General features: G+C 37.7%; 10 protein-coding genes across 13 annotated transcripts; 6 read left to right on the top strand and 4 right to left on the bottom strand.

Moving 5' to 3' along the window:
* The first annotated feature begins 5,488 nt into the window (after nucleotides 1-5,488).
* On the top strand, nucleotides 5,489-7,643 carry LOC18021043 (rac-like GTP-binding protein ARAC8). The gene is given in 9 exon segments (XM_024157719.1): nucleotides 5,489-5,711; nucleotides 6,110-6,197; nucleotides 6,355-6,464; nucleotides 6,564-6,627; nucleotides 6,735-6,754; nucleotides 6,757-6,801; nucleotides 6,890-6,955; nucleotides 7,077-7,183; nucleotides 7,376-7,643. Coding segments are annotated over 9 exon segments (630 nt in total). The 5' UTR covers nucleotides 5,489-5,606; the 3' UTR covers nucleotides 7,401-7,643.
* Nucleotides 7,644-7,699: 56 nt separating this feature from the next.
* Nucleotides 7,700-14,148, bottom strand: LOC18021042. 4 transcript variants are annotated; one of them, XM_024157718.1, is made up of 5 exons: nucleotides 13,561-14,148; nucleotides 12,905-13,279; nucleotides 8,425-12,820; nucleotides 8,267-8,342; nucleotides 7,700-8,188 (listed from the first exon to the last, which is right to left on the bottom strand). In XM_024157718.1, exons 1-3 carry the CDS (start codon nucleotides 13,696-13,698, stop codon nucleotides 8,483-8,485), a joined length of 4,851 nt encoding a protein of 1,616 aa, XP_024013486.1. In that variant the 5' UTR covers nucleotides 13,699-14,148; the 3' UTR covers nucleotides 7,700-8,188; nucleotides 8,267-8,342; nucleotides 8,425-8,482. The 4 variants fall into 4 exon arrangements, with proteins under 4 accessions (XP_024013486.1, XP_024013485.1, XP_006404302.1 ...); XM_006404239.2 differs by having other exon boundaries at nucleotides 7,702-8,188; nucleotides 8,448-12,820; nucleotides 13,561-14,146; XM_006404238.2 differs by having other exon boundaries at nucleotides 7,703-8,188; nucleotides 8,448-12,820; nucleotides 12,905-13,276; nucleotides 13,561-14,145.
* Nucleotides 14,149-17,125: 2,977 nt separating this feature from the next.
* Nucleotides 17,126-18,881, top strand: LOC18021041. The gene is made up of 3 exons (XM_024157946.1): nucleotides 17,126-17,350; nucleotides 17,493-17,559; nucleotides 17,687-18,881. Exons 1-3 carry the CDS (start codon nucleotides 17,276-17,278, stop codon nucleotides 18,538-18,540), a joined length of 996 nt encoding a protein of 331 aa, XP_024013714.1. The 5' UTR covers nucleotides 17,126-17,275; the 3' UTR covers nucleotides 18,541-18,881.
* Nucleotides 18,882-19,265: 384 nt separating this feature from the next.
* LOC18021040 (protein EDS1) lies at nucleotides 19,266-21,484 on the bottom strand. Its single transcript, XM_006404235.2, has 3 exons — nucleotides 21,111-21,484; nucleotides 20,295-21,029; nucleotides 19,266-20,207 (listed from the first exon to the last, which is right to left on the bottom strand). The coding sequence occupies exons 1-3, from the start codon at nucleotides 21,417-21,419 to the stop codon at nucleotides 19,485-19,487; spliced, it is 1,767 nt and encodes a 588-aa protein (XP_006404298.1). The 5' UTR covers nucleotides 21,420-21,484; the 3' UTR covers nucleotides 19,266-19,484.
* Nucleotides 21,485-26,807: 5,323 nt separating this feature from the next.
* LOC18021039 (two-component response regulator ARR5) lies at nucleotides 26,808-28,794 on the bottom strand. The gene is made up of 5 exons (XM_006404234.2): nucleotides 28,444-28,794; nucleotides 28,283-28,359; nucleotides 28,119-28,196; nucleotides 27,961-28,031; nucleotides 26,808-27,193 (listed from the first exon to the last, which is right to left on the bottom strand). The coding sequence occupies exons 1-5, from the start codon at nucleotides 28,592-28,594 to the stop codon at nucleotides 27,019-27,021; spliced, it is 552 nt and encodes a 183-aa protein (XP_006404297.1). The 5' UTR covers nucleotides 28,595-28,794; the 3' UTR covers nucleotides 26,808-27,018.
* Nucleotides 28,795-30,309: 1,515 nt separating this feature from the next.
* On the top strand, nucleotides 30,310-31,125 carry LOC18021038. The gene has a single exon (XM_024157856.1). It carries the CDS (start codon nucleotides 30,310-30,312, stop codon nucleotides 31,123-31,125), a length of 816 nt encoding a protein of 271 aa, XP_024013624.1.
* Nucleotides 31,126-43,327: 12,202 nt separating this feature from the next.
* On the top strand, nucleotides 43,328-45,999 carry LOC18021037 (pre-mRNA-processing ATP-dependent RNA helicase prp5). The gene is made up of 6 exons (XM_006404232.2): nucleotides 43,328-43,955; nucleotides 44,340-44,391; nucleotides 45,155-45,241; nucleotides 45,359-45,423; nucleotides 45,514-45,681; nucleotides 45,781-45,999. Exons 1-6 carry the CDS (start codon nucleotides 43,407-43,409, stop codon nucleotides 45,829-45,831), a joined length of 972 nt encoding a protein of 323 aa, XP_006404295.1. The 5' UTR covers nucleotides 43,328-43,406; the 3' UTR covers nucleotides 45,832-45,999.
* A 285-nt stretch (nucleotides 46,000-46,284) lies between these two features.
* LOC18020987 lies at nucleotides 46,285-47,525 on the top strand. Its single transcript, XM_006404231.2, has 3 exons — nucleotides 46,285-46,470; nucleotides 46,684-46,772; nucleotides 47,168-47,525. The coding sequence occupies exons 1-3, from the start codon at nucleotides 46,444-46,446 to the stop codon at nucleotides 47,316-47,318; spliced, it is 267 nt and encodes an 88-aa protein (XP_006404294.1). The 5' UTR covers nucleotides 46,285-46,443; the 3' UTR covers nucleotides 47,319-47,525.
* A 409-nt stretch (nucleotides 47,526-47,934) lies between these two features.
* Nucleotides 47,935-50,783, bottom strand: LOC18020988 (anaphase-promoting complex subunit 8). The gene is made up of 4 exons (XM_006404230.2): nucleotides 50,617-50,783; nucleotides 49,831-50,143; nucleotides 48,241-49,491; nucleotides 47,935-48,149 (listed from the first exon to the last, which is right to left on the bottom strand). Exons 1-4 carry the CDS (start codon nucleotides 50,700-50,702, stop codon nucleotides 48,060-48,062), a joined length of 1,740 nt encoding a protein of 579 aa, XP_006404293.1. The 5' UTR covers nucleotides 50,703-50,783; the 3' UTR covers nucleotides 47,935-48,059.
* Nucleotides 50,784-51,296: 513 nt separating this feature from the next.
* Nucleotides 51,297-51,761, top strand: LOC112087834. Its single transcript, XM_024157851.1, has one exon. It carries the CDS (start codon nucleotides 51,297-51,299, stop codon nucleotides 51,759-51,761), a length of 465 nt encoding a protein of 154 aa, XP_024013619.1.
* The last annotated feature ends 17,003 nt before the right edge of the window (nucleotides 51,762-68,764 follow it).

The following is a 68,764-nucleotide window of genomic DNA, read 5'->3' as shown; positions in this document are numbered from 1 at the left end:
AATGAGATATTACACGCTTATATACATTTGCTCTGTATTCTAAACCAAACTAAACCAACTATACAATTAACTTAACATTAACCAGCTAAAGAAAACTGATTTAATCTGTATAATATCCAAATAGTCCCCCTCATAATGTGCCCTAAATGTTGTGAAGGCTCATCTTGGACTTAAGATGTTCAAATTATTGAGGGAACAATGGTTTGGTTAGGATATCCATGACCTGATCTTCTGTGTTGACGTGCAGAGTCTTAAGTTGTCCTCGATCTAGTCTTTCACGGACGGCATGACAGTCGTTTTCAATGTGTTTGGTACGTTCGTGGAAGACTGGATTTCTTGCAATGTTGATCGCTGCAGTACTATCAGAAAACAATACAGGAGTTGGTGATTCAATCCGTAAATCCACCAAAAGCTTTTGTAACCACGTAATCTCACGGGAAGCAAGAGATAATGCACGGTATTCCGCTTCTGCCGTTGAATGAGATACGGTATCCTGTTTCTTGGACTTCCAGAAAATAATTGATGATCCAAGAAACATGCAAACCCCTGTAGTAGATCGTCTACTATCTTGACAAGAGGACAATCTGAATCTGCAAACCCTTTCAATGTTAAATCAGAGTCTGAAGACTAGAATAGACCTTGTCCAACTGTGCTCTTGAGATACTGCAAAATCCTTAAACAGCTTTAAGATGAGTCGTCCGAGGATCTGCAGAGTATTGGCATAACTTGTTCACTGAAAAAGTTATGTCAGGCCTTGTGTAAGTCAAATACATCAGTTGACCAACCAGACTTCGATACATGTCTTTGTTAGGGATTGGTTCACCATCAGACTTTGACATCTTCAAATTTGGAATCATTGGTGTAGGAGCTGGCTTGCAACCCAACATTCCAATTGAAGTTAGAAGTTCCAAAGTATACTTTCATTGACACAAAAATATTCCAGAAGCATTACGAGCCACCTCCAATCCCAAGAAGTATTTCAAAAGACTTAAGACCCGTAATCTGAAATGTTGTTGCAGGTCAGATGTCAATGCAGCAGCCGCTGCATCACTTGTGCTAGCAATGACTATATCATCAACGTACACCAATACTGCAATGAATTCACCATCACCAAAACTCTTCATAAACAGTGTATGATCTCCATTACTTTTCTCAAAGTTCAGATTCAACAAAACATCTCTGAACTTCAAAAACCATTGTCGTGAGACCTATTTTAATCCATAAATGGATTTCTTGAGGCGTAAAACTGCTTTTTTGGGAATAGAGTCCCCCTTTCTCTTTGCATATCCATCAGGTAATCTCATATAGATTTCCTCATCAAGATCACCATTAAGAAATGCATTTGATATATCCAGTTGATGAAGAGACCAAGACTTAGATGCAGCCACCATAGAAAGCTTAGCCACTGGTGAGAATGTGTCATTAAAATCCAGTCCTTCTTTCTGTGTAGCCTTTGGCCACAAGACGAGCTTTATATCGTTCTAGACTCCCATCGGCATGAAATTTCAAGGTGAAAATCCATCGACATCCCACTGCTTTCTTACCCGGAGGTAAAGTAGTGACACCCCACGTTTGAGAGATTTACATGGCTCCAAGCTCCTTATCAACTGCATCACACCATTCTTTGGACCCTTTTGCCTCAGCATAGGTATTAGGAATAGGGATTTTTGTAATGTTATTGATAAAGAGTTGTAAGTAGGAGAGAGTTTGGAATATGTCAAAACAGAGGATATGGGATGAGATATATCAGAGTTTAGTTAATAACAATGATAATCTTTGAAGTGTGTCGGAGTTTTGGGTTGTCTGCGAGTAAGAAGAGAAAAATTTGGTGTTGGGGAAGGAATATTCTTTGTGGTTTAATAGGAGTTGGTGGTGAAACTGAAGACAAAAAGTCCAACGATGTAAAGAAATCAGAATCTACCTTTGGTTCAGCTTCTTTAGCAAAAGGAAAGACTTCCTCATCGAAGATAACATTTCTTGATATGAACACATTGTTAGTCTCCAAATCAAGTAACTTGTATCCCTTCTAAACCGGCAGATAACCAATGAAGATACAAGTCTTACACCGTGCTTCAAACTTGTGTCTTTGTTTTGGAGATGTAAAGACATAACACAAACATCCAAAAGTCTTGATCTGAGAATAGTCCGGAGCTTTATTAATGAGTAATTCATGGGGAGTTTTATTGTGTAGCAGCTGAGATGGTGTTCGGTTTACGAGAAACACCGCTGTGAGAATACATTCACCCCAATAAGCCAAAGTAATTTGAAATTGAAACATCAAAGCTCTGGAAACATTCAAGATATATTGATGTTTGCGTTCTACAATCGAATATTGTTCAGGGACAAGAGTGAAAAACCATAATCCCTTTTGACTGATACAACGGTGTTAACTTCAGTTCTGGTGCGTTATCTACTCTTACTGTTTTCACTTTGAATTTGTATTGAGTCTCAACCAGTTGAAGGAATGCAGGGAAGATAGTTAAGACGTCACTCTTTTGTTTGAGCAGATAAACCCACGTTGCTCTTGTGTGGTCATCAACAATCGTTAAAAAAATGTTTATAACCATCCACTGTTTCAGTTGAAAAGGGACCCCAAATATCAATGTGTATCGAATCAAAAGGATTATTACAGATATTGTTTGGAGAGGGAAAAGAAAGATTATTTTGTTTAGCCAAGTGACACACATGACAATGTGCAGAAATCTTGTTCTTGTGTTTTGCAATTCCTAGAGCTTCGAAAATAATGTCCAACGAGCAAGAGAAGGATGTCCAAGTCTGTTGTGAAAAACTCCAATGTCAGCAACAACATTCACTTGAAACCTCTGCACATCCAACACATATAATTTTGCAATTCGTTTACCCGTTCCAATCATCAACTCCCTGGTATTGTTCTGAATTTCACAAGAAGACGCATCAAATATGACTCTTGAGTTCAGATCAGAAGTTAATGAACTGATACTGATGAGATTTAGGCGAAATTCAGGTATAAACAAGACATTGTTGAGAGTAATGTCTTGATTAATCTGAAAAACACCAATACCACTGATTTTCACAACTGAACCAGTAGGAAGATTCACAACACTATTAACCGAAGTATCTAATGATGTGAACATGGACAGATCGTGAGACACATGATGAGTGACTCCTGAATCAATAATCCTGAGTCAATGATGCCTTAGACACAGTCAAAATACCAACAAAATTGAAGGTAGAGGTTGAGAAATCAATACCAGAAGTAGATGATGTGGAAGGAATACTCTGAGAAGTGTTCACATCATGAGAGGGATTCAGAGACTGATTCTTTAGCTGAGAACTGAAGTAAGCAATGAAGCTTTGAATCTGATCCTTAGTAAGATTTCCAACGAGACCACTCATATCCGATGCAGTACCAGAAGAATTTTGATCAGTATTCGGAGCCAAAGAAACTTGAGCAGCAACATGAGGATTTTTCAGTGATTTGTCATTCGACTTGTTCTCCTTTGGAGTGAAACCAGGTGGGAAGCCATGTTTCTTGTAGCACTGATCAGCAATATGACCAACTCTGTTGTAAAATGAGCAAATCAGTCTGCCTTTATTTGGTCTGGATTGAACATAACAAACAGCTGTGGATTCCATGGTTAAAGTGTTCTCTACAGTTACTTGAAATGCAACCGGAGGAGGGAGCTGACTTGAGAAGCCTTTCTGACTTTCATCTTGATCCAAGATGTTGTAGACTTCAGGAAGACTTGGAAAAGCTTTCTTTGCAATGATCTGCCTACGAATCAAAGTATATGAGTCATTAAGAACATCTAAGAACTTCACAATTTTAGACATCTCTGCCTTCAATTGCACATGAGTTGCCTTTCCACATGTACAGGGGTCATCTGGTTCATCTGTGTTCTCTAATTGATCTCACAATGTTTTTAGTTGAGTGTAGTAATCAGAGAGAGACATAGAACCTTGATGCAGATACTGTATTTCTTGTGTGAGGTTAAAGGTCTGTGGTAGATTAGTAAGATAAAATCGGCTCTGTATCCAGATATCAGTAGCATTAATTCATACGCAACACACTACGATAAATCTGGGGAGAAATTGAGTTTAAGATCCACTATTTGACCATACTGTTATATCTAGACCACAGAAGAAATTGAGTATCTGATTCCAGAGGACGAGGAATTGATCCATCAATGAAACCAATTTTGTTCTTAGCATCTAAGACTATAAGCATTGCAGCATTTCGGTCATCATAATTCGTACCATCAAGACGAAGAGAGATGATGTTTAAACCTGGATGATCACCGCTATGAAGATAGAAAGGAGATTGCGTCGGATCAGAGAACATCGGCAATGCAACAGCTCGCGAATCACCTGCAGGATCTGCAGGTTGAGTTATCGGAGGAGATTCAGTTACATCGGCGACGGATCAAGAAGATAGACGAGCAGGAGTCGTATCAGTTCGAGTCCGAGCTGAACGACGAGATAAATTCTTCAGAGACACCATTTCCAAATGAAATCGAGCTTGCGGAAACCAAATTTGTGGTTGAAAATGGCAAAAACGAAGAAAAACGAACTGGAATTAGAGCTTTGATGGCTCTGATACTATATTAGCAGTTGAAAGAGGAAGAAGAAGATGGAAGTAGAAAGAGAAAGTTGTTGGAAGATATTTTCCATTAATCTGGGAAAATGAGATATTACACGCTTATATACATTTGTTCTGTATCCTAAATCAAACTAAACCAACTATACAATTAACTTAACATTAAACCAGTTAAAAGAAACTGATTTAATTTGTATAATATCCAATAGTTCCTCTCATGATGTGCCGTAAATGTTGTGAATGCTCATCTTGGATTTAAGATGTTCAAATTATTGAGGGAACAATGGTTTGATTAGGATATCCGCGACATGATCTTTGTATTGACGTACAGAGTCTTAAGTTGTAACTTTAAGTTTATTAATCAAACAAACGTCAAAAAAAAAAAACAAGAAGTAGATATTTTTACAAAACTGATTCATAGTATCAGGGTCGGCCCTGACCTAAAACCCATGAAGCAAGGGCTTTATGCGCCAAATTATATATCAAATTTAAGGGCATCATTTTTAACAAATTTTCCTTTAATGTAGTGGTTTGAACAATATTTATGCTTCTCTAATGTCATCTGCACTTTTTTTTTTAGTTTTTTGACATGCTTTCTTTTTTTAATTGATAGACATCATTTTGAAGTTGAGATTTAAGCGTACAGAAAGTTTGGACCGCCCAGCATAGTATCTACAAACACTGTATACACGGTCTTTTTTTGTTTGTTCTGACTTCTGCTTCTGCTTCTGCGTAATTCGTATAACATAAAAATACACCGTATATACGCCGTTCTTTCCCTCTCTTCGATCTTCAAACCAAAAAAATTAAGGAAAAGCAAAAACAAAAAGGAGAAATAAAAGAGAGTTGAAAAAAAAAAGAAAAAAAAAAGGCCATAAATTTGTGGAGCAATAACAACCTACTACTCTGTTTAATCGGAATTTTTTTTAACTTTTATTCCACTTCTCAACTCAAAATCACTGCATTTCTCTATATTTTTACCTCTCTTTCTCTCTATCTCTGGAGTCTCTTAGCTTTTGTTGAGTTTTGAATGGCTTCGAGTGCTTCAAAATTCATCAAATGTGTGACAGTTGATGATGGAGCCGTTGGAAAAACTTGTATGCTCATCTGCTACACTAGTAACAAGTTCCCTACTGTAAGCCTTAAAAACCCTCCTCTCCTTGAAAATCAATCGTTTCTCAAGATTTTATAACTAATTTCGCCGATTTTCATCAAATTATTCATCCGGGCATCTCCAATTTTGTTACTTTTAGTTGAATATCCTTCTGGGTCTGTCAACTTTCAGCTCGTTTTCCAAGAACCCATCAGGGTATCTCAAAGTTAGCTCCTTTTTTTTTCTTTCTAGGTATTGTGGATCTGTTAACAGAGATTTTGAAAATCTTACTTTGTAGAGTTTAGCATATGTAGGTTTCTTGATTCATCAGAGTTTACTCATAGTGTTTTTACTCTATTGCTATATCAATTCCGCGTTTGTTTTCCTGAAGTTAAACATGTGCTGAGAAGTTTGAGGATTGATTGATGACTTTGTATCAGGACTACATACCAACAGTTTTTGACAACTTCAGTGCAAATGTTGTGGTGGAAGGCATCACTGTGAGCTTAGGGCTTTGGGACACTGCCGGTAAGGAATTCCTCTCTTGAATTTCTCAGGAAAAACAAAGTCACAATTGTTCCTCTAGTTCCAATCAAACAAATTGGATCAACAAATGTATAGTGTGTGTTTCAAGATTGGTGACTGTTAGCGTTTTGTATTCATGAGTAGCCTTGCATGTTTGCAGGACAAGAAGACTATAACAGACTAAGGCCTTTAAGTTACAGAGGAGCAGACGTTTTTGTGTTGGCCTTCTCATTGGTCAGCCGAGCTAGCTACGAGAATGTATTCAAAAAGGTTTGTGAAAATTGGGTTCATTCTTTCTCTTATTGGGAATGAAACTGTGAATATTGAGTGATTTCTGATGCTCGTGAAGTACTGTTTTATCTTGGTCAGTGGATCCCTGAACTCCAACACTTTGCACCAGGAGTCCCGGTTGTACTTGTTGGTACCAAAATGGGTAAGAAAGCAATATAGACTAGAACCCAAACATATTTTCCTTGTGTAGGGCTCGAGAGAAATCACGTATAGTACATTTAATGTTTGTTGCAATGCTCCATTATATAGATCTTCGTGAAGATAAGCATTATATTTGTCTGATCATCCTGGACTGTCCCCGGTAACTACATCACAGGTGTGATTATTCAACCTGTAGAAAACCTTAAGCAATGTTGTGGCACTTACTCTAGGTTTCATGTGACATCAAGATTCCTGTGTGACAGGGAGAGGAACTACGCAAGCATATTGGAGCAACATATTACATTGAATGCAGCTCAAAAACTCAACAGGTAATACTTGTGTCCATGTGTGTTAAGAATGATAGGAGCCATTTAGTGTTTAGCTCTTTTACTTGCAATGAATATGATCGATAGGCTTTCTTTGGTTTATGTTTTTCTTTTTTCTCTGCAGAATGTGAAAGCCGTATTTGATGCTGCTATCAAAGTAGTAATCAAACCAGCGGTGAAACAAAAAGAGAAAAAGAAGAAGAAGCAAAAACCGCGCTACGGATGTCTCTCGTAAGTAGAAAATATCTTCACTATAGAATCCTTTTATGTAAATGATGTAGAGACGACACCTGAAATTGTATCTGCAAAAAACTAGCTTTGCCATCATAATTTGAGCCAACGGATTTTAGACAACCGTTTGTATGTTTTATGTGAAGCCTCAAAAAGTTACTAACAATTACAGATTTATTCTCTATTTGGCAGAAACGTTCTGTGCGGGAAGAGATAGCGGCATTGATGACGACTCAAATCCGTCTGACGAGTGCTCACTTATTTTCATCTTCTTCTTTTTGTTACCTTTTAATTTTGTGTTTGCGTTTGCGACAAGTGATGTAGTGTAGCCTCCCACTCAATAGTAGCTTTGTCTATTTTGTTCATATATGCAACACTGATGATCTTTGATTATAGAATTGTATAACCACTTTGAAGCCAGAGAACCAATGAGACAAAAAGAGAACAGCTCCGATAAAACCAAATCATTGCACTTCATATTGTTTAAAAGCTTGAGTGATTTATTCCCCAGTTTGAATTTATTTAGTCTATAACCCCAAGTTATTATGAATCGGAGACCAAAAGACAAGCGTGACAAGAAAGAGGCATGGAACTTTCAAATCAGAACTAGCACAAGTAACAAATCTACAAACTTCAGAAAAAAAAAAAAAGGGAAGAAAAAGAAGTAACTAATCTTGTGTCTATAATACAACGCCATCACCTAAGGCAGCACATAAAATATCTAAAGCCACAATGCCAAAGACCTTTTATCATAAATTAGAACACACTCAAAGCCACCAACATTTGTTTTATCTCTCTGTAGTCTATTGTGCCGGTGTATAGAGATACACACATGCATGTTTAGAAGAATGACCAAAAAGTGTGTGTGTTCGTTCACCTTTTAAAACTCTCTGTGGGGAGGAGGCAAAGGAAACAAATGATGCGGGTCTCTCGCTGAGAACCTTGTTGACAAATCTTCTGAAAGAGAATGGCCACGCCGGTGAATTTTGGTACTGCTTGGAAGATCTACATGATGGTGAAACTAAGATCAGGTTTTGTGTTCTTAAAAGACCGAGACCACTGTGAAGTCGCAAACTGACTCACCCATTCATCATCTTGAACAGAGCCGGCCAGCCAATGAAGCCTTGTGGCATCACAAGTCAGTCTCATCTCTTCATAACTAGCACAGCAAAACGAGCAATCGAAACATTAGTGTTACAGACAATTAAAAATAAAAATAAAAAATAAAGAGGAGTTCATGCAATGTGGAATTTTTGGGGCTTACAAGCTCTCGTGGCGTACTGAGATTCCGGGATATTGTTATTGCCAAGAGGACTGCCTATATCCATCCCATCCTCCTTCCGGTTCTTTCCTCTTGAGAACACCGCCAGACATCTGATACATTCTTGCTTGATCCTCCTTCAAAGGTAAGGAAGCAGATGAGGATAATTGCCTTGGCACAAGTGTTGATTCGTCTCTTCCCTCTGCTTCATGACCTCCAGGACCAGAATTCAAATCAAGTCCTGACGACCTAAACCATTTTGCGCTATTGTCCAAAACTCCAGCATTGCTACCACCATTTGGGAGGCCAACGATATAAGGCCTTGGGTAATTAGAGGGAACAGTAACTCCAGGACCCAATATTTGAGAATTAACACCGGGAAAGCAAGCTCTCCCACTTGAAGAAGAATCCATGTGTGTTGTAGAACCACCAGAGAAATTTGCTGAGGCAATCGGGAAGTTATTTCCGAAAGGAAACACAGGATACTGAAACGTTGTGTTCTGGAACGGCATGGCTGGAGAAGACGACAAAACCGGACCCCTGTACCCATCAGGGGCAAATGAGGAAACACCAGTTGTTGGACCCAACATTCTCTGCGGTCCACGGTTGGCAATCATTGGAAAAGGCTGATCCCCTCTCTCGGGCATGATTGGAGGAATGCTCACTGCTGAATACGCGTTGGCAGCAGGGAACCAAGTTGAGAAACTAGCCATGTTTTCGCCATTGACTCGTATTCCAGAGAGAGATGGCTGTGATGGCAAGCCACTTCGTGAATGCTGACTTAGACCCATAGATGACTCAACCACCGCGTCATCACCAGCAGGTCCATCATTTAAATCAAAATCTCTACGCCCACCTGGAGATGACAATTTCACCTGCTGAAAAGATGAGTCTAGCCGATGACCACTGCTCATTGTGTAATTGTTCATATCAGTCGAATCATCAACTTTATTTAAATCAAGATCAAGGCCCCCAGAAGAATGATCAAGCGCTGAACCCATGACCCCAGAACGTACTTGGTCAAAGCTATTTGTGACAGCAGGTGTACAATTTGTGGCATTTCCAGATCTTTGAGAAGCCAAATCTTCTAGGAGTCTCTCATCAGGAACATTCAAGTCAAAATCCAGAAACGTCCTTGTCTGTTTACCAGCAGATGTAGAGACATCAGATGTAGAGGAATTGTTAATGCTCAGCAGCACGTCCTGAGCTTTTCTTGGCTCAGCTGGGCGGAAGGCGCTAGTGGCGGCAGATCCTCTCCAACCAACAGCCCCTTTGTTTCTCAATAGATCTTCAGGAGGAACAAACGGACCTTTTGCAGCAGCGGCAATAGTAATGGATGCAGGAACACTAGATACGAGGGCCGCCGGAAAAGGTAGGGTGTTAACTGGTTGTAGAGGAGACGGCGTCAAAAATACAGATCCAGAGAAGTTATTTGAGTCCCCATGTTTTGCATCATCTCCATCAAAACCTTCATTTAGATCAAATTCAACTCTGGCATCCATCTCTGAGCCAGTTGAAGCTGCAGTTGATGCGGAAGAAGCATCCCTAGCAGCAGATGTACATTCCTCTGCTTCTTCTCCATCAGCATCACTGGCTTTCAACCCATTCGGTCTCTTAAGATCCTCTGCATCTTTAGGTGATACTCCTGGAGTAGCTCTTGGCCCAGAGTGCCGTTCCTTGACTTCCGTATTTTCTAGATTCCCCTCTACAGGCTTAACTTTACCTTTACTTACAGATGAGTCCACACCCGCTGATGCATCCTTTCCAACAGCCACAGAAGCATCACAATCCTGCTTTATCTTCTTTTTATCTTTTTGGTCTATATGATTAACCTCCATATTATCGACATTTTCAGTTACCAGTCTATCAACGCTCACATCATCCATAACCCTTGAAATCCCAGAAGCAACTGGTACATCTTCACCAGATTTTTTAACTAGATCAGATCTCAATGCCGCTGGTGATAACTCTTCTTTCTTGCTGTCACCAACACCGTCCGATGGAGAGACTTCAACAGCCATAGGATCTACCTTTCGAAATATGTCGATGGCTTTACATTCAGTTAGCATCGAGCTTGCTATCCTTTTCGTCGAGTCAGAGATGCAATCTGCTTCTGACTTTACGTCAGCCTTTCTCTCATTTACTTCCCCAAAGTCACTATCATCCAAATTCTTCTCCTTAACAGTGGTTGTGGGCAAAGCAGGTGAAGCAGCGACATCATCTGAATTGTCATTGCTCTCTAGGCGCTGATCCACCAACTTTTGCAGATCTTCAGTGTCTGAATTTGAGCTCTTATCAAAATCTCCAATCTTGGAATCATTCTTGATCTCCACTAACTGCATGCTACTACTGCTAACATGTTGATCACCTTGCTCGTTACTGCAAGTGGTGCGATCCTGAGTAACAGCTTCATGTTTGTCGCGAGGCAAGCCATCCACAGCAATTAACTTTGTATTGTTCCCTACAGTAGAGTTTTCATTCATCAAGGAATTCGAAGGCTGAGATACTGAGGGTGATGCAACTGGCGATTTAGACATCTCATCAGCAGCCACACTGGCAAGAAGATTCATTCCAACATCATCCGAACCAGCCAAAGAGGCATTTGTCTCGGAGTACCTAACACAACTTTCAATCAAAGCATTCATGGAACTGAGTGTTCCACCATGCCTTTCTTCAGATTTAAACTCATTTCCTAGTGACGAAGATATGCCTTTAACATTCACTGCAGCTTTTCCAGAATCTTTAAGAGCCCTGTTCTCGTCAGCAACGACAATTGGCGAACCAGCAGCCTCATGGGACCCTGTCATAATATCCTTTAATTCATTACTTTGCCAAGACTCGGCGTTCAAGACAGAACTCTCGTTTGCTCGAGAAGAATGAATCTTTTCTCTCATGTTATTGTCACACAATTCCTGCTTCACCGCATCCACAGGGGAAGAAGCTCTGCTATTCACTGGCGCGTGGTCCTCAAAAGAGCCTCCACTCACACATTGTGCAGGACTGCGACCGCGTTTCGGCAGCTTAACGATCAATTTATTACTGCAACCCTCAGTCAGAGGCACCTCAAGAGTCTTTTCAGATGTCAAACTTGATTGGGATACTTTCTCAGAAGGGGTATTCCTTTGTGATGAGAAGCTTCTACTCAACCCAGCCTCTCTAGGGGATGCTGACGAAGCCGATCCTTGAAACACATTGTTTGATTTCCGATGCCTTGAAGAGCCACCTGAGCACTTCTTCACAGTTGAACCAGCAGTTGAGCTCCTTGCATCCTCCTTTCCAGATATATTACCTGTTTTAGCATGCTCACTCGAGCAAGACTGGCTGTTATTGTGGGACTGACTAGAGCTGCTACTTTTCTCATCCTTAACTGAAGCTAGGACTTCAGATACACCACCAGTCCCAGCATTTCTTTGATGTCCATCTTTAGAAACGGTACCACCTGATCCAGGGGATGGAGCTGATCTTGTGGAGCCTGGAGATGTGGCTACAGGCTTCAGGTTGTTTTCCACCTTGACCGAAACACACTTTGAAGCATGTAGCTGGGACGATGATGTCTTGTTTGCCTCGGCGGATCCACCTGAATGCCTCCCTCCGTGAGTCAGTCTTCCAGGCCAAGATACACCCTGGTTGGATCCAGACTTCGCATCCATTTCTGCCTCAACACGTTTCTTCCATGTATCAACCAGGCTCCTTGCTTTTTTGCCGATTTCTAAATTTTTATGTGATCGTAGATGATTAACAGACTTTCCAATGTTACAAGTCTGAAGCGCATTGAGATTCACAGGTAGCTTGTCAAGAGCGCGAAGTAAGACTAAGAGGAAATCGTCTACTGGTCTATCACTGTCTTTGGGACTGCCTCCATCCCCAACTTTCCCTTTATGAACTTCCTGCAGCCACTCATCAAACACAGGCAATCCCCTGAGCTGGACAAAACGACTAAGGCAATCAAACTTGTCTGTTGCCGCTACAACCCCTGCAAGAATTGCACGGCAGACTAAATCTATTTTCTTCTCATTCCTCTCAGGCAGCATGAGCTGCACCAATTTTTCCACCCCTTCAGAATCCACCAGCCCCCCTTTCTCTGTAAATTTTAAAATCTCAGACTTTAAACTGCTTTCTGTTCTGAGGGGACCAGAACCACTGTCATCTATTCGAGAGGAACGTTCCCGTTTAACAGACTCAGAACCATGATCCATACGCTCTCTTTTCCTTCCCTTACCCTGAGAGAGAATAGAGTTATTATTCTGGATGCCATCTTTCGCTTGCGATGTTGTTGGACTATTCATTGACTTGGGAGAACGACCACCCTGTTGTAATGTTGTATGCATTTCTGAACGAGTCTTACACAATAACTTGTCTACTTCTAGTTGTCGATCCTGCAAAAGGAAAAAGTGCCTTAATTACGAGAGAAAATCATATCCAAACAGAAGAAGGCAACTGGTGATGAATTAAAGTCTCACATCAATATAGTCTTGATCAGTCAGCCACCATAAGCGCTCGTTTGTTACGTCGTAAACTCGCCGACACACAAACGAGCAGATACCAGATGGCAGTTCAACACCTCTTGGAAGGAAGGCAACTTTGCACGGATGCAGTAAGGATGCAGCAGGTATATTATCCTCGTGAAAGGAATAAAAGAGTTCGTTCGGCTCAGCCTCTAGAAGGTTGCCTTTGCCAAGTTTCAATTCTGTGGGTCGATATAGCCAATTTACTCCCAACTTCAACTTATTTTCTTTCTCAGCAATGATCAAGCGAATTATCCCAATGAACGGTGGACAATCCTGTGGTGGCTTAAACAGAGCACAGTCACCAACACTAATTCTGCGTCCGTCCTGCTAGTGACAGCAAACACACAAAAAAACTGTAAGTCCAAGAGAGAACAAGAAGCACCCAGACAAGCACAGTATAAAGGTGTAAAATTTTCCTAATCCCTAAATCGCCAGGCGTATGTGATCGTTTCTTCGTTCAATCAGGCTAGAAATCAGTAATGAAAATGTTTCATTTCGTCGAATCCATCAACAGAATACTACAATTCCCCCAAATTTCAGGCGACCAATCCAAGCAAACGAGGGGGGCAGGAAAATGAGTGCCTGAAGACGAAATCGATTTGAATTACCTTACAGAACGAGGTAGATGAAGATAGGGACAAACACGAAGAACCACCACCTTCCACACTCGCAATTACACGCGAGGAAGATATCAACATGTGCCGACGACGACTTTTGGTCCTCCCCTCACAAACCCTCCCATGCATAGCCTTCTATCATCTTCCCCTTCGAACAACATCAATACACAACTCCTCGCGAAATCCTCCGATGTTCTTCCCCAAACCAAATATTCGATTACCTTAGATCCAAACCCAGAAAAAAAAACCCCGCCGGAGAAGAAACAAACCCTAAATTCGCGACGAAATGGATCAAATCTCCCTCAAAATTCTAGGGTTTTTCAATTTCCCGATCCAAACACAACAACACGGATCCACAAACAGCAACGGAGACAATCCAACGGAGGGAGTAATCGAATCCGCCTTCCAATCGATCCAGGAATCGAAAATTTTCTTCGCGAAATCGCGTATGCGAACAAAACACCAGGCCAAACAAACAAAAATAAATCGAAGAGAAGAGAAGAGAAAGAGAAGAGGAGAGAGAGAGACGGGGCAAAAAGGGGAAAGGTGACTTCGGAGAGTCGGGTGGATCCGGTTTGGAGTTTCGGGTAGGGAGGAGTTGTGGTAAAGGGCAAAGATAACGTGACGGTGCGGTGACTTAAATGATAAAACATTATGTGCGTGACGTCATCTCCAATCTTTTTCAGGTGACATAGGGACTGGAGAGATTAAGGGTGGGTGTGTGACTGACGGTTTGACCACGTTTCCTTTAACTCTTTGACTTTATTTCTGTTTTTTTTTTGCCGTTTTAAATTAAAAATAAAATACTGCAACTCGGTTTACTGTTCCAATTTCGGGTTAGTTTCGGTTTACGAGTCTATTGACTTCAAACCAGAAATCTTGAATTCTTTTATCATTTGATTTCGGCTCTCTCTAGGAATAAGATTATTAAGTTACAAAGTTTAGGTTATACGGTATTGGTTCAGCTTGAAATTTGGCAGATAAAAAATCAGCTTCAAAATTCTTTTCTAATCGGTTTAAGTTTAACCATATCTTATGAATATTGATTAGTGATAATGGTGTGCTTGTATACAGTGATGACCAATCTATGATACAACTTTTGGCTATTTGTTTCCTCAACTTAACATTTACAGATTTTACATTTGAATGTATGCCACTATGTCACTATTCGTCGTATACGAACATTTTGCATACAGTTTTTTAGTTGTAAATTAGACTGGTACAATGTTACCTATGTATATTATATTGCAATCTTTCATCTTTGTCATTTACCACATCTAACCGTACAAGTATCTCTTACTGTACACAAATCAAATCCACGTGGATTCCTAATGATGGTTACATGATTAGTAATTCTGGAAACCATCCCAATCACACCAAGACTAGTTGTCTATATAATTGGTATGTTTAGACACCAACCAATGTAACATTTTTATACATATATTCTCTTTAATTATCGTTTGAACATCACTCTCATAGTCTCATTAGAAAACATAAAACAAAAAAACAAAGTTCCAATAACAGAGAAGTATTACAGGGGACACCAACCTTTATACTTGTTCTATATCGTTACTTTTACAAGTGTCGCAATCAAGATTGTGATGTCTCTCTATAAATAGAGAGGAAGCTCATGGGTACATTTCGAGTTATTCCAACCGTTAGGTGGATTTTGAAAAACAAACCTTACTTTCTAACATTGCACATAACTCACTATTAGGTGTTAGCATGGAATGTGTATCTATAAGCATGTGTAGTGTTTCTTTTTTCTTTTCTTTTTTAACTCGACCAGGTTTAGTTGGCAATTGGCATTGACTAATTTGATCATGATTAGGTAAGAGGTTTTACCGGTTTAGTCTTTTTTTTTAATTCAAACTAAATAATACAATTTTATCATTTTTTGCAAAATAGTTAAAAATAATACAAACAAAATCATTGGATTACTGATTTTTGAATCGTTATCAAAATCATATGTTATTTATTCGATGTTTTTTAAATATCAGTTAAGATAAAATGATTATTCGACACTATAGATCTAGTGACATTTAATTTCGTAATTTTATTTGACAAATTGATTAGGTACATACAAGCATATAAATTAGCCTTTTCTTTAATCTCGTCCTCGAATTTTGCAGCAAGAAAAGCTGCTTCTTAATTCAGTTTATCCAGAAATCTCTCTCTCTTATTGTGGCTTTACCTTTTGTACACAAGAACTGCAATTGATGTGAGATAACATATCACTACTCTGTTTTTTGTCTGATCCATAAAAGTCTTTTTCATTAGTTCGTGTCTTGCTTATCCAATCGAAGCTCCTTTTTTCAGGAAGATTCCCGAATATTTGTCTGTGGTTTTGTTTTTTTGTTTCTTTGTTGTATTGAGTCAGATCTGCGCAAGTTCACCCTTCTTTTTTTAACTATTCTGTAACTTGTGTTGGTTTATTTCCGCATTTGTTCTTTAGTTTGAGTATTTATTTTCTTAATTTGATATTGAATGTTCTGACTCTTATGAACAGTGTTTTATCTTAGGCCATAAAGCTTATTTCTGTTTGGACAATTTCGGAATTAAAAACATTCGACATGTTTCAACGGCAGTTTCACGGGTTTTTTGGGGTCAGTTAGGCCACATTGATCTCTCTTAATGCACTTGACTTCTCTTTATGTAATCACTATCTTAATTTGCTCATTGATTGAAGTTATCTATCTCTAGAATGTGGTAAGCATATATTGATTCAGGATTATAAGTTAGATGATAATTCAAGAAGATTGAGTTTTTTTTTATCATTACAAGTCATCACGTTGATGTTGTGTGACTCTTAATTTATTAATGCTACAAGAAAGCTATTCTAGGTTCATTTGTTAATTTGCATTCTTGCTCTTTTCATTTTTCTAAATTCATAAAATTTGTTTTTTCACTTAACTTTTTTCATATAAATTCGGCTACCTGATCTTTCTTATTCTAGCTTTCGTTTTGCAAGGTAATGTTTAAAACCCAAATAGGCAAATACAAATGTCTTGGATTAGCTTACCTAAATGGAGCTCCTATAAACCAGATTTAAGTTATTTTACATTTCTGTTTAATTTACCTGTTTTGATGTATTTGTTGCAGAACATGCTTACTGTCATCAAAATATTGGAGAAAATGTGTTTGATTGGGTTCTGTAAATTCAAAGATACACAACTTCGACTTTTTATATTCTCTTAAACTCTCTGTAAATTGTAATTTTGTGACCATAAGAAACCTATCTGGTTGATCTAAAGCTCTGTTTTTTTCCAACTCTTTTAATAATTGAAGATCCAAAGATTTATTTTTTTTTTGTGAAGGAGGTATGATATGTGAATCATATGAGCTTTCACGTGTATATAGTCCATCGTACGCCACCGTTTTAATGGACACAAGAAACTCACACGTGTGGATTAGATAAGATTACAAAACCACCCCTACATTCGAGCGTGTACCAAAGTCAAAACCAGGGGTATTGTTGTCATGAGAAAAATTCTGAGCGGAGACGAGGAGTTTCCGTTATCTCTTTATATTATCTCTCTCTTTCTCTCACAGACCCAACAAACAAAGAAAGAAAAATAAAAATCGCACGTTTCTCTCTTTTCTTCTCGCGACAAATCTGATTAGGGTTTTTGAGAATCTTCATTGTGATTTCGAAATTCTCTACACCTTTTGTTTGATTTCACGCTTTTGGAATCATCTGTAAGTCATGATTTCTGATTCGATCACCAACGCTTCTGCTACTGCAGCTCCCAGCGCGAGGGATTTCGCAAAAAAGAAAAGGGTATGTTTGATTTTTGTTTTCCCTAAAAATCTCTTTGAATCTTTTCTCAAATCTCATTCATTTCTCTAAAAATTCGATTCTTTTGGCTTCACTCTTTGATATGTACTGTGATTTTTTTTTTCTTCTTTGCATTGGGTCGCAGACGAACAGGTCAGCCAAATTGAAACAGAGCAAGCTAGGTCTCCGCCGTGAGCAATGGCTTTCTCAAGGTATGTATGATCATCATAAAAGATCTATCTTTTTGTTTCCTATATGTTCCATTTTACATGATTTGCTTAGGTTCTTGATTCTCTGGATTGAGATTTCGTCTATATTGATTTGGGTTTTTACCATCAGTTGCGATGATTAACAAAGGAGGGGATAAGGAGGAAATGGATTCCAATCGAAAAACTGGAAGTGAGAAACCTGATCAGAGAGATCGTCCGGTGGAGAATTTAGATGGTCAGGGTAGAGAAGAAGAGGATAACAGTGGAACACATGGTCATGAGAGCTTTATGGAGTCGCTTTCGAATAGCCCTAACAGTATTCTGAGTGGCATGAATTCGATCCCCAATTTCAGCAGCAGCAGTAGCAGTGGGAGTGGTGGCTCTTGCTCTGGTAATATAACAGAGGAAGAGGATGCTGATGATGACGAGTGTTTGGACGATTGGGAGGCTTTTGCTGATGCTTTAGCAGCTGATGACGAAAAGCACGAGAAAGAGAATCCTCCTGAGTCCTGCGAAGAGCATGAGAATGTTATCAAGCAATCAGCTTCTCCTAGGGATTCAATCAGTGGATCTGATGTGGCTGTAAGGGATGCAAAGCTGGATTGTCCGAGAACAATGTCGAGGAAGCAGAAGAGTAATCAGGCATGGAGGCCAGATGATAAGCTCCGCCCTCAGGGTCTGCCGAATTTGGAAAAGCAGCGTAGTTTTCCGGTCATGAACATGCATTTTAGTTCAGTGGCAGTGCCATCTTCATGCCCTATTTGCTACGAAGATCTGGACTTGACAGATTCTAATTTCTTACCATGCCCTTGTGGATTCCGGCTCTGCCTTTTCTGCCACAAGACGATTTGCGATGGAGATGGACGTTGTCCAGGTTGCAGAAAGCCATATGAAAGGAACACAGTCAAGGTTGAGGCTAGTGTTCAAGCTGGTGGTCTGACTATTCGGCTTGCTCGTTCGACTAGCATGTTTTGCAGGTCATGAAGAAAGAGGATGTGGCGTTTCTCGGACTGTGTCTGTTTGTTTTCTACTCTTTCTTTTTCAATCCTCGCATGTTCTAAGTTTTTAACCTGTCTTTAAATACTCTTTAGATATGGGTATAGGATTTGTCTTTTGGCACCTGAGAACTATGTTCCATGTTCTTCTATGTCAATGACTCTTCTTCGTATGAAAACATGTAGTGGTGGTGGTTATGTAGAGTGGTGTGTGAGTACATAGGGTGGTACACGAATGTCAAATACATAAAGTTGCAATAAGTCTCTTTTCCATTGCCTCCGAGAACCTTGCTACTCTGTCATATGAATGTTATATCGTTTTACTTGATTCTCTGCTGAGCAACTGAACACAGCAGAAGATTATATTTATTTATATGGTCTGATTTTGTTGTGATCGATCACTTCTTCATTTGCTATATAGTATGCATCTGGATCCTGGGGGAACACAAATCTACTTAGAACTTCTTGGTCGTCTACTATTGTGAAACTTTACCCTTTTATTTACTTGCGTTTAGGAAACATATACTTGAGCCAAGCTTTCATATCGAGCAAACTAGCAACAGGAGGGCAAACGGAAAGTTTCATACTTGTTCAACTTTGGTTATCGTAGTAGCTATTAACACAGCCAAATGTTTTGAGGTTTTAGAGGTTAGTAATGTTTCAACCAACTTTCAGTAATGTTTAGAGTAATGTTTTCTTATTCTAAGATAGTTGTAAAGTGGAAACCAAATTTGAAATTAGAAAAGAGAGCTATTCCATTACTTCACAATGATCTTAGAACATGTTTCTTATTTTAAGATCATCCTGAAGTGGAAACCAAATTTCAAAAACATTAGGACAGAGAGCTATTACATCTCTTTATTGCACACTTGTACACAAGGAAGTTCCAATATCTTAAACAATCAAACATTTTCAGGTTCAAGTGGCTCTTGTTCAACCCATACGGCCAAACAGCTTAGACTGGCGTTTGTGATCCTCTGGAAGTGAATTCCACAGCTTTCTAAATGTTGAACCTTCCAGAAATATTTCATCATCTACTTCCCCTACTCTGATCCATTCTTCAAGCAACCATTCTAACTTCTTAATCCGTGCCTGAAAATGTTCATAGTCTTTTCCCATGAGTTCTTCAACCTCAGCCCAAAAGCACGATCCGCCACTGGATCTCTCTATCTCTTCTTTAGTCTTTCTTTCTTTCATTAGCTCATGCTCATACCCTCTCTGAGCGTGTTTGTAACGGTTTGGTCTCCCTTTCTCCATATAAGGCCCTGTGTCTTCGTTCTTTAAATGTCGGTGGTAGTTTGCAATATCAAGCGGCTCGATCAATCTGCGGTAGCGATTTGCTCGCTCCACCCACTCTTTGCTCCCCTCGAACCCATCTGGAAGTTGACCTTTCTTGACTAAACCAAGCACCTCATCATATATACCAGCTAACTCAGCTCTCTTGACGTTTGCGTTGAAGTCAATCTCATCCATAGAAGCCTTGAAGGAATCATAGTACCCGTTCTTATGAGTTCGACACTTTGGCTTGTACTCTATCTCTATCCATGTTAGTTCCTTTTCTATCTTAGCTTGTTTGTTGTATATCTTAGTCTGGTTCTCAACTCGTTTCTTCTCTGCCTCATATGCAGCACGGACACATTGTCTAGCTCTTGTGCTCTACAAACAAACAAAGAAAAGAAACACCAATGTTATAAATGGTTTTTTCTTTTTAAACGTACAAGGAACAAGGAAAGAAAGATTTACCAATCCGAGGTCACTGAGTACAGAATCTCCATCCAAAGGCAAATCCAGATGATGAAACGACCTCATCCCCATTGTTTGTACCATTTCCACGTAGCTACGATGATCTCTTATGCTCTGATTTGGAACTAGAGACCATTCATGTTCGTTGCTTGACTGAGAAGCGTAAAACAGAATCTGAAGAATGGCGTCAGAGTTGTTCACCGAGACCAACCTCGTCCCTGTAGAGAAGACAAAAGTGCCTGCAGGTCTATAAGGACTTAGCTCAAGGAAACTGGAAAGAGTCTCCAAGAACGCCTCTCCGTTCCCAATCAATTCACAGACAGCTTGATAAGCGACGGTTGATGTGTCTTTCAACACCGTAGTGTAAAACTCTGCGTTGCTTTGGACGCTAACTTGGATGGAATCTTTTGTAAGATCCAGTTGGGGAAGAACGTGAGGCAGAGTTTGCTTGATTGATTCTTTTCGAGCAAGCATGATCCGAGGGACGATATCGAATCTTGTGACATAGTTCACGAAGAACCGGCTCCAATTCTCCCTCCCAAGCGCGTGCTTGAAGATATAGTCACCAACCAAAGGAGCTCCAAAGGTCACACAAAGAGGCTCAGGGAAACCATTCTTCTTTTTGAAGTATTCCTCCAGATACCAAATTGTTGCTAAGATTGCAGTTGCACCTCCTGAAGAATGTCCAGTGAACACTATCCGTTGATATTTTCTGCTCTCCGCAGCATTTTTCACCTGAGGAAGTAAGTTTCAGACATAAAAGTAGTCTGATTGTTTTTTCGACTGAAGTCAGAAAAAGTCAAGAGATTAACTTACAAGATTACAAAATGTTGTAGAAAGGAGAACATCAAGATTCTTGAGGAAAGCTTGGTTAACAGTAGCGTCAACGTCGTTGCCTATGCTTCTCATACAAGGGAATCGAACACGATCCATCTTAATTTCTCCAAAGGGAGACTTGTTCTCTGGAGCAAACCAATCTTTCTCCGAGAATGATGGTCGGAAAGAGAAAAAGATTACTTCCCTTTCTTCTTCTTTGTGAAATTGGTCGGTTTTGTAAGCTTCGGTCGATGCCTTCCATGATTTGGTGATTAGATCATTGATTCCGGCAAAAGCTTCGAACGCCATTGATCTTATGGGACTTTTTTTCTCTCTTTTGTTCTGGGTCTCTTGCTTATGAGTCTTTTTCTTCATCTCTGTGGATTAACTGTAATATAAAGGCAAAAGATGTAGACTGGAGTAATTACCTAAAATGCCCATTAAAATAGTCTAGCAGATTTCACTGTAAAATGGGTTTTTTGGGTATATTTGAAGAACTGTTTTTTTTTTGTCAAGCTGTTACTTTACTTTATTTGAAGAGCTTGTTTACTGTATAATTGAGTTGACTCTCTACCAATTGGAGACCATGAAGAAGATAAACGAATACTATCACTCCACGTGGAGAGTTATCATTGGGTAATAGTTTTGTACGTCCGACATGACTTGAATTTCGCAGAAACCCTCGTAAAGAACTAAAGAAGTAAACATTTACCTTTTGTCCGAAACTTTTTCTTTGTGATATCTTATGAATTTGGTATGAATTTTGTAGGTAGACTTTTGGAGTCTTCGTCTCCAATAGAAATTAGCTAGAAAAATTATTTTGCTTTCAGATATCATTCGGATTTTGCAGTGACTCTTTACATTTGACATCAGTGGGATTTTGCAGTAACTCATAGTTTATTTGACTTTATTTACGTTTTGTCGGAATTTTAATTTGCTTTTTTCTTTAAAGGCTTTTTGGTTAAGGTTTTTGTAGCTTGACTTTGGTTTCTGATTTAAAAAGGAGAAAATTATTATAACAACCTTCAAAAATTGTCTCTTTACTAGAATAACTTTGCCCCAAATTTGGAAAACTAAACTAACCTTAATAAAATGGTTAAAAACATTAAAGTCCATTTTTTCGTTTTTATAACCAAAATACCATTATTTAAATTTTCCCTTTATTTTTATTACATGTCAATATAATTAACTAAAATTTAAAACAAATAATTAAGAGAGAAAATATATAAAGGAAGTAATAGTTAGAAACCCTAATTGTGTTTCTAAAAAAACTTCTGCGACGATTGCTGCAACAGTGTGCAGCGATTTTGGTTCGTCTTCTCCGGCGAGATTCAGCAAGGTCCATTTTCTTTATCTTTTCCTCTTCTCTATTTCTTCTTCTTTTTTCCTCTCCTCCGAGATTCTGTGTTCATCTTTTCGTCTTTCTATGTTCGTCTTCTTCTTTCGTCTTTCTATGTTCGTCTTCTTCTTTCGTCTTCTTCTTTTCGTCTTCGTCGTCTTCGCCGTCTCCGACAAAACTTTAAGCATCGCCGGCGAGATTTTTAGGGCGACCGCCGTCTAAAGTTTGTACCTTTATTAAACCCTAATATTAATATTTCACTTTTCCACTTGTAGGAGACGTATTCCGGTGAAAGGTGTCGTATTTCGAGAGGTTTGTCGACCGGCGTCGAGTTTGAGGTAAGTTTGGGTTTAGAGTTTATGTGATAGAGTTAATGTGATAGACTTGTTTATTGTTTGATAGACATTATTTTGGTTTGATATAGACTTTATTTTGTTTTGAAAGACTTTATTTTTTTTATAGACTTGTTTATTTTTGTGCTGTTTTGATGAAGTAGACAGAGTTTTATTTTTATTGTGGTAGACTTGTATATCGTCTTCGGTAGAGTTGTTGGTTTGGTAAACGTGTATAATGAATGTGGTAGACTAGTTTTTCGTTTATGATAGACTTTATTTCTTTTTGATAGACTTGTTTTTGATAGACTTGTTTATGATTAAATCAGGTCTCTTTATGGCGATAACCGGTTAAGATCAGAGACGAGGGTATACGCTAAGATGATTCCAATGTTGCTGCACAAAATGTTTTCAAACGATTGGAAGAGTGTGCAAGCATTCAGCTTCTACAGGATGAAGGATATTCCTCAAACATCCAAACTGGGGACTGCGGCGTTTATACGTTGAAGGTTATTGAGTATTTGGCTCTTGGGCATGTATGGGAGACCTTAGTGATGCGAACATTGGTATGATACGTAAGAAGTATGCAGCTGAGATTATGGACGAGATTCCAGCTTCCTGGTTTGGAGAAACAATTCAGCAATCTGATCTTAACCCTCGTGGAGAGTACGATGATCGGGTTCCGCTTCAGACATCTTCTTTGAAGTGATCTACCTTACTCTGATTTACTCGTAGACTTTTTGGGTTAATTGAGGTAGACTTGTTGACTTATGTTATGTTTTGTGGTAGACTTGTTGGGTTAATTGCGGTAGACTTGTTGATTTATGTTATGTTTTGCGGTAGACTTGTTAGGGTAATTGCGGTAGACTTGTTGACTATACTTTTAGAGGACCATGTTTTTTTTTGTTTGAGGTTGGTCCTTTGAAAGTTTGGTAGGTTGGAACATGCTGTACTAGCCATGTGGTTAACTATTCCCACAGAAAGTTTTTCTTTATGGGATCAATGAAAAATATGTTATCCTGCATATTGTCTTGGTAGATTTGATTACAAAGAAATACCAACTACAAATAACAACTACAAACAATGACAACCCTTTAAAGTTCAGTTTAAGAAAGAAGATAGCTACACTGACCACTTATTAAACACTATAGCATACAACAACAACATATCTAAGTTCAAGCTCGGCATGTAGCTCGATTATGGCCGCCTACCCCACAGTTTCCACACTTGTGTTCTTTTCTTGGACGTTTCTTCTGCATTGCCACTTCCAATGCACTTTTTATACGCGATTTTCTGGGCGTCCGGGTGGGATACGAATGAAAGGGGGATTACATACTTTCGTACCCACTTCGTCGGGCACAGGTAAGGCGGTATCTCTTGGCATGATTACCCCCGAGTAAGCGTTATACAGGTAAGATGTTCGGAAATAGGAATGACATAGAGGGACAATATCAATTTTTGCAGCATTAGCGGCTACAATAGCATGAACACAAGGGATTTTATCAATGTTGAACCTTCAGCAAGTACATTTTCGCGCTTCCAAGTTTACCCCATGCAATAACGACCCACCAGTGACCTGTGCTCGATGTTCATTTATCTCTTGAACATCCAGTTGCTTGGCTTCCTGAACTCTGACCTGTTTACATAAATCTACCAAATTGTCTTAAATCTATCATGGAAAAACAAATCTATCAATAAACAAAAAGTCTACCATTAAGAAAACAAGTCTATCAATAAGCAAACAAGTCTACCAATCCCTTAAGATAACTTATGTACCAAAACAAAAACTTACGTACCTGGAGATAATAAGCTCAGTCGTACCTCAAAAAAAGCCGATCCAATGAAAATTCCTCATACACCATATCAAGCAAATCCGAAAACGAGGTTCTATGATCCACTCCTAAAACTCTACACCCTTTTCTCTTATCAACGAAGAACACCCAACGATTATTCATAAAATCCCATTTTCCATAGACCATAACAACTTGATCCATTGCCCCAGATTGAAAAAATGATGATAAAATCAAGATAGAAAGATAGCAGATCTGAGACACTAAATCAAGGCGGCGGTAAACCCTAACTCAAGGCGGTGGTGTTTATTGCTAACCTGAAGTTAGTTGATGGGCTCAATCGTCATTTCCGATTTTGCCTTTAATGTCCTTAAGAAACAGATCTACCATTATTATCACTTCATAATAAGTAGACCAATTCTGAATAAATCTACCAATGCCATATATATCTACCTATTTGTAACAAATCTACCAAATTTTGCTAAGTCTATCAATATCGTTATAAGTCTATCAGGTTCGTGTTTATTGATCTCATGAATAAATCTACCGTCATATTAATTAAGTCTACCAAAATTAGTATAAATCTACCGTCTCGTCAAATAAATCTATTACACAAGAACCGTACGTTATCATTGATAAAGTCTACCGTATCGGCTATTAAATCTACCATTTCAATAACAAATCTATCAATACAAATATAAATCTACCAACACACTTTTAAATCTATCAAACCATTATTAGTCTATCGTCATTAAAAATAAGTCTACCGTCATTAAGGCTCAAACCTTCCAACGATAAGTCTATTATCATTACACAAAAGTCTGTCTCGGACGACAATAAATCTACCGTCATATAGTATAAATCTACCAATCCGGTATAATGTCTACCAAAAAGTCAACCAAAGTCAACCTTGCCGAAAAAAAGTCTACCAGATTGTATCAAATCTACCCTCATTATAAACAAGTCTACTGGAAATTAAATAAGTCTACTAACCACTAACATCTCTACCTAACGTAAGAATAAATCTATCAAAATAAGTCTACCGACTTCAAAACAAATCTACCGTTTTCGAATAAATCTACTGACCCAAAACAAATCTACGGTTTCAAATATAAATCTACCAAAAATTTATAAGTCTACCATGACATATTGGTAGACTTGTTTATTTGAGCGTGTTGGTTTTTTCGTAAATAAATCAAACTTTTGCTGATGTGGATTATAAATAGTAATGACAGTTTTGTAATTACGTTTTTTCTTATCAAAGATCAAAAGGGTAGAATAGGTACCGTAAGTTATTCTAATAATTAAAATTTTTGTAGGCTGTTTAAATAATTTCACTTGAAGGCTTTTATAGTTATCTTCCCTTTAAAAAGTCTTCGTTTCCTACAGAACAATTTCTTGTCTGGAAGTAAAGCGGATAATCGTCCATATATTGAACTGGTTCGATTTCGCTCAACTTATTTAAAGTAAACCGAAGCAGACTTCTCTCTAGTTCCTTGTCTATCCGGTTTGCGTTCGATTTGACTTATCTTTTCCTCTAAAGTTTAGTCCGGTTTCATTTAGTCCGGTTCTGTTTTGAGTGAGGTTTTCTAAAAAAAAAAAAATCTGTAATAATAAACTTTCATCTAGTTTTTCCTTTTCAATTCGGTTTCATTTTGTATTATAAACAATATAGAACTGAATAAGTTAAATTTACAGATTTTTTTTTTATATAAATTTACAGATTTTCATAAAGAAAATTATGATATTTGTCAAATCTTAGTTTGCTTAAACCGCATTACAATTTTTTTAGAATTTTGATATAAGTACTTGCTTTTCTTTTATTTTATTTTTGGCAACTGTACAAGTATTTGTTACTTTCAAAAAAAAAAAAAAGTATTTGTTGCTTTCATGGAAAATGTCTTACGAGACTAGGTCGTCTTGGTCTTATTAAAAACCCAAGTTGGGCAATTTCTAGGAAAAGCCATTTACTGTGGTCCAACGTTTAATATATAACTTTTCTCGCTGGAGTCGTACCAAGTTGACAGCTTAATTTACGTAGACAAAAGATTAGCTTGTCTATGTGTATTATTAAATGGTACTAATCCATTCCTAAATCATTTTTTTAAGTTTTGGTTTTGATAACTTTTTATACTTTTTATTTGGGTGTGTCAATAGAAAAAAGATTTCGTCCACGTAAAGTGAAGGCGAAATTAAAAAAAGAAATAAAAATCAAAGTTTCTATTAAACTTCCACAACAACACCATTTTACATATCTCATGTAAAGAAAAAACTATTATGTATCTCTCCTCTCTAATGAATCCCAATTTTCTTCTGTCTACAATATACATTTCTATTATGAAAAAAAAACCCTTGCTTGCCTTCACTGGTTCTACCAGCAAAAGAGCTGTCATTTCCCAAAAATTTTAAGCCCAAAGCTCTAGTTTGAAGCTTTTAAAGATCATAATTCAGATCTTTGCGCGTTTAAGCTGCGAGTAGACATCGTTAGCTTCTAGCTCCCTCTTGTGCATAATGTTCTTGAAAGTTCTTTCCTCAGCTTTCATTAAAGAATCTCTTAATCGCTTCACATCAGCCAATTTCACAGGTTTCAATAAGAAATCTTCAGCCCCTTCTTCAAGACATCTGAATAAAAAAAGAATCAAATATTAGTGATCCAACTTCCATAAAGTTGATAGCTTTAGATCCACAAGATGGCCAGCTCATGATTATTAATTATAAGCAATTACATTATTAGACTTGATTTTGGTAAAAGATGGTTCCTTAGTGATAAGCAAAAGCATGTGAGGTGTCTATCACAAGGGATGAGGATTTATAATGACCCTACCAAAGATTATGCAAAATAATTAAGAGAGAGCATATAATATACTATTTTTGGGAGGTTATATCACATCACCGGCAACTGAATCAAATCTCAAGAGAAGATCTTGCTTAACTTATGAAGGATTATTCTTTTCTATAATTTCGTGTCACAAGAAACAATTGTCTTTTTATTATTATTATTATATATTCCTGATAAAGAATATCCATTAGAAAAGTTATTAAATCTTGCAAGGACCCACTAAAGTAACACCAAATCTTAGCTTCATGACCTTCATCAAATATGCAACCACCACCCACAGTTACCCATGATGGTTTAAAGAAACCATATTGTAATACTTTTTATCATGCAAATCTGATATGGTTAACGGTATCTTTTTCAAAAAAAAAACCTAAATAGTGTGATTACTTAAAAGTTTCCTAAAAACACCTTCTATAATCAATCGAATCTCCTGAACAAATAAATGCACAAAATCTAAGGAATTTACTATATCTGGTAAATCGTATTCTTACGTGATTTTGATTTAAACAAGGATTAAGGATCATAAATAAGATATAGTAGGAAAATATACCTATCGATACGAGGCAAGATGTTCTCAGACGACATAATCACCACAGGTATTTCTCTGAAAGCTGATGATTCCTATAAATTCAAAAATACGTAAACAGATTAGATATATGCATTCTTGTTTTAGATCGATTGAATCATCAGAAAATTCAACAAACTTACTTTGATCTTCTTCAATAGTTCATATCCAGTCATCCCAGGCATAGAGTAATCAGTCATTATTAGATTAATCTTTAGATCCTGAAAATAATTCAAATCAAAATCTTCAATACCAAATTTGAATGGACTCTCAAACAAAAAAAAAACACTAAGATCAGATCTATTACCTCAAATCCAACAGAGCTATTGTCTCCATCTAATCCAAGGTATTGCAAAGCTCTCGTAGCACTATCGACAAGAGTAACTGAGATTTTTTTATATATAAAATATTGTCAGATTTCGAAAATCAAACAGAAAAACGATGAATTAAACCAAAACACAAGCTTACCTTTACATGAAGAGACCCTGAGTAACCGCTCGATGAATTTCCGATCGACGATGCTATCGTCGACGGCGAGAACATGAAGAAGCTCCGGCGATCCTAAGGAAGAAGTGTCGTTGGAGATATCCAACTTCTCTGGACGCAAAACCTCCGCCATATCAAATAGATCTGCGAAAGAGAGAGAGAGAATCTGCTTGGAATCGAAAAAGAGTAAGAAAAATGTGGAGATTTGATTAAGCAACGGGATAAATGATTTGAATGGGGGAGATTAGAGGATTTATAAGGAGAAGGAAAAAAAAGAGAGGGAAAATATGATATCGAAGAGATTCTGAGAGATCTTTGCATATCTGTGGGATTTTGCCTGTCGATAGCGCGTGGAAATTATTTGTTTATTCTGTTTCCAAAATGTCATATTCAAATTTGGCAAATTTCAAAAATATAGAAAAATCTTGTCCCAAATTAAAAATAAAATAAGATAAAAATCATGTAATAAAAAAAAATAATGTAATAAAGGTCTTTCGAGGAAAAAAAATCAAAAGGTGATCATATAAATATTTTTTTTTGAAGAATAGTCAAAATAATGCTGAGTGGTGAAATGAAATCATATGATATCAAATTGGAAATCGTATCAGTGACGATCTCTCGATTATTGTTCAAGATCATGGAACTTTTGATTTGTGCATTTCCGAAAATTTCGTTATTTTTTCTTGGAATTTTCCATTAAAACAAGAAACGTACTAAAAATAGAACGTGTAATAATAAATAAAGAAAACTTCTATTGCAAAGTTTGTAACTTTGTAAGTTGTAACCAAATAGTTCAGGTTTTTCCTTTTTGATTAATTACAATAGTACTATTAAATTGCTGTTTATGTTCATTGAGCTTTGTGAATTCTAATTCGGTTATTCGATTAAGGCTACATGTTATGGATTTTAACAAGAGAAAATTGTTGAATGAGATGTTTTTAAGTTTTAAATTTGAGGAATAGGATGTTTTGAAAACCGTAGAAGGAAAGGGGTGTTTTTACTGTTTGTCTTCCCACAAGGGCGTTTAGGCAATTTTTATTTTCGAAATTGCCATTATCGAAGTAAAATAACTAAAAATGTCTGATTAAATCCGATTTGGTAAACCGATTACACAAAATTATCAACCGAAGTCCAATATCATAAACCGAAGTAAAACCAAATTAAAAACCGAAGTATAATTTATCGACACCCTAACATTTAAATTAAAAATTTAATTCGGGATCCACATCTGGACGTCGTCTATCTACCATCTCCGGCAATCCAGCTCCGATTAGCCTCCGATAGACCTTTATAATGGCGGGGAAAGTTAAAAAATCGTTAACGCGGAACAACACCGTGCATCCGGTGTTAAGGCGAGTGCTCCGGAGTAACTCGAAGACAGCTCCGACGGACCACTCGCCCATGCCGCCCATGTCACCGCGACGGAGTGCCCGGGTTGAACATCCCATTCACTCGAGTCGTCTGAATCCACGCCGGCGGTGTAGAGCCAAAGTACAATTCGCTCCTCTTCTTCTAGAATGGCCTTCTCAGAATTCTAAAAGTAAGTTACATTTATGAACTTCGACCTTGTCTGAAATGTACTGGCGGTTTGTAATTCAAATTAAGATTGTAATTAAGATTAAGATTGAAACGGGCCGCCTGATTGGCTTGATTTATGTATTGGCGGTTATGAACCGTAGTACTTATGTCTATATATTGATTTCAAACGGTTGGATTACTCTTATATCATCTAGAAACAGTTACAGAAGTTTTTATAGGAGACCATACGAATAGGGTAGTTTTCCGTTTATCCAGAATACTATATCTTTTCGTGCATTTTGGAATTGTTGTTTTCGTTCAAATACAGGTATGGAAGACGAAGAACCTTCAAATACAGGCATGGAAGATGGAGAAGCTTCAAATAACCTTTCGGAAAAACTACCAAAACGAGTCCTCGGCGATGGTTGCTACCCCGTTGGTGCTCGGTTGAACATATATTCAAAGGCCAATGTCATTGGCCTCCTTGTCGAGGCGTTAAAGGGTACTGAAGATCTTGAGAAGCTACTTCATTCCCAGTTTGGGAAGTTGTTCCATCTACCTGTTGCAAGATGTTGCAACAGCGCCAAACTTGTCCATGCCCTTCTATCACGACAACTTGTGACCACGAAGAAACACGAGATTTGGTTCCTCTTTGGTGGACAGCCTCTGAGATATTCGATACGGGAGTTCAAGGAAATCACTGGATTGAATTGCAATCCCGAACCTGATAGCACAGAAGAAGAAGACGATGTGGGAAAAACAGGAATCTGGAAAGACCTGTTCGGAAGAGCGAAGGCGATGAACGTGTTTGATGTGCTTGAAATGTTAAAGGACCCGGATCTACCCCGATGGAAACGGCTTCCATTGGCCCTAATCGTTCTTGTCGACGGTGTTTTGTTTTGCAATAGCAAAAATCTAGCCTTCACCGAGAAATACGTTGCGATGCTTACTGACTTGGATAAGTTCATGCTGTATCCATGGGGGAGGGTATCCTTTAACAAAACAGTATCTCGTTTTCAAGCTCCGAAGGCAATCACGGATGCCGAGAAAAGGGAGAATCCTGTAACACGATTGCGCCGTCAGCTTAAACAGAAAACCAGTGCATGCTATGGATTCCCTCTATTACTACAACTCATGACCCTCTAATCTATACCAATGTTGGTTTCCAAAATTCCTCAACCTGATAACTTGAAGACATTCCTTGAAGATCCCGAAGGCTGTCAAAACGTTATCACATTGTTGCATCTTGGGGACATACATGCCGTGGAATCCGACCCTCTGGTAAATTATTTGTAGTATTATATTTAGTAGTATTTGTAGTCTTATTTTGTAGTACTTGTCTTAAAAGATAAGTGCTCTGTCATTTTGGTTGGCAATTTTACAATTTTATTTTTTTGTCTTAGTTGTCTGTGAAACAGATGGTACTGGATGATGGTGACAATGACCAACAGAATGAATTGCGTTGGGTAGATGAGGTAGAGGATGCCAAAGTTGCATTCATGCAGGAACTCATGGCCGAGGGGTACAAATTCACACCTTCGGATTTTGCAGTGGCACCGGCCCCTATCGTGGATATTAGTGATGCAGAGGACGAGGTTACCAATGAACAGGAACCTGAGCCATCCACCAGACCGAAGAAGAAATAGAAAACTCATCAAACTGAAAAACGTCCCATGCAGAGGAAGAGAGGCAGGGGCAAGAACTCTTCTAATCTATCGGAAGATGAATCCCTTGATAGTGGACCCATTAAAGAGCTTAAAAGATGGATAGTACGTCAGAATACTTTGCTCCTTCGTGACATTAAGACCGAGTTGGACAAGAGTTGGGCGTATACCAAGAGGACGAAGAAGATGACGATGTACACCAGTCAAAAGAAGATGGGGAACAGGATGACGAAGGAAATAATACAAAAAAAGATGGTAAAAAACCGGATGAAGATGAAGACGAACCCGAAGATGGAGGTGAAGAAGGAGGTTATGATGGGGCACAGTCTAGCGTACGCCATAATGATGGTGTACACCCCGAAGCTGGTGTACACCAGAAAGAAAGAGATGATGAAGAAGGGACATCTACTTACTACGGCGGGGACCATTATTCTCCCAGGGACCATGCGTACTTGAAGACTCCAGAAGCTCCGCCGATGACCCCTGAACCGGGACAAGCCAATTCAGGAACAAGTCGTCCACCTCCTTACTTCGTCATTTCGGATGAAGATCCACCTACTGGCCTCAACGAGGTGAGCTAATTGTTTAGGCAGCAGCTGACTCTATTAAGTTTCATAACGTGGGTGTATTGTGCTATGTTATTTATGACTTATTCAGGTGGATGGTGGTAGAACAAATTTGGTGTCAGGCCCCTTAGTAGTCTACAAACCTCAGACTCCTCACCCATTGAGCTACGCATATAAGAAACATGAAGCGCAGACAGATGCGCAGGACGCAGAGGTCAGACATTAAAGTTGTTCATATGATATGGATGTGTATACAGTAGTGTTTAGGTATACGCTAGGTATACAATGGATATGTTATATGCTTTATTGTTACGGTGGTTTGTAGGCTGTGGCTAATGAGGACGACTCAAATTTCGGGAAAGATTACCATACTGCGCCTGAGGATGCAAGTGATGCTTCGCAGAAAACCCCTTGTACTCCTAAACCCCCACAAGAAGTTGAGGGATCGTCTGGTGTGAGGCGAATAAGTGGAGGAACAGGAAGAGGAGGAAGAGGAAGAGGAACAGGTAGAGGAGGAAGAGGTAGAGGAAAACGCGCACGTGTACGGTCGGACAAGATTCGAGATATTTACACCGCTGATTCAAAGGTGAAAGCTCTATTTGTATCCAGATCGAAAGCTCCGTACAAACCACTCGAAACAGTTGAAGAAGACCACTTCAAGGTATTTCAGGAGTTATTATCGCGTGAAAGAAACATGTAAGGTATATCGTATTGAAAACAATTTATCCATAAACTTTCATTCTAATCAATTACCAATTGCTCTCATTACAGCGACTTTTGCATTGTCACTGGTCATACTGTGAACAATCAATTCTTCCTACAAATTGCGAAGCCTACTGAGTGGGTTAACACGATGGTAAGTATATTGTTAGTACTTACTCAATCTTTAATTATCTGTAATAAATGTTATTTGTGTTTTGTTATTTGTCAGCAAATGCAAGTAATAATGGCCATGCTTTGGAGACGTAGAGGTGAAATCTACTTGAAAGACAGCGTAGCATTTGTAGACACCTTGTTCATATCCATCATCAGCAACTACTACAACGATTTCATATCGCGAGACAAAAATCAGTATGACTGGGGGAAAACCATTCAGGGCATTGTATTGGGAAAACCAGCAAAGTGGGCTAATCAGCGGCAGAGGCAATTGTTTCTACGGTTTGTGGACGTTGTATGCGTCTCGATGAACTGGGGGTCTGAGCATTGGGTGGGCCTTGTAATTGACTTTAAAACAGGCAACATAAAGATTTTGGACTCTTTCATCAGTCATAATGATGAAGCGGTTGTGGAGCAGTATATGGCGCCCGTGTGTCAAAGTATGCCATTTATATTGAAGCGTTATTTGGATAGCCCATAACGTCCATACACCTAAATTTATATCCGTCACCATATAAATGTAAACTTATAAATAAGCCATAATGCAAATACACTATATGATGTAAACTGATTGATGTTGTCCACCATCATAGTGTACACCAACTGTGTCCACCGTCAAGGGTGTACACCCTTGACCAGTAAACATCATCATTTTCATACCAAATTTAACATAGTTCATGCCTTTCGAAGTTTAAATATAGGGAAACATAGTGTACGCTAGAAACAAACCCGAAAAACAAAGCGAGATCACAGTGTCCACAAACTGTGTCCACCGACATGGGTGTACACAGTGTGTACACCCTGTCCATGTAAACATCATAAATTTCATAACAAATATAACATAGTTAATGCCTTTCCAAGTTTAAATAGAGGGAAACATAGTGTACGCTAGAAACAAACCCGAAAAACAAAGCAACATCCCCACAAAAAAAGCAACTTGAGCCACACAAAAGACACACCCGGTCAACCCAATGGTTCCTTGCATTTTGCCCGGTTATGGCCGGGATTTCCACATCTCGAGCATTTGTTTGGCTTCTTTTTTTTCGCAACCTGCAACAGCGTATATCAGTAATCAGTAATCAGTAATCAGTAATCAGTAATCAGTAATCAGTAGGACTAGGAAAAAATTTATAGTTTATTGTACACTAACCTGAGGATACTCTCCTGCTGAAAGTTTTCTCTTCGTCGTAGGCCTTCTTGATGGACGTTTTGCCTTAGATGGCATAATATTAAGGTCACGCACCTCTGCTGGGATACGAATGTCGTCAGGGTCGGGCACTGGTAGGATTTTTCTAGAAACAGTTGCACTCTAAATTGATTTCTTAAGAATTGGATCAACCAAACTGTTGTACTCCACTTGCCGAAGCCTAGCCGCGGCCTCGCATGTCGGCAAGGGTATTTCAATGTCTGAAACTCTAGACATGAGCATGTTTTGTTTAGGAGATCAACAAGCTGCCGTACACCGAACTCCGAACTCACTTCAACCTCCCACAAAGAAATGCCTTGAACCGATAGTGCAGCAGATTTTTCCTGCTGAAGGTTCATTAACTTGTCAACTTCTTCTGTGACGTCACCATCCATCTTTTGAATTTTCTCTCTTCTGCATTCAAGCCACCTTCTTAACATTCGCCTGATAAATTCTAGCATTGCAACGATTGGACTGTCTCTTGCAGCGAATAGTGATTGTTCAGAGACTCTGCAATGTTACTGGAGGTCATATTATACCTCTGACCAGAAAAGTGTGATCTAGTCCACAGCGCAAGAGAGATTTTTTCCATGTACTCCCAACAACCATAATCAACATCCTTCAGCCTTGCGTATAGTTTCTTGAAATTAGAAACTGTGAACGCTTCTCCAGCCTTTCCGACCAACCCTTTCTGACCGGAACCTTTGTATTTACCGTGAACATTTCTCTGGATATGGACAAGACATGCACTGTGGTGTGACTGTGGATACCATTTCTTTTTAGCTTTGGCAATTCCACCGTGCCTATCCGAGATAAAAGTAAGATCAGAGGAATCTGAAATAATTTCTAACAACTTCTCAAAGAACCACCTCCACGTCTTGTCAGACTCTGCATCGACAACGGCGAACGCTATTGGAAATACCTGGTAATTAGAATCTTGTCCACTCGCAGTTAATAGACAACCCTTAGACTTACCAGTCAGGTGAGTTCCATCAACAACAACTACTTGTTTCAAATGTTTCCATCCAGATATACACGCAGCCAATGCCATAAATACGGACTTAAACCTGGTAATACTTGTTCCATCTTTTTCATCTCTCTCGCTCTCGGTTATCAAATGCGTTATGGTGCCGGGGTTAGCATACTTGAGCACATAGAGGTAAATCGGTAATAATTTGAAAGAAGTCTCCTCTGTTCTGTGAGCAGAGTATATAGCCAGCTCCTTAGCTTTCCAGCATTTCCAGTACGAGGCTGTAATATTATATTCAGAGAGAACAATCGCAGGTAGCTGACTCGCACGTGTCCCAACTATTGCATTCTCATACTTAGACTTCAGCAGAGCCGCCATGACTTTAGAAGTAGCATGTTTAGAAAATTTCTTTCTTGTATCCGGGTGGCATGTATGCTTCAAACACGCCTTCCTCACCTCATACAACGCCGAGTCGCCAACTTGACCCCCCAACACTCTCCAATCACAAATCTTTGATGGACATTCGGCGACTGTGTACTTCTTCGCATGCTTTTTGAAATTGAACGTCACTATATTCTTCAGCGCATTGATGGCCAACGTGATTTTAAAGTGTTCCTTGTTCCTGAACTTTTTTCCAACCCATATCTCTCCATCTTCATTTGACAAATCAAGTTCATCGAAATCCCCTGCCATTTCATTAGAGACTGGTGCCACATCCGGAAATCCATATAGTTCTGTAAGTTTAATCGCTTTCTTCAGCTCTGCACCGCCATTCTGACGCCCCCAACTGACATCACCTGTTGGAGTCTGCACAAAATCATCATCATCTCCATGGAGAACCAGAACATTCTCACATACTGTCATCTTTCTTCCAGGAAAATGAATAGGACTCTCCGTTAAGACAATACAGTTGTCCATATGGTTTGAATCACTCGGCTCACTTCCGCGAGTACTACCACAACCCCCTGAACTACCACAGTCATACTTATCCTCATCAACTCCAGGTTTAGAATGGAAACCCTTACCATCTGCTAGTACGTAATCATTCCACCAGTCAAAATCATAATCCGGATCATCATCATCAGGTCCGTATTCTGCATCGTCAACATCATCAGCTTCCTTCTCTTCCGAATCTCTCGCCTTATCTAATTCCTGGGACATTTTTATTTCCAACTCAGGGTGGTCAACAGAGAGAGCGTGACTTGGAACATCCGGTTTGGCATTAACGGAGCTGTTAGTGCTGGCCTTAGCCTCTACTTTCTCTGATTCCTGGGACATTTTTAATCCCATTGGAGGATGGATTACAGAGACAGCTTCAGGTTGTACACCTTTGGAGGTGTTCATTGCGGCCTCTGCCTCTACTTTCTCGGCATGTGCTATCAGCAAACAATCATCGATATCTTCATCATCTGCTTCATCATCGGGTTGTCTTGACTCAGCCGAAGAAGAGGCAATGAAATTTGTTGGCCCTAAGGACTTTCGCCGTTCCCTCGCAATTTGAACTTCAAGACTGTCCTTCCGTTTCAATCTCACCATTTCACCATTTACTAACTCCTTGAATGTGACAAATAAATTCACAGACTTGTCAGACTTATGCAGCGAAAGGAAGAATTTGTACTCTCGAGGAGTAACTATTACACATGGACAACTCCCATCACCATTAAGCTCAGCTAGAACATCATCAAACCAGTAGGAAATCTCCACCGAAACAGCTCTCGTGTCTAATCCGAACTCATGCGCAATCAGATTTCTCAAATCATCTGGTCCGGACACATCTTTGCAATTTATGCACCTTCCACGCCGAGATATGTCCATTTTGAACTGTATAGTACCTTATCCACGTTCCCGCCATAACAAGAATGAACGCATCCACTGCAATTCGCGAACACCATATCTATAAAACTACTAGAAAATCGCGAACACCAGACCAAAAAAAATACGAAAATAACAATGACAAATCTATGGGTGTACAATCATAGGATTAAGTAACTAACCGTGGTTGTTGTCCTCTTGATCTTCGCATAATTTCCCCTTCAATTTCAACATCTTCTGGAAAGGGAAACTAGGGTTTCTAATTTGGTTAGGGTACTTTGTTTCTTATTTTTACCAATTTATCTCTATTATCTCTAATTAACCACACTTTTCCCGCCAAAATTAAAAAGATACTGCAAAGGGTAGTTTATCGTGTAATTAGTTGGGTAGTTTCCGGCCCATAACCGAGGCCTATAAAGGTGGTTTTTGGGAATTTCATTCCCAAATTCGAAAGCAGGCCCAAAAAACGACCCAATCACGCGCGTGAGTGCTCTCTTTCCGCCTGTTACGCGCCCGGACGTAGACTTTGCCTGGGACCCACGATATTTTCTGTGTCTGTCTCTCTCTAAGGAACAGACTGCACTGTCTCTCTCTCAGAAAAAAGGGTAAGCTTGCCATTATGAAAATATGTCCCTACCCCGACCAATTAAAACTTAAAACTACCTATTTTTCAAATTAAAACTTAAAAACGTCATTATTTTCAAAACAACCCTTTTAACAAATACTCCATGAAGACAAAATACAAAAAAATATGAACTCACGTATCATATGATTTATTTGAAAAGTTATTCTAAATATAGAGTAAATATGAATAAGTATTTTAATCTTGTAGATTTTTTGTCAAGACCGCTATACATGGGGTTTTTTTCCAGATGGTTAAAATCAATTGCTAAAAAATAGACGAACCTGCATAACATAAAATAGCTATAATCATTCGGAGCATGGGTTTCCCAAAGATCATATGAGTATGACTGTTCAAGAGTTACAAAAAAAGTTAGAAAGTATTGCAAAATTATCTAACCAATTATATTTGGTCAATCGAAAATATGTCATGTCTTGGATTTATTAGAAACTTCAGTAAGAGAGCTACTCCACAGCTAAATTCATCATAGTAGAAGTAGTAATTAAAAGTTTGGATCATTTTCTGATTATCTATATTTAAATGATTGTTATCGCACACATGCTATTGATGGTTATCTATATTTAAATGATGGTTATCTATATTTAAATGATTGTTATCTTTCTAAAATGTGAACAAGTGTTTCACTGATTGATCCTAATCTTTTCTGATTGATGCTCAAAATATTTAACTGACAAGAGTACTCCTTTGTTTGAATATCAAATATCCAGAACAAATGAGATTAAAGTGCCTTTCATGTTAGGTCTTTTGCAGGAGACATTTGTATTAGGTGCATGGGCAGCTAACATTCCTATACTACATGCCATCAAGGCTCACATGTGTTGGTTAGGAAGATGCTCTTCATGTTTTGTCATTCACGCATCCCATCACAAAGCTAGCTATCGAGTTTGGTAGACTTACAAGTTTCGACAGATGCATTGATGTGGAAAGTAGCTCTTCCCATAACATCTTATAGATTCATTCAAGGTCCACGTGGTATACTGTGATTATGATAACTGATATTTATCCTAACACTAATTTGTTCTCACTCTAATCTTCGGATCTTCCGCTTGTGGAGACTGAAGACCGAGACTAGAAAATGTGATAAGAGTGAAAATTGTGAAATGATGACTGTTAAGATCTGTCTAGAGCCTAGAGCCTAGAGGCATAAACTTGGTGGACATGCTTTAAAACGATTTAAACAAAATGTTGTCTACATGTCATGGTGGATGTGACGACCCAAAAAATTACTCAAAACAATAAATTTATCTGTTTGGTCTTCAACTACATGAAATTTTAAAAACCATATTATGTAATTTGAGTATACATTTTTTTTTCTAATTTGAATCAAAATTTAGTGTTAGGTTAGCTACTTTGATTTTCCATACAATCATAAATTATCTAGTTTTCGAGAAGAGCAATTAGATAAAGTTTAAACTTCCATCTTCAGTAACAAAATATTAGGCCAGTTAAAAAAAACAATCATACCTTTAATCAAAATGGTCTGATATTTTGTTTTCCTCCAAAAAAATTCCAGTCATGTCCTCATAAATACAAATTAGAATCATTGTTATTGATTAATTCGTATCTTATATATAAAAGACAATCAATTCTCTCCAGCTGAGTGACACATCAACAATAGAGAGAATGACATGTGGCACATCAAAAAATTGATAAAATAATTAATTAATTAAATTTAAAGCAAAACACATTAAAACATAAATAAATATTAATATATATATATATATATTAGAATGCAATTCAAATTTAATTTAAATATAGAAAAACTTATAAATATTATATAATACAAAATTTTTTAGATGCACTATTCTATTTTCTTCTTTCAAGTGATTTAAATTTCATTTTCAAACTAAAAATATACTAAATTTTAATGCAAATGAAAAAAAATTAAAACTGAATAAATTACAAAGTTTCAAATATTTTTATATAAAACTTCAACTAATAAATTAAAAAACACAAAAATATTTAATAAACAATTAAAGTGATAACAATTATTAAAAAAAATTAGTATAAAGAAAGATGTGCACATAAAAATGTCATACATGATTTTAAATTAAAAAAATGGAATCAATAAAATATATATAACTAAAAAATTCAAAATGGTAAATTGAAAAAGTTAACAAGTATTATATTAGTAAGATTTACAAGAATAAAAAGAATATGAAGATCGAAGAACAAATAAATATTACTCTCTGATATTAAACGTATATTTATAAGTGAATTATTACGTTTTCATACAAAATTTAAAATAGTAGATTTTTAATCTCCTATTATTTTGGAAGAAAAATTAGACTATTTTGCACAACCGGTGTAGAAGAGATTACAAATAATGTATCATCAAAAAGAAATCGAAGAAAATATAAATATTTTAAACGCAAAAACATTGATAATAAACATAAAATTCAATACAAATTTTAAAAATGTAGTATTTAAATATAAATTAAAACAAGACCCCTGTATATACGCGGGTTCTCTCCTAGTCTATACTATATAAAAGGAGCTATTTGGGGCTCTTTAGCCTATCCACATCAGCTTTTTAAAACTTTCATGAAAAGACGCCACGTCATCTGCTTCTCCTCTCGTGAAAATGATTTTCATCAACCAATTGATAGAAACTCTACGTTATTCTATTACAATTAATCTCACCTCCCCGCTACCTCTTCAGTTTCAACCTCTTCTCATCTCCCATGCCTTCCCGATCACTCATTTTTAACACCCATCAACTCAACTTAATCTCTAGATTGATCCAATTTGTTTATCACACTTTATCTCTAAATACGATTGTCACTTCCAAAATCTGTGTCTAATCTATGTAATGAAATCCTTTTTTTCTCATGTACAGGGATCACTACAATTTGAGGAGCATCATCACGCAACAAGGCCTTATATAGACACTGACAAAATCAGAAGCAGAGCTGAACGCAAGAGATCTTTCGGTAAGGGTCACTGCATAAGCGAGAGACAGAAACGAGACAACAAGACATGTTCTCAAGCGAGTGTTTAGCATCCATGAGGAAAAGCAAAAGAAAAATGCAGGTCGTACTCTTCTTTTGATTTTGATGGGTACTTAATATGTTCCGAGTGATCTATACACGTACTGGAATTGCAGGCCAAAAGTATTATTGGCAGGGCACCAACTTGAAGATGGTTGAGCACAAAACATGTTTCTTTTACTCCTGATTTAATAGTTACGCATGCCAGCTATGTAATCAGAGGATGAAAAAAAATATCATGTGTTGAGAGATGAGATAGTCACCTATCTGGCTCAGCTGTTAGATACCCCTCATGCTATAGAGGTAGAGGAATAAGAGGAACCCAACTCTCTTTTATATGCCACTGCCTATAAGACAATATTTTCTAATTGATAAACAGCTATTTTTTGTGGCAAATGTAAGGACATTTCTTTTACTTGAACAAGCTTTCATTAATTTTCTCTCCAGGTATGGTTCTTTTCTATGTGCATTTACGCATGTAAATATGAATATGTGAGTCTCTGTATATTTTGCCTGCCATATTCAGCCTCTCATGAATCATTTCCATTTTTTTAAGGCAGCACTCTTGAGTCTTCAACAAACATATGGAGAAGCAAGAATGTCTCATTTACTCGCCATAGCTCCTATGTGATAACCTAGGTACTATTAAGATATTTAGATTACCACGAGCTTATATATCAAGATATCATTACATTTATGGTTTGTTGTTGTCTCAATTTATAACATTAATGTACTATTCAACTTCTCATTACATATAAAACTCTTTTCTCGAATTTCTTTGATCTGTTTCTGTTGAATCTCACAAGTGTTCAAAAACGGCTGCAATGAAGGAGGAAATCTGTTGTCGACGTGGTGGACTCATCAAGGATAAAGTAAGAGTAATTATTGATTCTTCTTGCTCATTATATGTCTTAAGAGAATATTCGTTTTCATTATGATCAATGTTCTCAAAGACATAAATTTGGAACAAGAATGAATTTTAAGCGGGATTTAGGAGCACAACCTTCTTTTTAAAATTAAGGATCTTCAAGTTCAATGCTTATAATTCTACCAAAATTCAACAATGAATGATAAATCATCGGTGAGAGTACGCAAGTTGTTGCACATGTTTCTCAAAAGAATTCTGGAATTAGAGAGATGAGGTCGATGGCTTCTTTTGATATTCAATATCTCAGGTTTGAGTGTGATGATATTTGCTTGCTGCCTAAACATAGGATTTTGGGGGCAGATATTGCCAGAAATTGAGCAGAGAAGAAGCTGTTTAAGACTGTCTTGAAGAAAGAAACCAATCTCTGCTTAGCCGCTGATGTTGGAACTGTCGCTCAATTGCTTAATATCGTCGATAAGGGTTGAAACATTAATATTCGATTCTTGGTATCAAAATTTGAAGACTTTCATTTGATTTCTATTTTTGTGACGTCTTCCAAATGTTTGTGTTGATGAAGGTGGGACCAGAGGTTTGTCTCTTGAAGACTCAAGTTGATATTCCTCCTGATTTCACCTCTGACTTTAGCTCCAAAATCCGTGTGGTAATTACTTCTATTAATATGCTCACTCGCATCACCGCAAATCTGTTTCTTTGAATGGTTTTATGTGGTCTGTTTGTGATATATTAATATGCTCATTTCTATTAATTGTTCTGTTTATGATATACTTAAGATGGAATGAACGAAGGATTGAGGAACCATTACCACAATCAGGCATTAAAAAATGGGGCGAGAAGACAGTGACAAATCAAGTGGTTGAGTTGGTGGTAAATCGAGATGATGGTTGTAGAAACACTCAACTGAACGACTTGAGGTTTGGGGCTCTCAATTATCAAGCAACCGGAACATCTAATCTTTTGAATGAATTTTTGTGCATATATATCTTCTTAGACTTAGGCTTTTACATACAAACCCTAGCGATATGTTCTTGCTTGCTAATTGACCTACTAATGTAAAATTAGGCGTTTGATTCCTCAGTATATATACTGCATGCCTCTGATTCGGTTTGGATAGAAGACCATTGTCTGATATAATATTCTCACAAATATAGTCGAATTATATTGGTTTTTAGATCTGTCCTATATTGAACGAAGTGCAATTAGGATTTAGATATTGTTTTAACTATTGTTCATTGCTGGCTGAACGACTATAAAACTGAGGTAGTGCAACATGAGTCTTCTTTTTAAAACATATATACAAAATGTATGCAACAATTTAATAAAATTACCCCTATATCTACAAAATAATACCATTTAGAATAATATAAATAAAATTATTGACAAAAGCAAAATTACCAACAAAAAATAATACAATGACCAAACTAAAGACAGACATTACATATAAAAAAACACTAAATACCAAACACGCATTGAACCCAAAAAAAAAAATTTCTATTTTAAAACATACAAAAAAAAATATACCAAACAAAAACATAAAATAAAAAAATCTCAACAACATTTATGTATAGAATTTAACTAAAAAAAAACAAACATAGTAGTTTCATATATATATTTTTAAATTATAAAAATATAGAACAAATCCGCGTGTAGCACGGACAATCTCTAGTTCATTCTAAAATATTCAAAAATGAAAGAATAAAATTCAAAAGAATTACAAATGGAGAGATGGTTACAGTTTGAAAAAAAAAACGAAGATTAAAAAAAAAAGGAAAAATGTAAAAAACACTATCTACACAAAGCCGAACAGAGAGAAACGGACGGGGCGGCTTAAGTTATGGAAGAGGAAAAAGCGGCAGCTTACTACGACGAGCTCACGCGTAAAGGAGAAGGAGCTGCTCGTTTCAAGCAAGGCCTTGGCTTTTCCTCCGGAGCCACCACCGGCGTTCCGGAGAGAGGATCGGCGATCGCATCATCCTCCTCTTCGTTTCTCAATCAGTTCGTCAAGGCTTCTTCCAACCCTAAATCCACCGAAAACGATTCCGAGATCCGATCCATCAGAGATAAATTGAACAACAAGAAGAAGAGGCCTGAAACTAGTGTTCCGGAGAGGAGCTACAGAGATTCGAGCGAACGGCGTCGTTACCGGAGTAGAGAGAGGGATGAGAGAGATAGAAGCCATAGAAGGAGAAGCAGGAGTGCAGAGAGGCGTGATAGGTATGATGATAGAGAGAGACGTAGGAGGAGGAGTCGGAGCCGGAGCAGGAGTACTTCGCCGAGGAGGGAACGTAGGAGGAGCGAAGATGAGCGAAGAGGAAGGAGGAGAGAAGATGTTAAGGAGAAGAAGATTGATTACTCGCGGTTAATCAAAGGCTACGATGATATGGTATACTGTTCTTAAGCCTTTCTTTCATCATCGTTCAGCCTTCGTGGCTACCAGATTTTGATGCCCTTTTGTTCATTCTTGCTATGTTCACTAGATTCAGCTTCGGTTACTGAATTTTCGTAATGTTAGAGATTCTCTTTGCTCCCTTTTAGATTTTGGGATAAGAACTAGCTTAACATCATCCTCAAGATTAGGTTGGTATTGTAACATAGGAATGCCTTCATCTACTCAGATTTACTTGGTACAACTATTTTTTGTGGAGCTCTTTCTTTGTTTATGGATTTGGATTCTGTATTTTTGCTGTTGTTGTTTTTGGGGTGGGTATTTGGTGATAGTCATTTTCATTGATACCTTGAGGGCTTGTTATGTTGCTTTCTTGAACAGTCGGCTGCTGAAAAAGTGAAGGCCAAGATGAAGCTCCAGCTTGATGAAACTGGTGAGTTAGTCGGTCCCATTAGAGAGATTACATTGATTCAGCTGTCCATGCTTCTAGCAGCTGAGATTTGATTCTCCCGACAACATCTTTTTTAGTGGGATCCATCTTTGGAATGTTACTGTTGATTGCTAATATGGTGGGGCTGGGTTTTGGCTCTTAATGTCTTGGCCTTGATTATGCTGATAAGTCTTTCTTATTATCCTAGTGCCAGACTATCGTAATTAGCATGTAAATTTTTTTCGTGAATCCCTAGCCTTAAGTTGGTTAGTTTCTAATGGTTTGAAATGGAGTTAGGAGGCTGCTTTGGTGTATTCTGGATTTGTCTAGGGCACTGGTTAGGCAGAGTCAAGAATTGAGAATTCGCTCCTCTTGTATATACGCTATAGTTTTGCGAGGCTGTGTTATATAGCTCTGTATCTCTTGGTTTTGGAGATGTAATGTACGTTACTCCCGGGGGAAGACTTTCCCGAACTTATCCCTATCAGTAAAGCATCCTTACTTGGTATTCATTGACCTCATAATTTTCATAGCAACTCTGCATATAAGGAGGATTGGGACAAACCCTTTCCTGGAGATAGATTGTATATATGTAAATGTATATAGTGTTATATGAAGAGAAACTTCATGGTGCCTAAGAAAGAATTAGAGAACAAGAAAGATCGACTCTGTCCTTAAAATGAGTTTCCTTGCATCTTTTACCTTGTGAAAAACGCTCATGTTGATTTCCTCTCTTGAGATTAAAATGATCCCGCTTGAATTGTAGCTGAGAAAGATACCAATAGAGGTGCTGGATGGGAACGATTTGAGTTTGACAAATATGCCCCGGTTGATGATGAGGAAGTAGAAGAAGGTCAGTTCCCTGTGAATCTCTGCTTATACTCCATGTTTTCGCTGTACAATAGAGCTAAAAGTGGAAAAACCATCCTCAGTTACTACGAGATGCTAAAAGCTTCGTATGATTATGCAGGTACCAATGATGACGCTGCCTTAGTCAAGCGCATGGGACAGAGCTTTAGGTTTAATGCCATCGAGGTGTGATTATCTTTCATTCACTCTCACTATTCACATATTTTCAAGAATCTGACCTTGAGACAAATTATATGGTTGATAATAAACTCGCAGGCGAAAAGGGAAGAGCAACTAAAAGCCGCACACGATGAAGCCATGTTTGGAGCACCCACATGCCAAACTCCTAGTGACAAAATCGAGGATGATGTGCCAGTGACAACTAATGAAAAGGGCGTTGAAGGAGAAAGCAACAGTGGCGCGACAAATCTTCTTAGCGAAAAGGTAAGATTCTAATGTCTTTTGCTCTTGAACCGATCGATCCTTGGAGCTCGATTCTACATTCAGTACGTAAGATTGTTAATCCAATAATTTGGATTCTAGGTACTGGCAAAACAACAAGGATCTTGGCGTGACCGAGCTCGCAAGTCATGAGTATCCTGTGTATATTGAAGGTCAAGATTAGTGTAGTTTATAAGTATTGATTTTTTTTTTTTTACAAGAAATTTTGTTAATTTAACTTTGAATATAAAGGTCAAATTATTGTTCTTCTCTGATACAACCGAATAAACAGATTTTTCAACGATCAATGATAATTCAAATATCTCAGTAATAAAAGATCATTCATCACATAATTGCTAAAATTCACTCAACTGTTTCCAATTTAAGTAATAATATAAATATATTTGGGTAAGAAAAGAGGATAAGAATCGTATCTTGTTGCAACTTGCCCATTTGGCATTTGCCAGGAGACCATGCCTCGAAACTCAAAATGAAACAGATGTCAACAGCTCATTGGCTTCAAGCTGGACGCCTCGCTGCCAATCAGAAACTAGTTTCGACTTTTCGAATTTACAGAAATTAAAAAAACAAAATTGTTTTTTTTTTCTTTTCTTATTACACTCTCCCGAAAAAAACGTAAAACGTAAAAAAACCTAAAGTCAAATAAAAAGGCCGTGTGGGTCTCTCTTTACGTCTCTCAACATTCTCAGAGAAGCCGTCTTCCTCCACTAATCTCTCCCATCGATCTTCTTCTCTGCGATTCCAATGTCGAGCCGTTGGTTGAGACCTGAGGTACTTTATCGATCTTCATAATCTTCCATTTCACTAAATCGAGTACATCTAATTGATTCTCTTTTTGACTGCGTTTTTTGTTCCCTAATTTCTAAAACGCTTAGTGTGTTAGATCTGGCATCGATTCTTCATAGAATGTAGCTCGTTTGTATACTCTAATCAATCTGATAACGTGCTTCGTCGTTTTTGTTCTTTGTTTTTTTTCTTCCTCAGGTGTATCCCTTGTTCGCGGCTACCGGAGTTGCTGTTGGGATCTGCGGGTTTTCGTTGATAAGGAACATCACCGGAAATCCTGAAGTCAGGTTTGCATCCTCCTCCTCAGATTTAGATTGCGTCTTAGAACCTATGAACATTTTTGGTCGTCTCAGGGAAGATAATTGTTATATCAAAACGAAGTTGTTTAAGTCCAGATACTCCGTTAGACGAAATATAAACTTAGCCCAAGTTCCTATAAATAGGAATCACTTCTTCATTAGCCTGATTTATTAGAGAGTTTGTTAGACTAGAGTTTTGATTGGGAACCAGCTATGCAATTCGGTATTAGATTATGCTTATGTCTTTGTATTTGTGATTGAACATAACATCAACCTTCAATATAGCTTTAGCTATTTACAGTTTGAAACTTTTGGACTTTTGGACTCTGAAACTTAGTATTTTAGTGTTCTAAAAAAGGTTCTTTTTCTTGTGAATCCACCAGAGTAACAAAGGAGAATAGGGCTGCTGGAGTTTTGGATAACCATGCAGAGGGAGAGAAGTATAAGGAAAATTTCCTGAGGAAGTATGTTCGCAACAAGCATCCTGAAATCATGCCTGGAATCAACAAATTCTTCACTGATCCTAAATACTGATTAAACATTTTCAAGACCCTTCGCATCGCTTTTTATTGTTATTGTTTTCTGGAATTGAATCTTCTCAGATATTTCCATGTGATATAAACCAAATTTGTCAACATTGTGATGTTACTATCCTCCAGCAGAGAGAGACTACTTATTATGCTGGGTTTGTGTTGTCACTTTTAAGCAGAGAATAACAATTTGTATGAAAAATTGCTGTTTGGAAAACATAACTGCAATGTTTAACGAAACAATCTCATGTTTGAAATATTTAAGCTCTTACATTAATGAAAACCTATCATGATTTTCAAGTGTGTTCTACTACCTATTCCTACCCACCTTTTGTTTCGTACTATAGGAGACAAACAAGAATCTGAGACAAGTAATTGAAAATGAGTTTCATGTATATAGAAAATGAAAAACTTTGTTCCAACAGAGAAATTATGCTGATTAAAGTTAATTCATATTCTAACTGTGTCAATTAGATATGAATATAATTGGTCCATTTAACACTGAAAAGTATGCAAAACATTTTCCATCTATAAAATTTCAAATGCTCAAGTTCTTCAATTTTAGAATATCTTTTCTTTTGTAATTCCTGTAAATGGTTGCTATGTTTTTTTTATAGAGAGAATAGATCCATGGTTTGCTTTAAAAAAATAGGACACAGATCATGAGCTTTTTTTTATAATCAAATTTTATAACTTAAATAAAATAAAATAAAATTCTTGGCGTTGGACCTAAAACTGAATACAACTAAAGAGGAAAATGCTCAATATCCATCGAAGGAAAACCGGTTTGCGCCATTCTGATCCCTCTGAGTAAACTCTTTGCCTTCTCTTTCTCCTGAAAACATGAATAAGTATATATCAGGAAACTCGATCCTTGTAAACTAATTGTTTGCTATGGTGAAAAATGGAGGCAAATAAATACTTACAGGGCCACTATAATCGAGAAGACGGGTGCAGTACACTTCTGCTTCTTCAAACTTCTTGTGGGTTTTGAAATGTGTGGCAAGAAAAACCAAAGCCTCAAACATGTTTGGTCCTTCTAATCCTTCAGCATCCATTCTCTCTAAATCCTTCTCGAAGTAGAACGCAGCTTCTTCATTGCGTCCAAGCTTCTGGTGAAGCTTCGCAAGCTGATTAAGTGCTATTCCTTCCGTGTCAGTACAGTTCACAGCTCTTTTGTAACACTTGATTGCCTCTTCAAGCATGTACAGCTGTTCCGTCTGATAACATTTAGCCATGGCTATCCACAACCGAGAATCGTTTGGAAGAAAGAATATGGATTTCCTGAAATAGTGAAGTGCATAGAAAGGCATCCCCATCATCTCATATGCTTGTCCTAAACCATACCAAGCTCGATAGTCACAAGGGTTTATATCAACAGCTCGTCGATACGCATCGATGGCAGCAGGAGTGTTCTTCATCTCAACATATTCATGGCCCATAAGAGTCCACGCAGATAAGTACTTCTTGTTTAGTTTCAAAGCTCTCCTGAAGTACATAACTGCTTTCTCATGCTGCCCTTTTAAACTGTAATAGTTGCCAATGATGCAGCAAGACTCAGGTCTGTACTTATCAGTTAAAAACACCTTGTGCGCAAGGTAACTCAGCGCAGCACAGGCTTCTTTTGCGTACAGAACATTGGAATACAAGTCCATATCTTCCACACGATAGGGATCATTTCTCAGAAGATCTTCAAACATGATCTCAACCTGGTCAAATTCCCTAAGACTATACTGAGCTTTTGCAGTTTGAGCTTGGATGTAATTGCTAAAACTGAAAATACCTTGCAGATAATCGTACTTCGCCAAGGACTCAGTGTGCATTCTGAGTTCTTGATAAGCATTGGCAAGAAAAAACTCCTTCATCCAGTGATTGCTTAGATTAAGGCTATTCAAGATTTCGATCGAAGTACACAGAGACTGCAGCTCTGACCAGGCACTCCAGTTCCATGGATAGCTGTTCACAGACTCCACGAGACTGGCACGAGCAAGACTCTCATTTCCTTTTTCCTTAAGAACCACACCATACAAGTACAATCCAAACGAGTCAATTGCTCCGCTCCTCTTCAGGGCTGATAATTCCCTCTCCAAAGATACCAATTCACGGTTTATGGCATCACTCTTACCCAACGGGCCTTCAAGTTCTATCATTTCTTCCTCTTTCCGTTTTTCTCCAGCCTTCATTGAATCGAAAACTTAGTGAATGGCATGTTACAGAGTGGGGCATATATAAGACCTCACAATAAAGATAATTTCATAAGAAAATTCTTGTCTTCAAACAGGAAGAACAATTTCCAATTAAGATGCACACCCTAAGAATATCTGGTATCCATGCAACATATTTGTGACTGGTTTATCAGGGCTTACTCTAAGTTTATTAAAACGTCATATCTTGCAATTATAAGCAGCTTACGGGCCAAGGCCAAAAGAATCTTCAAAAACACATTGAAGCCACCTTCTAAAAAGAGCATTCCACTAAGCCGAATCAAAAGGAAGTGAAGGAAAAACAGAACATACCAGATAAAGGGCATAGCAACGCAAGAACACTGATTTATTGCTCATTTGATCACGAAGCACATGGGAAGCCCGTCTGTACTCTCGACAATCAAAGTAAGACTTTGCTAATAGGTAAAGGTCACCATCAATCACTTCATCTTCTTCAGGGAGAGGAGTAACTGCTTGAGAGAAGCCAACGGAAGGTTGTGGTGTTGTAATAGATTCACTAGTACTGAACCTTCTCCGGATGCTAGAGCTTCCTCGCTGGAACCTCGTATTTGAAGGTGTAAAATTAGACGGGTCTTGCTCTATCCCCACTAGCTGCTCTCCTGCCCTGCAATAATGAAAGCCAAGGAGAGATGTCAGATATGGAGCTGGCTAATTGTTCATCACCGTTGGATTACAGTGCGAGTACAAAAAATGAAAACTTAACTCATAATTCACAAATGTGAATGAGCCAAAATCAGAAATTACCATCAAAAGAACACATTTTTTAAACATTCGAATCAGTGTCGAACTCAAACTTGGACACAAATCTCAAATCAGAACACAAAACCCACACAACCGCGTGTCAGTAATCCAAAATTTGAATGTATCCGCTACCAGATTCGCGAATCGCGACAACAGTGAATTCGAAAAAGAGACAATTTTTGATTAATTAGCAGTTTACCCATGATGAGAAAATAGTTCAATCCAAACGGAAACTGAAGAAATTTCCAATTTCGATCAAACCAATGCAGTAGTGAGCTCGAAAATTGCAGCAAAGAGAGAGTATGCATAAGATTAGGGTTTTTAAAGAAAAGGAACCATTTTGCGGCGGAGTATAAACAACGGTCGCTAAGCTGTCGAATAGCCGCACGGATCTCGTTGCGGCAACTCTCTTTGGAGACCATAGCAGAAGCTATGTTAAGTGAAGTGTTGAGAAAAGAATCGAAGAAGGATGAAGAATCTGTTCCTCGTCGTGGAGAGATTTCAGAAACATCGCGCCCTCCATCCAATCATTTTGAAATTAGAGAGAGAAAACGTGTTTCTTGGGCTCGTTGATTGTTAAAATTGGGCTTCAAAATAGGCTCAGAAAACGTGTTTCTTGGGCTCGTTGAAAAGTTTATATTCTAAGCATAATTTGTCACGTTCTCAACCAGTTTTTCTTTGGGAAAAAACCTTAAAAATACTTCACTTTATAAACATTTGCTAGAAAAATACCCAGACTATTAACGCTATCTGAAAAACACCTAACATTGTTTTGGCTACCTATTTAATACCCGAACATTCAAAAACCATAAGTTTGACTCCCCATTTTTAACTCTGTTTAACCGTTAATACGGTGTTAATTCCCTGTCAAAAACCTTAACAGCAGGTGTTTAATTAGCGATGAAAAGACATTAAGTAACCCTGGTTGAGAAATAAGTTGTCTTCTTCTTCCCCAAATCGATTAAAACTGTAAATCCTCAGAAATCTCTTCCTCTCTCTCGATTTCTTCAGCCAAAATGGAAAATTCATCCTCATCGGCGACCTCATTCAACGCGAGCTATAACCAGCTGGACGTTCCTCTTTGCCACTGCAGAAAGCCGACGAGAATGGCCCAGTCATGGACAGATGATAACCCTGGAAGGGTGTTCTTCAAATGTGACACACATGGGTTTTCAGTGTGGGCGGACAAAGAAAAACCGTTTGGTTGGCAGAAGCTTCGTTTGATTGAAGCAAGAGAGCAGATACGGCGTCAGAAAGAGGAAATCCGAGCGCTTAAAACATCTCTTCGAGAAACCCATGTAAGCTTATCTTCGAACTCACCAAATGTTGATGCTGAAATGTTTGCAGAGGAGAAGAAGAAACTTGAATTTGAAGCAATGGCAGCAAAAGAAAGAGAAAAGCTCCTGCGCCAATTTGTGGTTATTTCATGGGGAGGATTCATTGTTGTCACAACAATGATACTCACCATGGTGAAAAAGTAGCTTTGATGTAGCTTTGGTTTAGGTTTTTCTGATGTTCTTATTGTTCTTTGATCTATCCGATGTTCTTAGTTTGTGTTTTGTTGTTCAAGGATTTGTGTTGTTGTTTTCATTGTTCTTTTGGTGTAATGTTGTTTTTTTCAATATGAGTGGTACTTGTAGCTTAATCGAATGACAAGAAAAGTAATACCAATGACAAGATCAAACTTGTAGCATAATCGAATTCCTTACATAATGTAGCAAACAACAACTGAAGACACCAAAAGCATCAAACTTGTAGCATAATCATACACTAAAAGCATCAAACTAAAGACACCAAAAGGAAGACCAATCCTAAACCCAAAGATCCAAAGTAACGAGACAACATTGTCAAGCTACAACCAAAAACATCAAAAGCTAAAACCAACAAGCAATTTCTAAGGAGAGGGTTGTCGATAAGGACCCATCACCTCCGTAGCATTGGATCCCCATACATCAAAGACTCGACCAGTGAAAGGGGAGATGTAGCAACCATAACCTCTAGGAACCGGAGGCTCACGGACACGACCACGGCCACGTCCATGGCCACGTCCACGGCCACGTCCATGGCCACGGCCACGTCCAGTTGATGCACTTGGTGCGCTTGAAGGATGTGGATCAACTGATTCTTGTGTAGAAGTCGATGGTGGCTGCGGCTGTGTAGAACTCTGACCACTCCTCCTCCTTTTTGGAGCATTTTCAATGCTCCATTGATTATCCTCCTAGTACATGATCATAACAGAAGATATTTACTATAGAACATTAAACAAAAAAGTCAAAGTAGACATAACCAAGCTTGATACGTACCTGTGTCTTTCTAGGCCTTCCTCTTTTTCGTTTAGGACCTTCAATGAAAGTAGCATTTTTACAAGTGCCTATGTTATGACCAGTTTGCTTACAGTTGCTACATGTTATAACTCTTCCTCCTCGTGTGACCTTTGTCGGATTTGATGCTGATTCATGAGGCTCTTTTATCCTGTTGTACTTCCTCGGACGGCCTGACATTCTCCTTTTTTCAGGAACTTGAATAGGATCTTTGCCTGTCTTGAACCAGAATCGCTCACCATTCACCGGCTTAGTGTTGTCTTTATATGTGTCCTGCCACTTTGTTGTCAAGTAGTACTCATCGACATAACTACAACACAAATAAAAAGAGAGTTACATCACACATATCTAACAAAATGGTAAACAGTTAATCAAATTTTATAACTTACTCTTCAGGGTCACGGTTTAGCTCAGATATAACATGAATAACGTGGCTGCAAGGAATTCCAGTGATATTCCACTTGTTACAAGCACAATGCTTGTACAGAAGATTCACCTCATAGCTGCAATCATATTGAACAACCTCATACAAGTTCTCACTGCTAAGAATAACTGAATACGTCTCGCTCTCAACTCGATTTTCCTCAAAGAGCTCCATTATGTTAGGTGGAAACCTGCTTTCACATTTTCCTGTCATTTCCTTCCTCCGAGATACACGCTTCATAGAAAGCCTTCTAATCTCTTCAAGCATATTAATCAAAGGCAATTTGCGAGCATCTTTGATGGTTCTGTTGAAACTTTCTGACAGATTATTGCAGACATCATCACATCTAGACTGTGTACTGAAAAAAGCCTTGCACCAAGTCTTTGGATCCGTTTTTAGTAGGTCTTTACATGCCACAAGATCAAACTTTTCCAAAGCTTCCTTGTTAAACTCAAAATCCCCATGCGATGTGTTCTTTGCAATCGCCCAGAAGTAGTTTTCATACTCTTCCATACTATAGACCTTTCTCCAGTTGGCAAAAATGTGTCTAGCACAATGCCTATGCTCCGTTTGTGGCAGGAGATCCGCAATCGCATTGACCAAGCCTTTTTGTTTGTCAGATATGATACTATACCCACTACCTGTCCCTAAATCCAGTTCTGACTGCAGTTTACCAACAAACCAAGCCCATGACTCATTATCCTCAACCCTAACAATTGCCCAAGCAAACGGAAATATCCTATTATCTGCATCTCGGCCAACAGCAGCTAGAATCTCACATTTGAGCTCCCATTTCATGAAAGCCCCATCAAGACCAATAATTGGTCGACAATTACGCTTCCAACTATCCCTAAGCACGTCAAAACTGATATAAAATCTGTCAAATACCAACTTACCATCAGGCCGAGGGAGTGTCACAATCTCGGTTGAAACAGCATTAGACCGTCGTAGCTCATACTCATAATCCCACAGCTTAGCAAACTGTTCCTTCTGTGTTTCAATGACCATATCAAAAGCTAGTCTTCTAGCCTTAGTGCATATCCACTTGGAGACAGAGAGATTGTACCTCATCATGATCTCATCCTTGATGTCAGTCCACTTTATACCTGGCCTCCGTCTTGCTTCATCTTTAAACAACATAGCAATCGTACCCTGTTTAAGCATTCTTGCTTTGCTACTCTTCATGTGGTTATGCTTATCCACATATGTTTTAACCATCCACAATCCTATCCTTTTCTCTACCGAGCAGTAAATCCTCCACTTACAACCCTTTTTTGCACAAATTGCTGCATACTTGTTTTTATCCCACTTGTTTTGATAAACATCATAGTTGGTCTTCAGAACATACCTCAGTAGCTGCTCTTTAAACTCTGCGCCAGACTTGAATGTCTGCATCAACCACAAGTATGGAGGCAACTCCTTGTTGTAGTTCTTTCTTGAAGTCTCTCTCTCCACTCTGTTGAAATTATCCCATTCTTCATCTGTGTCCTCAGCAGGATCAGAATTTTCTGGATCCCTACATTGTCTTTCAAACTCAGGAACTTCATCAGCATTGGGCGCAGGCGGTTCAGCAGAATGTGGAGGCTGGTTTTGAGATTTTGGATCAAACGCACCAGACTCATCATTATGAACTTCATTCATAAACTCTTCAAACCGAATATCATTGATCCCTTCTTCTATAACTTCTTCTCCTGTTGCCAAGTCATCTGGGTGTGGGTTGTCAACACCTTTATCATTATCCGCATCACCACCATCACTCTCGGCTCCACCATCACTCTCGTCTCCTTCCTCCTCCTCGTTTTCTTCCTTCTCTCCTTCCGCATTCTCTCCTACAGGTTCACCTTCACTCTCGACTCCATCATCACTCTCGACTCCACCCTCACTCTCGGCTCCTTCCTCTTTCTCGGCTCCTTCCTCCTCGTCGATTCCTTCCTTCTCTCTTTCTGCATTCTCTGCTACAGGTTCACCCACAGTTTTCTCAAGGTAGACATCTACTTCTCCTCCTACAAGAGCTTCAGAGCACATCTTCATTAACTCTAAATCAGACAAGAGTTCATCAATATGCTTTGCTGATTCCAAACTCTGATGCGGGAGCTTGTACCACAACCGTTCATACTTCTCGCAGTACTCATCAAAAATGCTCCAACACATGAAATCTGGATCGACGACTAAACCCTCCTCCACGGATTCTCCACTGTATAACCGGTTCCCATCCTTTATAGACATACGCCCTCTATAATGCAAATTTACTTTGAAAGAATCACTGCATTATCAAACAGAAAATTAGTGAAGACACCAAAAGTTCATAAACGACACACACCTAAACCCATAATTCAACCCAAATTTCTAAATCCTTAAAACCATACCTCATTTCGCAACTCTCGCAAAATCACTTCCTCCTATTGACAGACGATAATCTCTTTCCGATGATCGAATTCGAAGTCGTTGTGATGAAGATTGATTTAGGTTTTTCAATTTGGGGAAAAACAATGGATTTAGGGTTTTCAATTTGGGGGGAAATCAGTTCGACTTCTTCCTCGACAAAGGGTAGTTTTGTTTTTTTTTCTTTGATTAAACACGTGCTGTTAAGGTTTTTGACAGGGAATTAACACCGTATTAGAGTTTCCGTTTAACAGCTAAACGGAGTTAAAAATGGGGAGTCAAACTTACGGTTTTTGAATGTTCGGGTATTAAATAGGTAGCCAAAACAATGTTAGGTGTTTTTCAGATACCGTTAATAGTCTGGGTATTTTTCTAGCAAATGTTTATAAAGTGAGGTATTTTTAAGGTTTTTTCCCTTTTTCTTTTCAAACTTTTTATTTCGTGATGATATGTAAAGCTACGACTTGACATCGTAAGACTGAAAAGCACTATTTGTAGTCGTCATGAACATATAAAATAAAACGGATTTAATTAATAGAGATTAGAGAACATACCAAAGTGACATATTGTTGAGCAGCCGTGGTGAGCATATCGTCGCATGAAACGGTTCTTGGGCAAGCCATCTCCACTGCGGCTTTCATTTGATAGATCACAGGAAACCCACGAGCCGAATTTGCGTTACTAACTGCATCGGAATGATGTTGTGTTGTCTAACAAGGTCAATGCGTCACAACCCTTTTTAAGATACAAAATGTATTATTTAACAAAGGGAAACAAATGGGTTATTAGTCATGATAAAATTATATTTAAGTTGATTTAAAGAAAGAACTATATTATGAACTATATGTATAAATAATTTTTTTCATGTTTTTCCTTTTTTAAATTATATGATAAGGTTGGAATTAAAAATATGGGAAAAACTATGATGAATGGATGGATTATGGTGAGCTTATTTCATTCATATCTTATATAAAAGGAAAAATTATGTAAGTTTAAAAGATATATGTGACATTTCTGGTATATTTTTTTATATTTTAGTAGATATGGCCAATTTCTTTAATATTTGGTTTTGGGGGGGGGTTCATAATTGTTATGATTTAACGGAATGAACTAAGAGTGATTGGGTATAGAACTACGGATATTTCGGCTTTTCTCTTCTTGTTAGTATCTGGCCCAAATGAGGAGCATTAGATGTGAGAGATAGAATTCCTCCTTTTAACTCGGCATAAACCCTAAATTTATTTTCCCCTTTTTCTTGGCCACGTTCTCTCTCTCTCTCTGTCAATGGCCTCACAAGATCAAGATCACCATCAGGTACATGATATTGTTAGTCTTCTTTTCGTTGATTCTCATCAGAATGCCCACTGAAAAGCATACGAAGAGGGCTCTAACGAATCTGACGAGGATGGCTCTGACGAGGATGGTCATTAAATTTTTAATTCGGGTTAATCTTCGTTGCTTTTTAGACTTGTAGTGGGCAATGTCGTATGCATAAACAATGGAATTTTCGGGGGACAATATAACAAAGTCAGCAAAACTCATATATTCAAATATCTCGAGTTTGATGATAACTCTAAACGGCTACAGGCTTGCGTATTACATGTCAAATATTGGCTGGATAAATCAGACAAGATAGTGTCCAGCACTCAGAGTTGTGCCTAGACTTATAAAAATCCAAAGCAAAGGTAATCGTAAGTTTTGAAAAAACTAGAAACAAAACAAATTGATTGTGCAAGAATTGGTCATGAAATTTTAATCATTTGTCTAATTTTACTAAACTATATAAAACAATAAGTATGTAAAAATATTGGCCTTCCAAAATATTATGAACTCAAATATTCAAAGATATGCCAAATGGATTTGTTTATCTAGTTTTTAAATTAGGTATATAAGAAAATTCATCTATAATTGAACCTAAGTCTTTGTAGTAAATCAAATTTATATATTCGTAGGATGAAAAATTTAATAAATTTTTAAAGTTTCACAAAATGCAGTTTATGAACCAATTTGTTTTTTTTTAGTTTTCGTCATGTGCTTAACAAAAGTTACTAAGTACTAATTATTAGCAAAATAACAAATACCACAATATGCAAACTGGCTAATCACTTTATTAAATATAATTTTTGATATTAAACCAGACCAAAACTAGCCTAACTTAAGATATATAGGTGATTTCAAATTGTAATTTAGAATATATATATAAGTTTTTCATTTACTTTTGAATAAATATGGTAGTACACTTTGCACTATGTAGTTTTTGCTTAGTTTGTTTTTTTCAACTTATTTGTTTTAATTTAAAAGCTAATTTATAATATAATGTTTGATTAAAAATAGAATATGAAAAATACGATCATGATCACTAACAAATAACAACATACAAATTCTCCATAAGCATCTTATCCAATTAGTCTTCTTAATACAAAATAGCCACTAAATCAGAATTTGCTTTTGCCATAATCAATTTGTTGAAAAAAAGATTGTATAACAAAATATAAATTTACAAGTAATATTAATTATATTTTTTTACTGTTTGTTATGAATGAAAAAAAATAAACACGTAGTTTTTTTTTTTTTGTCGACCAAATTTTCATTAGATGAAAAGCCCAATTAAGGGCATCTCCAAGAGAGTCTTCATTTTTGAAGATCCAGAAACTTCAAATTTGAAGTTTTAGTTGTTTCTCTCCAAGAGTGACACTTCAAATTAAACTTCAAAAACTTTATACTTTGCATTATACTCCTTATTTTTCAGCATAATTAGTTAAACTCATTAAATAATATAAATAACTATAAAATATACATTAAAAATTACAGATAATATTAATTAATTAAACATCTTTAATATTATAAAAAACACACAAACATAATCAGAAATAGCAAATAGAATACTAAATTATTCACTAACATTGTTTCCGTAATATTCCTGTATATGATCAATCAATGTCTTTCGAAGTGATAAATGTGCTTCTTTATTTTTTATCTGTAGATTACGAGCTAAAAATTATTGAAAGCGGGTATACTCGTGAGTTTATTCGATCTGAACAAGCAAAAATTATACAAAAAAGAACTCAAGAACAACAACAACTTCCAACTCCAAATATATATGGACAATATTTTGGTGGTTTTAGAGGTTCATGATCAAATTTTCCTGATTATTAGTATTGTTGTAGCATTTTAATTTGTGTAATATTTATGTGTGCTTGTAATTTTTTTATAAGAACTTTATGTTGTATTAATAAATCTGTATGATAATATTATGTTATATTTATATGTATTTGTAATTTATTTTTTGTAAAGTTTTTATGTGATGTTTTAATTTAAAGTTGTTTTCTTTAATTTGAAATTACAATTATAAAATATATATATGAAATAATGATTATATATATTATAAAATTAAAATGATAAAGAAACATAAATAAAGACATTATTTATAAAGATAGTTAATTATAAGGACCAAAATGCAATAAAAATATGAATCTTCAAATTTGAAAATCTGAATAGTAAAACTTCAAATATAGAGTGTCACTGTTCAGATCTTCAAAATTTGAAGATTTGAATGCATAAAACTTCAAATTTGAAGATATGAAGTGTCTCAGATGCTCTTAAAGGCAATACAGAGTCAATCGAAGCCCAATAAACCATAAAAAAAAAGATAAGCGTTACATGCAAAGAAACACGTGTTAGACACACGTAGAAATTAGGTTTAATCGGGAAAGTTCGCCGTCTTCCACCAACGACATCACGGAGAATGAATTTCCGACGAGATTTCTTCTGAGAATTGCAAAAATCGCCCTCCAATCTTCGATTGCCCAGCTGATAAGATGATGATGATTAGCTCTTCTCGACATCATTTACAACTTTGGTGAGAATTACTAGCAGCTTAACTTCTCCTAAGAAAGAGATAAAGTTAAGAAGAAAAAGTGCCCCGTGATAACACGAGAGACGCCGAGATGGAAGAAAACAGTGGTGCCGGCGATCCACGATTCACCTTAACACCACCGCCGAGCTTAATCAGACACCATCTTTTGATCCTTCCACAGTTTTCGCTTGTTCTAATCCACGAAGCTTTACCGCCGCCGCCTAAAAGAAGCTCTGAGAAAACTCGGATGAAGCTTTCAGCTACTCGATCCAACATCCAAAAGAGGGAAGCTCCACATGAACCTAACTCATAGGTCCGTTGTTGATCTAATCAACGATCTGTGAAGATATTACTCCCACATAAAGGCATGGTCGAGGAGGCTTTGGATCAGAAAAGATCAATCGATTACAACCAGGATCTTCAATAAAACCTGTAGAAAAGGATAAAGAAAACAAAAAACAAAATCCGAACAAGTCGGAATATTATTATCCGAACAAAGTCCGAAGATTATTCTCCGATTAACACGGAAAAAAAACCGATCAAATGATCGGATTGGAGAGAAAAAGTGCACTCTCTCTCTGAAAGATAGGGATGAGAGAAGAGAGAGAGGAAAAAAACTCTCAAATGCGTAGTTTAAATTATAGTATAATATATTATAAAAATAAGCTTTTATAAGTATTTTATTAAAATTAGGGCTTAGACCAATGTTCTGCCTTTGCATCTTTTTTTCAACAAATTGATTATTCTTCTGGCATATGATCAACGAGATCCCGCCTGGCACTGGAAAAGCTTTCTGAATAATAATGTTCATAAAGATGAGGAAGAAGATGAAAGAGAGAAACTTGGTTAAAGAAGGAGGTTGCAGCTGGATATAAGTGGGTGATAAGGTTCATAAGTTCTACGTAGGCGATACATCACACCCAAATGCTCACAGAATATACAATGAATTGGACCGGTTGATTAGAGAGATAAGACGTTGTGGATATGTTCCTGATACGGATCTTGTTCTTCACAAGCTAGAGGAAGAGGATGGTGAGGCAGAGAAGGAAAGATTATTGTTTCAGCACAGTTTACGGTAAGGCTGTTCAAGAACTTACGGGTCTATGAAGATTGCCATAACGTGATGATATATATAACGACAATTTCTGCTTGAGGGATTGTATTGATAGATTTGAATCGTTTTCATCATTTTAAAGATGGGAGATGTTCATGTAATGACATGGTAAGATTTAGCATATGAGGCAATTCTATGGCTATATTGAAAACAGTCAATCCAAATTTTAAATGTTGTAGTGAACTAATCACAATATCTTTAGGGAGAGTTTCAGATTTAACCCATATTTCAAAGTCAAACACCAAACTAACCTCGTTTTTTTCTCTCTTCAACTTTTGCCATTTTCTCACAATTTTATCCTTTCCACTTAAACTATTAACGAAAATGCCATTATTCATCTATTATTTCGATTTTTCTTTAATTTGGCTAAAGTCTTCTTGGACCTTCTAAATACCTTTTAATTACAAGAATGCCATCGTCTTCAATTTCTTCAACCACCATGAACAACCATGAAAATGGAATAAATGCTTCTCAACCAATTTTAAAGCTGTAATAAAACAAATATCTAAGCTCATTCACTCATAACCTTGCTCATTCTTTCATAATTTCTTCTCCAAAACATATGGGCAAAGTTACAATGTTTCGCGCAATGCTTTTTCGGTGAATTCTAGTTACTCGACACATGGGTTGTTTAATTTCGGTGAAATCTTGAGTTCTGGGTGGATAAGAGAAACTTAGGCGAGCTCAATTTTGTTAAAGGTAATCCTCACACTTCAATTTCTCCACATTTCAGTTTTTATATCGCGAAAGTAGACTTCTCGTGAACTATACTGAAGTCTATGAGTCAACATAAGGTCATTTTTGCAATTGACTTTTAAAAAGTAGACTTCATTAAACCTCACGAGAAGTCTACTCGATATCCTTTGATAACAAAAAAAACATAGTAGACTTCATTTGAAGGCTTTAAAAGTCTACGAAAGAAAAGAGGTTATTTTTATAGTTGACCGTATTTTGACTTTTGGATTTAGACTTCCTTATGAAGTCTACTGTTTACGTCTGCATACGAAGTCTACTTTTAAGTTACTTTTGTAGTTTGACCAAAAACGTATAGGTCATTTTTGTGTTTGAGTTCTGTTTTTCAAAAATAAAAAAAAAATTACAAAAATTCCAAAAAACTTCAGTCTTCACAAAGAAGTCTACAAAATGTAGACTTCTTTGTGAATTCTACTTATGGTGTTCGTTTGAGTTAGAAAGAATCCTTTTTTGAGTAGACTTTATTGTGAAGTCTACTAAAAAAATTCAATTGCAAAAATAACTTATTTTGTTCCGTAGACTTCTATTTAAACAGTAGACTTCAAAAGTAGACTGTCAGAGAAGTCTACTCTTACATGAAGTCTACAATAGAAGTCTACTGTGTTAGTCAATGCATCGGTCAAATGTTAAAGTAACCTTTTTGACTGAAGTCTACTCCTGAAGTCTACCGGAGGAAAAATCAACAGATTGGTCAATTGCAAAAATGACCTTTTTTTTAGTAGACTTCATTAGTAAACTTCTCAATGAAAAAGTAGACTTCTCCTCCAGTTTACATTTGAAGTCTAATTTAGAAGTCTACTTTCCTATGTTTTTTTAAAAACGCGTTTTAAGCAAATGTATAAACTATTTTTCAAATTTTTTGGTTTAGAATTCCTTCTTAGTAAGTGATTGAACTACCCAGTGAATTTTATCTTATTTCATTAGATATTTATTGTTGAATCAGAAGTTTTGATTTTTAAGGTACTTAGCTTATAAAAGTAGACTTCTCCTCCAGTCTACATTCAAAGTCTGCCTTAGAAGTCTACTTTTTGACGTTTTTTTAAAAACGCGTTTTAAGCAAATTTATAAACGCGTTTTTATTGTTGAATAAGAAGTTTCGATTTTTAAGGTACTTAGCTTATCAAAGTAAACTTCGTTGTGAAGTCTACTCTTGATACAAAAAGTCTCTATGCAGTGTTTGCTAATATGGTTTATATGCTTATTTTTTTCAGAGATTGTCTCAAATTCCAGTTGTGTACGGTGAGTGGAAGATTGAGGAGAATTCATGGCATTTTGTTGTTGACATGGGCAAAGGTGGAAGAATTTGGTTTTTGAACGATGGTTGCACCTTGGGGCAGCTTACTGAGATGGCGCGAGATGATTATAACTTGGGCAAGAAGACTGAGATCATCGAGTTAACCTACGCACTACCAGTATCAATGTTGCAAACTATGGCTCCAGATACACCTCCAATGCATGTCACCAATGATAGACAAATTTCAAGCTTGATTGCGTTAAAAAGAGTGCATATGTTACGTCTTTGTGTTTCCAGTCGAGTGGAGATGGATACTGAGGAGAACCAGGAAGGATCAGATGAAGATTTAGGTGAGGAGTCTGAGGAAAATTCAGAACATTCTACCGATGATGAGGCAGACAGTTCTGATGTGAACGAGGATGGAGAAGATGTCGACTATGCAGCTTACTCTGACGGAGAAGATTACAGTGTCTACGGTAAAGTGAAAGATGAAGATGATGATGAAGATGAAGTCTGTATTGAAAAGGTCAGAAACCGATATGGTGAAACAGGGAGCACGCCCATGTCATGGTCTGATAATATATATGTTAGGGCAAGTTTCCCTACAAAAGAGAAGTTGTTATCAGAGGTTAGACTGACTGCGATAATGTTAATATTTGCTTTTAAAACACAGAAATCTACCAAGACCCTGTTTGTGGCTAAATGTCGAGTTGAAGGATGTGCTTGGATGGTTAGAGCGAGCGTGAAGAATGATGCATCCACTTTTTGGGTGACAAAATATGTGAAAGACCACACATGTTCAATAGCCCATCGAATGGGTCACCGTGGGAAGTCTACTCCTAAGTATATTGGCAAACTGTTTATAAGCCATTTCGGCATCATTGATGGACTTACACCAGAACATGTCAGGGTTTCAATGAAGCATATGTTTGGCATCAAGATGGATTACACTACCTCTTACAGATCTTTGATATATGCTCAACAATTGGTCAGGGGAACAGCTGAAGATGGATATGCGAGTCTCCCAGCTTACCTACATTCAGTGAACAAAGCTAATCCGGGAACTGTATCAGCTCTTCATGTAGATTCGAATAACAAATTCAAATATCTATTTCTCGCATTTAGAGCATCGATTGCTGGTTTTCAGTACATGAGAAGAGTTATTGTGGTTGATGGATGTCATCTAACAGGGAAATATGAGGGTACTTTGTTGGTTGCCACCACACAAGATGGAAACTTTCAGATTTTTCCTTTGGCCTTTGGAATTGTTGATGGTGAAGATGATGCTTCATGGGAATGGTTTTTTTCTAAACTGCGTGAATGTGTCTCAGATGGTTATCCTTTGGTAATAGTTTCTGACAGACATATTTCATTAAGAAAGCTTGTGAAACTATTTTTCCATGGGCAAAACGAGGGATATGCTACTACCATCTACAACATAACATAGTAACAAAGTTTAGGGGGAAGTAGTTGTTGTACTTGGTTAAACGTGTGGCTTATGATTACAACTCTATGACTACAACCGGTACATGGCGGAGCTGAGACAGATCAAGCCTGACCTTGCTGACTATTTGGAAGAAGCCGATGTCTCTCTTTGGTCCGAGTTCATTTTGTTGGAGACAGATACAATATTAAGACTAGCAATGTTGCAGAGTCTATAAATGCTGCACTTAAGAAGGCTCGTGGCTATCCCATTTCATTCCTCTTGGATTTCATACGAGAGAAGCTCGGTCGGTGGTTTTTAAAACGCAGAGAGGATGCTTTGAGTCTCACAACACATAATACTCGGGGAGTGGAGTATTTACTGGCGATTCGTGGACATTATGCAGATGCAATGGAGGTGGACCGAATTGACACTTGGAGATACTATGTGAAAAGAGGAACCAGGAATTATATTGTTGATTTGGAACATGGAATGTATGAATGTGGTGTGTTTATATCGAGAAGATCCCATGTTCACATGCTATTGCAGCTGCATTAGCGGGTGGGATAGCTGTGGATTCCCTTTATGTCCGACTTACTCAAAAAACTACTTGTTTGCCGCATACTCTGCCAACATATATCCTCAAATTTCAGAGATCCAAGGAGGCCCAACATTAATATGTCTGCCACCAGACATTCGCCGTGCACCAGGCAGACGGAAGAAGTCTCGGTGGCAATCATGGCTAGAAATTGCTAGGAGGAAAAGCAAGAAGCCAAGGAAGCTGCACAAAGTATACAACTGCTCCCAATGCAAGCAACCTGGTCATACCCTACCGAATTGTGTAAGTTGAGCTAAACTTATCTAATAATGTTGAAATTTTTATTTAATCTACTTAGTCGTCGAAGATTCACCAGGAAAATAACAAGAAGGCTCCGGAATAGGAAGACAAAGCATATATTGTTCTCAAAGAAGTCTGCTATGGAAGTCAACTAGGGAGTCTATTGGGGAAGTCTACTGTCGAAGTCTACTGTGTATGTGATATTTTGTTTACGGTTATGTTTGAAACGACTTCATATATGTAACTGCTTTAACGACTTTAATGTGCGTATAACCGTTGTACCTGTTTGTGTACTGTATTTCTGCTTATAAATTTGATAACACCGGATTTTGACAATTTTTATGGATCATTTTAATATCTTTTACAGGTGTTTTTACTCCATTTTCAAAGGTTTTCAAAGGATTTCTATGTTTCTGGATTTTAAAAGACTTTTCAGGTAATTTGGGATAAAGAGGCACAAAATGGAACAAAAAGACTCTTTTGGATAAATGCAGACCGTCAGAACTCTCATGGAGAGACGAAGACCTTCTCACCGTCTGATCACTCTAAAAATTGGACAACTTATAGAAGAATCAACCAGCTTTCAAATGCACTTGGTTTGGAGACATTCCAACGGTTGGATCTCAAGATATTCCATTAGCCCCGGAGCCACGCGGAGTCGGCCAGCAACTCACGCGACCGCGGCCAACAAGCTATTTGCCGCGGTCAGAAGCTTCCCGACCGCGGCCAACAAGCCAATTGCCGCGGTCACAACACTCCCGACCGCGGCATTCAACCTCCGACTTAAAGCCCACTTATCTGAAGCCCAAAGTCATTCCCAGCCTCAATTCCGGAATCCTTGAGACCATGAAGTATTGGAGACTATAAATACATGTCATTTAGGTTGTTTTTAGAGAGAGCTTTTCATACTTTACAGAAACCCTTTTCCTTTAGCCGTTTTTATGAGATTTTTGTAGAAGATTGTTCAAGTCCGAGTTCTTCAATAGAGAAGCTTTCTTTATCTCTTTTCTTTGCTGTTTTTCATTACTTTTACTAAAACCAATGATGATGTCGAACTCAGCCATGTCTGAGTAGATCCCGAATTGGGCTTAGGGTTCCCGAAAGGGGCTCTCATAATCGATTAAGACATCTAGGTTTATAGATCTGGGATTTTGACCTGTTCTCTGTTTATTCTTGTTCTTATTGCATGTATGCTTGATTGATCACCTAGTATCTGATCTAGATAGTTAGTGTTGCGAAAGTTTTCATTAAGTATCAACCCTAGAATGAAACAGGCGATTTTTCCGTAGGAGTGGAAACCTACCTGCGGCGAGATCGTGAGTATTGACGAGTCTTGTGCAGCTCTTGCGTTCTCTCCCTTCCAGGGCCAGAGTGGAAACCTACTGGTCAGGGTTGCGAGAAACAGTTGGTTATGATCACGACAGTGACGTAGTCATACCGCCGTACTCTAGCTCTAGAACCCATATATTGTTATCCGTCAATCCCAATCTATCTACACTAATGTTAAAACCGATTATGATCCCTTAGAGTTCCCAAAAGCTCAGCATTTTTAGTCATAGTTTACAATTCCATCGATTTTTACTTGCTTTCTTAGACCTGCATTTCAATTTCCTTAGTTCATTATTTACTTGCTTTATTTACCTTTCATGCGATATTTTACTTGCCTTATTTTTGTTTAGTTCGATATTGTACTTATTCCATTTGCATTTCATTCGATTTTCTTTACCTGCTTTTTAGGATAGATTTATTTGCTTTCTTTTGTTTTAGTTTAATTCGCAAGAAAAACAACCAACCTTTAAAACCAATTTAGTCTAGACATAAAGTTAAAAACCGTAGAAGAATACCAGGCACACAAATCTCTGTGGATTCGATCCCTAAATACTACAACTGATTAGTTGTGCACTTGCGGCTTTCATTTGTTTTGTTAAGGGTAAAACTTGTTTCCTCACGTAGTTGACACGAGCACGCATCAAGTTTTTGGCGCCGTTGCCGGGGATTTGTTTCGCTGCCTTTTGCTATTTTTCTTGTTTTAACTTCTGTTCTAGACACCTGATCTCTAATTCTTTCTTAAAGTTTTTCTGAACTATCTTTCCCTTCTTTTGTCTTTCTTTGAATTGCATGAATACCAGGCGTAGACCTGCAGGAGACATTCCAATTCTAGACGAGATAGACAGACACGAAAGAGAACTTCGAAGACTTAGACGAACGCAAGGAATGGCCAATGACGACCAGCCTGGAGATCCTATTAATCGAAATTTAAATATGGACCAAGAAGGGTCCGAACATGGAGAAAACGAAGAGAATGATCACATAGAAGGTGATCATGCTCGACAAGATGGAGAGGAGGATGAGGTTCTTCCAAGAAACCACCAGAACCGAGAGAGAGAAGGACGTGAAGACCTTGATCCACCTATCAATGTAGCCGATGGTGACCACCCAGCAATGCAGCCGAATGAACGCGTTCATTGCCCCATTCCGCCAGCAAATCAACACTGAAGACAAGCCAGGAACCATCGCATAGCTGATTTTGATGCACCTACTCAAAATTTTCAGAATCGATCTGCGATTCAAGTACCATTTCCAAACCGGAATGAGTTTGAAGTCAAGCCTCAAATCATCTCATTGGTGAAGCAAAACCAGTTCCATGGAGTTCCTTCTGAGCACCCAATGGACCAAATCCAGGAGCTGATCGAAAATACAAAAAGGGTTTTGAACAACATTAAAGTCCGAAAGAAGAATAAAGGGAAGAAGACGGCTCCTCAAGGAGAAGAAGTAAAACCTCCAGCAACCGGAAGTAATAAAGGCACATCAAGTGGAGTGCCATTCAAATCAGCCTGATTCCTCATGCTTACGTTTAGCTAAACGACTTAAAATAAAAGCGCTTAATGGGAGGCAACCCATTTAGGTACTCTTTCTTTTAATTTTCTTTTCCCTTTTAGAGTTTATGCTTTCTTTTTCTTTTTATGTATTAGGTATTTTATAAAACAAAAAAAACACAAAAAATCAGAAAATTAGAAAAACCAATAAGAAAAAGGTAGGTCTTTAGCTGCTCGGCACGGCAAAGACGAGAAGATTGGACAATAGGCCGCAGGAGGAAGACCCGCGGTCGCAACAGACCTGACCGCGGCCAAGAGTGCATCGACCGCGGCGCCGGAAATGTGACCGCGGCCGAGCCCTCAGCCACGGCCTCCTGACCGCGGCGTTGGAAATGTGACCGCGGTCTCCTGACCGCGGCCGTTGGTCGTTGAGATGATTCCGCGAATTTCTGCCGTTTCCCGGTGTTGCCTGTGATTCCCGGTTTTGCCTGGTGATTCCCGGTAAAACCCGAAATGTTCCCGGTAAAACCCGAAAAGATCTCCCGTAAGTTTTAAACTTTCCTAATGTGCAAACGAGAAAAGGTAAGTTCCCGTAAACTTAAAAATTTCCAGAAATTTTCCGTTTTTGCTTCAAAAACGCTTTTTAAAGAAAAGAAACAACTTTTTGGATCAAAACTCTTTCTTCTCTTCTCTTCCAAAAGACTTAGAGATTTAGGAGAAAGAACACATTTTCAATTTTTCAGCTTTTTAAGAGATTTTTGGCTCAAACCTCACTCTTTTTCGAAGCTGATTTTAATTCTGCCATCAATTCTCTCTTTCCAGCAAGGTATGAACCTCAAACTCACCATTCTTACTCGATTTTGAACTTAGGGTTTTCTTTAAAAACCCAGAATCTTGGTCTATTGATGGTGGAAATAGCTTGAGAATGATAGATTATCCATTTAGGTTATCTAAAAATCGATTTTAGCACCTAGCTTAAGAGGAATTGAGATTTTTGAAATTTGGATTCTTCATGCTTCATAAAAATCGAATTTGGAACAGCAAAATTAATGAATTTGATTTAGTCTTGTGTGATTAGTGATTAGTATTGGGTAATCTTTAGAATTCACATGGAAATTGCTCATAAAAACCGATTTTTAGAAGATTTCTATGTTGAGAACATCAAAAATCCGAATTTAGTCATGAACTACTTGATTTCTCTGATTTAATATCAATTTTGTTTGCTAATAATTTTAATTAATCTCTTTATACTAGTATTAGTATAACATATCTTAATGTGTTAAAATTAGCATCCAAAATTCACTCTTTTTCCAAGAATCATTT

This window comes from Eutrema salsugineum, unplaced genomic scaffold (genome assembly GCF_000478725.1).
Source record: "Eutrema salsugineum unplaced genomic scaffold, Eutsalg1_0 scaffold_16, whole genome shotgun sequence".
Lineage (NCBI taxonomy): Eukaryota > Viridiplantae > Streptophyta > Magnoliopsida > Brassicales > Brassicaceae > Eutrema > Eutrema salsugineum.
Note: the sequence above shows the minus strand (reverse complement) of the source record. Positions and strands in the feature narration are given on the sequence as shown.

Coding starts and splice junctions, on each gene's coding strand:
- LOC18021042 (XM_024157718.1), bottom strand. CDS start 13,698: ATGCATGGGAGGGTTTGTGAGGGGAGGACCAAAAGTCGTCGTCGGCAC. Junction 13,280..13,560: donor CATCTACCTCGTTCTGTAAG/GTAATTCAAATC, acceptor TGCTGTCACTAG/CAGGACGGACGCAGAATTAG. Junction 12,821..12,904: donor CTGATCAAGACTATATTGAT/GTGAGACTTTAA, acceptor TTCCTTTTGCAG/GATCGACAACTAGAAGTAGA.
- LOC18021041 (XM_024157946.1), top strand. CDS start 17,276: ATGATTTCTGATTCGATCACCAACGCTTCTGCTACTGCAGCTCCCAGC. Junction 17,351..17,492: donor ATTTCGCAAAAAAGAAAAGG/GTATGTTTGATT, acceptor ATTGGGTCGCAG/ACGAACAGGTCAGCCAAATT. Junction 17,560..17,686: donor TGAGCAATGGCTTTCTCAAG/GTATGTATGATC, acceptor TTTTACCATCAG/TTGCGATGATTAACAAAGGA.
- LOC18021040 (XM_006404235.2), bottom strand. CDS start 21,419: ATGGCGTTCGAAGCTTTTGCCGGAATCAATGATCTAATCACCAAATCA. Junction 21,030..21,110: donor CTACAACATTTTGTAATCTT/GTAAGTTAATCT, acceptor TTACTTCCTCAG/GTGAAAAATGCTGCGGAGAG. Junction 20,208..20,294: donor TACTCAGTGACCTCGGATTG/GTAAATCTTTCT, acceptor GTTTGTTTGTAG/AGCACAAGAGCTAGACAATG.
- LOC18021039 (XM_006404234.2), bottom strand. CDS start 28,594: ATGGCGGAGGTTTTGCGTCCAGAGAAGTTGGATATCTCCAACGACACT. Junction 28,360..28,443: donor CAGGGTCTCTTCATGTAAAG/GTAAGCTTGTGT, acceptor AAAAAATCTCAG/TTACTCTTGTCGATAGTGCT. Junction 28,197..28,282: donor ATAGCTCTGTTGGATTTGAG/GTAATAGATCTG, acceptor AATTATTTTCAG/GATCTAAAGATTAATCTAAT.
- LOC18021038 (XM_024157856.1), top strand. CDS start 30,310: ATGGAAGACGAAGAACCTTCAAATACAGGCATGGAAGATGGAGAAGCT.
- LOC18021037 (XM_006404232.2), top strand. CDS start 43,407: ATGGAAGAGGAAAAAGCGGCAGCTTACTACGACGAGCTCACGCGTAAA. Junction 43,956..44,339: donor TCAAAGGCTACGATGATATG/GTATACTGTTCT, acceptor TTTCTTGAACAG/TCGGCTGCTGAAAAAGTGAA. Junction 45,682..45,780: donor CAAATCTTCTTAGCGAAAAG/GTAAGATTCTAA, acceptor TTTGGATTCTAG/GTACTGGCAAAACAACAAGG.
- LOC18020987 (XM_006404231.2), top strand. CDS start 46,444: ATGTCGAGCCGTTGGTTGAGACCTGAG. Junction 46,471..46,683: donor GCCGTTGGTTGAGACCTGAG/GTACTTTATCGA, acceptor TTTCTTCCTCAG/GTGTATCCCTTGTTCGCGGC. Junction 46,773..47,167: donor ACCGGAAATCCTGAAGTCAG/GTTTGCATCCTC, acceptor TGAATCCACCAG/AGTAACAAAGGAGAATAGGG.
- LOC18020988 (XM_006404230.2), bottom strand. CDS start 50,702: ATGGTCTCCAAAGAGAGTTGCCGCAACGAGATCCGTGCGGCTATTCGA. Junction 50,144..50,616: donor TTATACTCCGCCGCAAAATG/GTTCCTTTTCTT, acceptor TCATTATTGCAG/GGCAGGAGAGCAGCTAGTGG. Junction 49,492..49,830: donor GTTGCTATGCCCTTTATCTG/GTATGTTCTGTT, acceptor GATTCAATGAAG/GCTGGAGAAAAACGGAAAGA.
- LOC112087834 (XM_024157851.1), top strand. CDS start 51,297: ATGGAAAATTCATCCTCATCGGCGACCTCATTCAACGCGAGCTATAAC.